The sequence below is a fragment of the Borostomias antarcticus genome, assembly GCF_949987555.1.
Source record: "Borostomias antarcticus genome assembly, chromosome: 12".
In the NCBI taxonomy this organism is placed as follows: Eukaryota; Metazoa; Chordata; class Actinopteri; order Stomiiformes; family Stomiidae; genus Borostomias; species Borostomias antarcticus.
The window spans coordinates 8600048-8672136 of NC_140245.1; the positions used below are offsets into that span (position 1 = coordinate 8600048).

General features: G+C 46.5%; 1 protein-coding gene across 1 annotated transcript; it reads right to left on the bottom strand.

The window, feature by feature from the left end:
• Positions 1–11842: 11842 nt before the first annotated feature.
• LOC311316249 (netrin-G1-like) lies at positions 11843–50278 on the bottom strand (the record flags this gene model as incomplete). Its single annotated transcript, XM_084447078.1, has 6 exons — positions 11843–12075; positions 15791–15835; positions 17726–17752; positions 20258–20430; positions 33435–34078; positions 50033–50278. The coding sequence occupies 6 exons, from the start codon at positions 50276–50278 to the stop codon at positions 11843–11845; spliced, it is 1368 nt and encodes a 455-aa protein (XP_084303204.1).
• Positions 50279–72089: the final 21811 nt, after the last annotated feature.

Sequence of the window (72089 nt, forward strand, 5' to 3'; positions counted from 1 at the left end):
TTTCTCCGTCAGCTCTGGACTTCCTGGAAGTTTGACTGGATGCTGAGGGAAGAATCCCCGAGCGCTGCGGTTTCCCCCGCCAACCCCCTCTGCTGGAGGACCCGCCTTTACCTGGAGCATGCCCCCCTCCCCGATAACCGGACTGGTCCCTTTACCGAGAGCACGCCCCCCTCCCCGATAACCGGACTGGTCCCTTTACCGGGAGCACGCCCCCCTCCCCGATAACCGGACTGGTCCCTTTACGGAGAGCACACGTTCCTCAGCTTGTCTGGTTATTGGTGACCTGCTAGTTTGGCTGCAGGGTGTGTGTGTGTGTGTGTGTGAGTGTGTGGGAGGGGGGGGGGGCATTCCGTGCCCATATCTAGCCTCGTACAGCCACCCCGATCTCGCCAGCTCACATTCGGTTTTGCTACACGGTACTGTAGCTAACCAATACTGTATCTTGTACATATAATGGATAAAGATCCTTAGATCCTTGATCCTCGTCTCCCAGACAGAGAGAGGTCGTTGTTAGGTTACATCTCCCGATTGTCGTACCCACAAGTACGACCCCTGAGATCCCAGGGTCAGGGTTATCTGTTAGCATTGACGGCACACAGCACAGCCTTCAATACTGGCTCTGATGGACAGCTTTGGTGTTTGTGTGCTTGTGTGGTACAGTGTTATTTGTGTGCTTGTGTGGTACAGTGTTATTGTGTGCTTGTGTGGTACAGTGTTATTTGTGTGCTTGTGTGATATAGTCTGTACAATGTTGTTTCAGTGCATGTGTGGTACAGTTTGCAGACTTGTTATTTAAGAACACTTTCTGACAGCACTGCCAGATGTTTTTTTTCTCTTTCAATTAAGACAGACACTGTACAATTCCCTTTGAATGTGAACAGCCATTGTTTATACCTGTATCTGATGTCACTGTTTAAGCCTTGAGTAAGCCTGATTCTGTGGTCAGGAGATAAACTCACTCTGTATTGTGACTAGCAACCTACAGTACAATAATAGTACGGCATTTAACCAGAAGATACAACGTACTGTATTCTTTAGAATCATTACTTACCCATTTAATTTTAAGACCACTGTAGATTTTGATTGCCAGGCTGGGCATGTTTACAATTGGTTACGATACCTGGAGTCAAGAGACTTGACTTTGGACTAATGGTACTTTTTCAAAACAAGCCACTTGTGTGTGTGTGTGTGTGTGTGTGTGTGTGTGTGTGTGTGTGTGTGTGTGTGTGTGTGTGTGTGTGTTTGTGTGTGTGTGTGTGCGAGCGTGCGTGCGTGCGTGCGCATGCCACATGTGGATGTGAAAGTACCATTAGATCCTAACAGTGAGCAAAAATATTCAAGTGTAGCATTTTCTCTGCTACCCAATATCATGCATTGTAACTGAAATAGAGAGTTTCCACAAAACATGGTTTGAAATGTGTTAAGTGTAAAGTAAGCGTTCTCCCAGGCTTGCATTCTCTGGGAACTCATTTTTACAGCGTTTTCTCTTTAACTAATCATATGCTATGCAGTACTGTATACCATGTTGACATGGCATTTGTAATACGTTTTATTTTATTATTATTTTTTACTGTTTTATACGCTTTTGATAAAAATGTGTATTACTATCATGCATTGTTTCTGAAGTGCTTTGGGGTTTCATGCTCAATTTACATTTAGCTTCAAGATATTCTCATATTCTCATGTAACCACCACAGGCTTTCCTCAAACAAAATGGCCACCCATCTCTCTAATGGGCTAACCCAGCGCAGAGGACTCCTCCAGCAGCAAGGGGCCAGAGAAATGGCCCCCCTAATACTCTTCCTCTTCTTAAACTGCGGTTTGTCTTCTTTGCAGATATGAAAGCTAACAGCAGGGGATTTGAAAGCAGCAGAACATAAAGAGAGAGAGGGAGGGAGAGAGAGGGAGAAAGAGGGAGGGAGAGCGAGAGAGATGGAGGGAGAGAGAGGGAGGAAGAGGGAGAGAGAGGGAGGGAGAGAGAGGGAGGGAGGGAGAGAGAGGGAGGGAGAGAGAGGGAGGGAGAGGGAGGGAGAGAGAGGGAGAGAGAGGGAGGGAAAGCGAGGGAGGGAGGGAGGGAGAGAGAGGGAGGGAGAGGCAGAGCAAGGGGGGGCGCAGAAGAGCAAGTAAAAGGTTATGCATCATCTTCAGCTGCCTGTGTGATCTATAACCCTTGATCTTCCAGTTCTTCAGGCTCTCTATTTAGGGTTTAAACAGGGCTTTAAGAGTGTTTGGAGAGCAATCAAAAAACTTTACAGCTTGCAGAGGCTCTCAAAAGGGGGTGACTTGCCAAAGCACTTTTTGTCAGAATGTTTTATATTCAACTGGCCAACCAAGATAACAGCAGGATGGTGAAAGGAAAGATGTTCCTTTCAGCAAGTGAAACTCACAGTTCATCCATGGCACCATTAAGCACCATACAACAATATCCTCTTGGGGATCCATGAAGTATAGATCTATCTTAAAGTGATACCCTATAAACATCACAGTGGTCCTTGTCAGTTGCAATACAATCTGTCTTGGGCCCAAATGTGTTGTGGTATTGCACTCTGGGAGTAGCTGCTGGAGTGTTATGGGTGATCCATCAACTGTCCAGGCTGCGCTTGGTTCATCTGGTAGAACGAGAGAGAGAGGGATGAAGGAGAGAGAGAGGGATGAAGGAGAAAGAGAGGGATGAGAGAGAGAGGGAGGGAGGGATGGGAACGGAGGGAGAACAGCCCACTCCGGAGCCTGTGGGGTAGAGTTACGGCTTCCTATAAGGAGCCGATCAGTGCTGTCAGGCAATTAAGATCTCACAGATCAAAGCGCTCTAAATGAGCTAATCCACCGAGAAACGCATCCGTCGCCCCCCCTGCTGGGTACTCCGTTCAGGCCGCGGCCTCCACGCTCACAGCCCAGGGAGAGCGGGCGGTGATGGGAGTGGGCTCGATGTGGAGAGTGCTGAGGACGTGTGGGTGAGAGACTGGTGGCCTCATCGGTGACGAGGCTGGCTGCCATTTGTAAGAACTGAAATGCGAAGTAATGGCTTGTCACGATGAGTCTGAACCTCTGTAATTTTCTCGCCAACTACAGCGCGGCTGACACCGGCACTTCCATTTGATCATAAAGAGGGTTCATCTTTGTCTTTATCTGCAATGTTTTCCTACACAGCCTGACAATGGACAATCATTAGGCCTTTAATAGGCTACTGCACAAACTAGCGCCACAAAAGTCGCTCGTGACCGAAGCTGGTGAACTCTGTCGGCGGGTGACAGCAGTGAGGTCAGCGCCGTGCGTTGGAGTCGCCTTGCTGACCTCACCGTCCAGTCATCGGTCCCGCCCGGCTGCCAGTGTGGTCGTGTTTACCTCGGCCCCCGTCCGTCAATGAGATGTCGCTTTATGGCATCGGGTTCTGTGAGTTTATTCCTTCTTTCCTCTATCTCTGTTCTTTTTCTTTTCTCTCCCTCCCTCCTCTGTTCTATAGACTTCTTAAAACTATCCCTAGACCACAACAGTGACCGTCTATGCCTTCTGAGTACCCAAAGACATATTACCGAACGGGTCTACCAGGTCCAGGGGCCCAAGAGCTCAGGGGGGCCTTTCTTGTCACATAGTCAAAGGGCTTAGTCATTCATGTCAGTGACACAGCCCCAAAAGTCCTGCTGAAAAACTGAAGCAATAGCCTCAACATTCACTTTGAAGACGTCACAAGAAAGAAACCATGATGATACTGTACTTTTTAAGTGAGTGTTTATCTGTAGTACTTTAGATGGGCTCCGTACTCCGTGCTGAGCTTGGTAAAGTTGCTTTTATTGTGGGCTTTCGCAAATTATCTTCAAACTGGACGCCGTGTCAACGGGCAAATTAAAAAAGGCGATGAATGAAACATTTCATAATCCGTCTATGTGAACACCCCGTTGTTCGGAATTACTGCTACTTTATAAAGATTAATTGACCAGTATTTCATTGAATGGTGTCACGGGTGATGTTGGCCAACCCCATCTAATAGATAAGAATTCATATGCATTAGAGGGGTGCACACGATCTATATCCCCCCCAGTGTTTCATTCTGTCTGGGAGGTTTGGAACTCGGCTCCAACCCTTCGTTCCTCTCGGCACATAGTTTCCGATGAGGATAAGTGCTTTTCTTCGAGGCTCTGGGAGAGCAGAGAAGCACAGGCCAGGCATCTTTTATTTATGGATGCCTTCGGTATTATACATAAATAATTTCTTCAACAGGGTGTCAGGGGGGCGGGGTGGCGGTGCCAATCCAGCCCCGGTCTGATTTGCAATTGAGGCACTGAGAAGGTGCCGGATTCCGCACTGAGAAAATAGACAAGCGCTATGATACCCCACGCCGCTGACTGGGAAGGAGGCGACATTACCATCCCGCCCAAGCTCCACAGCGTGCTGACCCGTGGTGCGGCGAGATGAAGGGATATCGGATTTCTGAACGTGCCGGGAAGGCTGATTTAATTTAATTTATGTGTTTCATTTTGATGACTGCACATTCTTTGTCCGCAGTTGGTTTCGAGCTACATTCATAAATTAATAGTTATTTTGAATTAGGGCAATGCTTTGCTGCAATGGTTAGCTACAGTAGGCTACTTCTATATAGGCCATATATAGTCTCAATATGCTATTTTAGTTTTACAACTCAAAAGTTTTACTTACGCAAGATACTCTGTTGAAGGAGAACTCCTTACTTTCACTGGCTCCTGTCAAATCAATTCTGTCTGAGTCACAGAATCTCAAAGGCAAGAGGGGAGGAAGGAATTAATCACCAACAAAGTACATTTCCTGAAGAAAATGTGAAGTGGGCCACCTGACTACAACCGGATGTGTTGCTAATTTATTATTGATTTTCAATAAGAAAAAAAAGAAACAAGGCAAAATATCATAGCACAAGGCTTACAGATGTATTAAAACACAAAAACAATATTTAAAACAAGTGTTATCAACAATATTTAAAAGAACTATAATGCACATGTTGCATAAGGTGCTAAATCCTAGTGGTGCAGGAAAGTCAGCTCAATGTGTGTGTGTGTGTGTGTGTGTGTGTGTGTGTGTGTGTGTGTGTGTGTGTGTGTGTGTGTGTGTTTGTGTGAGGGGTAGGGTGGAGTAGGAGGGAGTGGAGGTCCCAGAGTCAGTGACAGGCAGGGGTCTCATCACCACAAGGGAACATGTATAATGGGTGGGGGACAACATGTTTACTGTGCACTTGTCTTGTTCATATGCTCATCTGGTCCTGTGATACATCCCAACCTCATGCCTTCAGAGTCGAGGGCCAGATTACACCATTCATATATGTATGTATGGGTCCTGTATGGGTCCATTCTGCTCAAATTCCTCAATGGCTCTCTTCTCCATCTCATTCATTGTGTTTCTCATATTTGTTTTTGTTTTGTTGTTGTTTTGCGGCTGCCGCCTCTCTGCCCTCCGCCTTCCCTCGCTGCCCCCCCCCCCCCCCCCCACTGAACTATTACATCTCCCCGCTGGACTCTACATCCACTGCCTGCTTCGGAGTTGTGCTTTTGGGTCCAAAGTCATAACAGTCTGCTCTACTTGTCCCCAGGTTTGATTTGCAACTGCAACTGCCATTTTGTCCCTCACTGTCTTCTCTCCTAAGTACCACCATTTATTCAGCATGGTCAGCTTCAGACAGCTCTATATCAAAAAGTATAAATATCATCTTTATCTTACATATTTACACCATAGGGAAGCAGATTAACATTTTGATAGCAGTGACTAGTTTGTGTGCATGGCGAGCATAATTTTCAAACAGCACTGAATATTTAAAAAACTACAGGTAGGCCTATTTAAATGGCATCGCTTAGATATTTGACTGTGAGAAAGCATGGATTAGTGGAAGTTTGCTAAATACGTGAATATTTTCAAGTCACCAACTGCCACCAGTGCCCACCACTCTTCTCTAACAACTGAACATTCCATCATTCATTTCAATGGGACAAAAACTATGAACACAATTTAAATAACTAAAAAATATAAAACCTATGGAAATTAAAAGCAGACCTCTAAAACTGACACTTCCTGAAGTTTGAATGGAGTTTCTAGCACAAAGAATGTAGTTTAGGGGTAAAGAGGGTACAATAAAGAAAATAATAAATTATTCCACCAGAGCTTCTCCAAAACCTTCTCCTACTGATTCTTATTTACTTTTTGCCTGTGTTTTGTAACCTATCATGTCAGTTCAGCCACCCTTGGTGTACTGTGTCCTTGTGGTGTGGTCCCTGTGGGTGTTTCATAGAGCCACAGATGGCATTCATGTCCCAGGCCTCCATAAGTGACAACCCTGATGTGTTGCAGTGCAAATGGACCCGACTCAATAAAACGTCTACTGTGGGTCGATTACGTCTGAGAGAACAAAAAAATCCCACCGACAGGTTTGAAAGACGGTGTGTGTGTGGGTGGGTGTGCGCGCGAGAATGTTATTGCAAGAATGCGAGACCCTCCACCTGATTGTCTGCCTGTCCTTCAGTGTGTCCATCTGTCTGTCAGTCCATCCGTCTTTTCATTTATCTGTTTACATCTTCATCATTTTGCCATGGTCAATGTAAAGTACCCCAGGCATGAGTCACACTCCGTCTCTCTCTCTCTCTCTCTCTCTCTCTCTCTCTCTCTCTCTCTGAGAGGTGGGTAGAGTGTTACATCGAGGGAAACTGTCGCCCCACTATTTATTGATTTGTCCTAGTGGCAAATATTAATTACATGCCCACCCCTTTTGTAATCTCAGCCGATCGTTGCAGGGAAAGAAAACAATGACAGTCTTTGATACTCAGTGGCTGTCTTGCGTGCACTTTTGTTCAAGGCAGATGTACCCAAACAAAGGCGTGGTCAGCATGTTGTAGAAACCTCTAGTTTCACCATCATGTTTCTGTCGGCATCCACTGCCGGAAAACCACTGCACATGTTCCTGTGGAGAAAAAGGCTATTGTCTCACCCTGAGGATATAACCTGTTCCATTTTAAACTATTCTGTTTAAACCACACATCTATTGTAATGGTTGACATAATGAGGATTGATACACAAATACAGGTTGTTTTCCAACCTTTTAAGACGTGGGCAGCTCCAGCATCTTTGAGGAAAGATTTTTTTTTTCACTGAGGTACTGCAACGTACTTAGAACTTTGCTGTGTCCTCCGTTATGGTGGTGAAAATCATGAGTCCTCGAGTAGATAGTGAGGTGTTGGTTAAACTCACTCCCCAAGTATAAATATTGTCAACCCATGCTGGCGTAGCTTGTTAAAATGGTGTCTGTCCCATGGGAGACTTGGGTTCGAATCCCACCGAGGGCATGCCGAAGCAGATGGGCTACATCAGGCTGTAATAACTACTGGTACAAAGCATGACCCCTGACAAGTACTGAACCAATGTCCACTGGAGACTATGATCATGTTGAACTGATCAAATTATTACCAGATGGCACTTTAAATACTCATATACAATATATGTACTGTACCTATACTGTACAGCCATGATGCAGAGAAGTGTTTGAAAGTTTGAACTAGGCAGTCTATTTTCTTGCATGCCCATTTTTAGTCAAAACATGAATATTTAAATAATCCTCTGGTTTGGGGGAAGTGTGAGTCATGGGACGATGAACAGTCACTTATTATACAGTAGATGAGCGGAAATAGTTCAGTAGCTTGTCATTATTTACACCACAGTATGACAAGTAATTTTGCTCTCTCTCCCCCTGAGCAATGTTATCTTGTGTTTTGCAAGCCTGCATTTAGTGTGTTGCAGGGACACGACTGAATTTAATATGGATATTGTCTTGCAAAACCAGCCCAGTGTCCCAATATACAACAGCTGCAGTTGGACTCAGACAGAAGACACCCCTCGTCTTTGGTTATGTCACAGTGACGGTGCTGACCCAGGCAGAACCCAAGGGCTGCCCATGTCTAAAAATGTCCCGCCAAGACCAAGACCATCTCTGGTGTCTTCACAGTGAAGCGAAAAGCAAAAGGAGACACGGTCGGCTAACGGCGTCTCCTGGCGTCTCCCGCCTGCCTACCCGGTGTGACCATGCAGTGTGTGGCGACGCCTCCACCGCCATCGGCACCGCCACACCACAAACCCCACTCCACAAATACACCAGACCCCAATAGGCCTCTATTCAACAATGGTGCAACTTCTGTGTACTTGGACAATGACATATGTTCAAGATTTTTTTTTTTGGGGGGGGGAGTTGTCTATTAATATGCTAACGGACTGGATTTGCTAATGTCAGCAGCACACAAACACTTACAAATACATTCTGTTCAATATGCTCCCCCTTAGTGGTATTTAATGCTGGCATGAAATATCATTCCATTGCTACGCCAATGACACCATGGCCAGCTGTACTTGAAAACTACCCCAGGTCCCCGTGCTGCCTGCTCACCACTCACCGCCTGCTTTGAGGAGACAAGGGCATGGAGTAGACCGAGCTTCCTTCAGCTAAACAGCAGCAAGACGGATGCTCTACTTTTTGGCGACCCTCACCGGGTCCAACGCCCATGATGCACCACACCATTGCAGGCCAAACCATCGCTCTCTCCTCCTTAATTACCAATCTCGGCATCAAGTTTGATCCCTCCCTGGCTTTCGACACCCACATCAAAGATCTCTGTAAGACATTCTACCACCTTAAAAACATTGACAAACTCTGTCCCGCCTTAACCTTGCCTGATGCCGAGAAGCTTGTCCATGCCTTCGTCTCCAAAAGCTCCAGTACATCCAAAACAGTGCTGCCAGGATCCTGATGAGAGTACGGAAATGTACCCATATCACCCCTATCCTGGCCTCTTTGCACTGGCTCCCCGTCTCCAACAGGATTGAATTCAAACCCTTCTCCTAACTTTCAAATGCACCCATGGTAATGCACCTCCCTACCTTAAAGAACTCCTCACTCCACTAAACCCCTCCTGCAATCTGCGATCTGGAAACAGCCTGCTTCTTCACACCCCCAGGACTCAGCTGTGCTCTATGGGGGGTCAGGCCTTTTGCTCAGCTGCCCCCCCGCCTTTGGAATGCCCTCCCTGACAATCTGAGGGCACCACAGACTCTGGATTCTTCTAAGACTGCTCTGAAGACCTACTTATGTAGAAAAGCTTTTTGTATAGAATATAATTAAAAAATGTTTTTAGCTATATATAACCAGTACAGGTACATTGGAATTATTTCTAGCACTTGTCCTTACAATATCTTATCAGCGGCACTAATCAATTCCTCATCCCAATTCCTAGTACACAACTAGATGTTATATCTAAGTTTCCCAATCGGGCTCTTTACTATCTGTAGTTTAGCAGTCTATCAAATTGACCTTCAACTACTTATTCCATCCAATCATGGATGACTGTGACCGTATTATAGGCGGTGTAAGTGTACAAGACCTTGACACAAGCCTTAAAACAAGTTTTTCCAAATAGATACGCGATTCCCTTGAAAATATCCCATTAAAGGCCATCTTTTATTGCACTAGCTGGCACTTATCATAAACTATCCGTCACATACATGCACGGACACACACGCACACACACTTGCGCACACACACACGCACGCACACACATTGGCTCTTCATCACTACTCTGGAATTTCTAATTCTCCTCGTTATCACAGAACACCCAGAGTGTGCTCCTTTGCTTCCTCAACTGCTAGTCTGGGACACAATCATTCACCTTTGATAAATTGTCCAAAAGCAGGTAGTGTTGCTGAGGTAGTGGCATAAACACTGGAGATGTTCTGTGACAGATTTGAACATGGTTCTGGCCCCACCTGCTGACTGTGTTCCCTGCATAATAACATTCTTTTGATTGGACGGTAGGAAGCAGCGCTCTTTCACAAAGCCATGGTTTTCTCAACCATTAGGCATAGAGAATAGTGGTAATAATGACTCATTAAAAGAGCAGGGGTTCTACCCATCATGCAGCACTACTGATCCATAACCCTCCTGCTTTAACCAGCCATGCCTGGATCTGATAGCTGGTAGAGGGTTAATAAATTCATCTCTCTATACTCTTCTTTGTATTTTCTGTCTTGGTGATAAACCTCTTTGAGCGACCATACCAGTATCCTATGTTTAACTCACATGGTTTAATCAGTGACTGTTCTCCAACGAGTTCAATCGGTTCAATCAGTGACTGTTCTCCGTTTCTCTCCTCGTGCCATTTCAACTGAGCCACCTGTTCGCCGCATAATTAGATACTTCATTATATCCATGTGAGGAAAATTAATCTCTCAAATGAAACCCCTCTCTCCATTTTCAAAATGTCACCCACTGACAGTGACTTCGCTTGCGTTCGCCCAACCCTCTGGGAATCGGGACTAATTCCCCCTCTTGTAACCTTGTAGAGAAGCTTACAGCTGGACCCACACTGCTCAGCAAACACTTCCCCTTCCAACATTTATTTCTGGATTTGATTCAATTATTTCTCTCAGCTGGATGGCCTTTGTGTCAGTCAGCCAAAGTCAAACTATTAGCCTATTAGTACATTTACAAGGAGGATGGGTTGCTACATGAAACCTAGTTAACCATCAGTGCCTGTTATTAAGGATAGTGGATGAACTTGAGTAATCACTGATGCAAGCTGAAATCTGCAGTTCCAATGCTGTCCTCTGTGTTATTGTGAAGCTTGGCTAGACAAAATAAACGGTTAGTGAGTTATTGCAAATGCTACCAGCTAAACAGCTAAGAGTGTCTATATGTGGGGAACTGGTCCAAAAGAGGATATGAAAGAAGACATTAGAATGATGTGTCACTTTTCTTTTATATTCATGACTGCTCTTCATTCTGTCTCAAAATACACCCGAGAGAGTATGCTCATCTGAAATACAGTATACTGTATTTCGACATATATATGTTCATCCGATATGTTCTACTGTCCAACAACAAGAAAACACCTCGATTGTCCTTTGGTGGAACTGTATTGTATTTAAGAGTGTATGTAAACAAGATCTTTGTCAGTGGTCTCCACTGAAGACAGCTGGGTGCCACAAACGCAGAGAAAACAGGTCTTTATATGTGTTCATAGTTTACATCTCCAAAGTTGCCCTGGCAACTAGGTCGGTAACAATACAAAAAAAAAAAGTAATACATACTTTTCATTTTCTTAATCATGAAAATATCTTTTTTTTGTACAAAATTAAGTACAGTTACAGTATGTTACATATTTTTTAAGTACAGGTGAGCTCAAGCAGGACTACAAAGCTTCCGTCCAAAAACAAAACAACAAAACACAGTAAGGTACTCTTGAGGGTGTCAAGGTCGTTAACAAATGTGCAGCACTTGACAAAACATAAATGCTTGTCAGCCAATGAAAAGTCACCAAAAGCACAGATAGGAAGGTAGGAGGAAGTGAGGGAAGGGACCGAGGGAGTGAGGCAACGAGGAGGGAAGAGCAAGTGAGGAAAGATATTCCACACAAACATTCTCTTTGTAATGCCAGATGACGTTCACGAGTTGAAGTTTATTTTTTTTATTTTTTTAATCTTTTCTTTTTTTGTACAATTTCCAATTGTTGAAGTGTCTCAATTTGTCGCCAATGACTCAGCCATTCATCATACTTCTAAATAAAAGGTCAACAACATCTGTTGGTCCTGTGCAATTGCAAGAAAGCTGTTTTTGTAAGCTATTTTCTCTCTCTCTCTCTCTCTCTCTGCATCTACAGTAGTCAAGCTTTGTCGATCCGCTTCATCCATCAGCCATTGCAGATTGTACTTACAACCTCTGCAACAAAAAACAACAACAACAAATCCTCAGGGTGATATTGTCCTGTGTCTTCGTGACTGAGGGTCCCTCTGAAGATGTCCTGCGGGTGCGGTCCCTAGGCGGTGGTCCTGCGCTAACGCCCGCGCAGCTCTCTCAGCAGAGAGAGACGACCACTAGGGGGAGCAGTAGGAGGAGGACGCCGAGGAGAGGACGATGGAGGGAAGCCTGTCCGGACGACGGGTCCCCCTCGCACTCCCCGGGGCCCTGGCAGCGGCGCGCTCTCTCGCACAGGACGCCGGTGAAGCCCGGGGGACAGTGGCACCGCTGCTGCTGGTGGCACGTGCCGCCGTTCTGGCAGCGCAGCATGGCGTTGTCACACACCCGAGCTGGGGACAGCCAGGAGAGACGGGACAGGGTTAGAGCTGGGGAGAAGACGAATGAAGTCAGCCGTGCCGTCGATCGCCGGGCGGAAACGGTCGAAAGCTTGCGTTCGCCAGACGCAAGCCGTCTCCGCTTTCCTTGTCTCCTCTCCTCAATGTCATAAATGTACAGTAAGAGTTGGCATGACTGTAGAGGGTGTGACCAATTGTGTTGAAGCGAAGCGTCCGTGAAGTAGAGGAGAGGAGACAAAGTACTCGATGAAGGCCACGTACCAATACTGAACACTGCAGCTGCCTTCTCACAACAGAAGTAAGCGGGTGTGAATGATTGTCTATGACAGTGAAACACCTTGGAGGGGTATTTTCAGGACGCCCCGGGGACAGAATATATATTTAGCATATAGCAGCAGAAGCAGCAGTGAAATTAATAATGACTGAGCCGGGATATGCCAGAGTATTGTTCTCTCTGTGGGACAGCAGAGTTGAATCAGGTTCCCTGTTGCAGGAAGCACTTACCCAGGAGCACAGGGCAGAGATGCACATCCTCTATCTAATAACCCCCCCCCCCCACGCCCCCCCCACACCCCCCCCTTCCCCCGCCCTTGCGCTCCGTATGATTGGTGCGTTTGCTAAGCAAACAGGCTTGTGGGTATGATTCTACAACAATACCTCCCCTGCAGTAACAGCAAAGGCGTGCGGTGATTGTGCCACACACATTGTTTACTTAAAAAAGTTATGATACAGCTGCCATTTTTTATTCCTACAGAACACCTCAGTGGCATCTCTGATTGGTGGTAAATCCAGGGGATGTGTGTATAATTGGATACTCCTCCCTGCATAAATTGTAGTCTAATTTTTGTATTATGTAATGTGGTTCGTGCATCAGAATACATTGGGCAGCGCCACTGCCTCTACAGTACATGCTTAGAGCCCATATTCATGAACTGATTCACGTACAGTAGCAATGGAAAAAAAACTGAAGAATATGAAGAAAAAATGTTTGGCCCAAACATGTTTTCTTCATATTCTATTGAGGTTGTCTATGGCATGTAACCCCATTCAACACACTTATCAACAGCTGCTGGCCCGTTTTCACTGTGTGTGAAACTTGCTATTGTGCGGCGGTTCTTAGCAAACCGCCTCCGGTTCCAAAGTCTAATCTCCAGACTTTACGGACGTTACTTTGCTGGCAGCGGCAGAGGGATTATCCATGCGCTCGATGTCCTCAAGAAGACTCCCAGAACCATTGTCTTTCCGGAAGCATCTGTAGCTCTGATTAAAGTGGTTTCGGAGTTGGGCGGGAGAGAGCAGAGAGGAGGGCGATGCCACTGGGGGGGGCGAGGTGGTCTCTGGCAGTCCTCAGCTCTGTTGAATGCCAGTGTCACCTGCAGGCAAACGCCTGGGCTTTCAAAGCTAAATGCCCTCATCAAATGGAGACAGTGTTTGTGTGTTAGTGTAGGCTAAGGCTATGTGAGCTGAATATACTGTGTGGGGTATCTTGTATTAAAGTCATATTGAAGATACATTTACAGTGCTTAGTAGTTAAATACACATTAATGTGTATGTAACTGACAAATCCCTTAAACGGATTTCAAACAAATCCCTTTTGCATAACGTAAACCAGGATCATCCTAGTGTTCAGGGTCTCTATGGCGGCTTTAGTATGAAAGAGCTTCCTTCTCTGGGACTGTGCCCTACCCAGCCTCACTTGCATTTGCACTTGTGTTGGCTGGAGGCAAGTGTGAACAGTGAGGTTCAAACTGTGGCCAAGGACCCCCCCCATCCCCTGGTCTCTCCCTGGGACAGATATGTGCTGGATGTCACCTTTGTCAGATGGTGTGACATTTCCGCAGGATAACTGTTATGACAGACGCATCTTTGGGCCACAGTACTGCACCCCCATCCCCTCCTCTAGTACCTCCTCAGTACCCAGGGGAAGTGGGGCGGAGCCTCAATAATGACACGATTCATAAGTATAGATTACAAAAATAGTAATAATAACGGAGGGATAGCATTTTATTTCACTCAATACTTAATGATTATCAGTGCCGGCGTGGCTAATCAATCGTCAGGCCAATCATATTTCAATAAACCGTATGAAATCTCAACCACTGTCATGCGAAGTCTGACTCCCCAATATATTTAGCCTGTAATCGACTCCTGTGTCTAATCGTTCTCTAATATATTTAGCCTCCTATCGACTCCCGTGTCTAATCATTCTCTAATAATATATTTAGCCTGTTATCGACATCCGTGTCTAATTGTTCTCTAACATATTAACCCGTTATCGAGTTGCATGAGGTGAACGTCTTGAATCGATCCATCAGAGCAATTAACCATCACCATGGAGACATTTTTCAGATACAGGATTTTCTAATCATATGCAGTGAAACAGAATCGTACGGCTACAATTACAGCCGGTCAATATTTCCCTCCGCAGTGTCAGGTCAAGCTCGAAACTCAAGTTCAGCCACCTCCGTTAATGTCGCTAGTTAGCAGCGTTCCAGCCCCGTTATGTACAACGGGGGGTCAGTATCAGCTGTGAAGTCAGGCGGCCACAGCAGACACTGACTGACTGATACCCGCGGGTCACGCCTGGGATTATTTACAGTCACCAGTCACACACCCTCGAGCCCGGAAGAGAGAGATGGGAATAAAACCGCCGAAGATCCCTCTCTCACTTCTCCTTGATCCAGGAAATCCCTAAAAGTCTCCTTTTAATTCCTCTGTTCTGGCTGTGAGGGCAGTCAAGCAGCACGCTGGAGATCAATCTACATAAACCCTCTCCGGTCTCCTCCTGTCCTTTACTTTCTCCTCCTCTCTCCTCCTCTCTTCCCTCTGTCTCCCTCTCTTCCCTGTCTCCTCCTCTTGCCTCTCTCCTCCTCTCTTGCCTCTCTCTCCCTCCCTCCTCTCTTCCCGCTCTCCCCCTCTCCTCCTCTCTTCCCTGTCTCCTCCTCTCTTCCCTCTCTCCTTCTCTCTTCCCTGTCTCCTCCTCTCTTCCTTCTCTCCTTCTCTCTTCCTTCTCTCCTTCTCTCTTCCCTCTCTCCTCCTCTCTTCCCTCTCTCCTCCTCTCTTCCCTCTCTCCCTCTCTCCTCCTCTCTTCCCTGTCTCCTCCTCTCTTCCCTGTCTCCTTCTCTCTTCCCTCTCTTCCCTGCCTCCTTCTCTCTTCCCTCTCTCCTCCTCTCTTCCCTGTCTCCTCCTCTCTTTCCTGTCTCCTTCTCTCTTCCCTCTCTCCTCCTCTCTTCCCTGTCTCCTCCTCTCTTCCCTGTCTCCTTCTCTCTCACCTGTCTCCTTCTCTCTCCCCTGTCTCCTTCTCTCTTCCCTCTCTCTGTGACGATGGCAGAAGAGAAGCGCCCCAGAGAGCATGCTGGGAGATTAACATGGTCAAAGGGGTTTGAAAGCTGTGGAGGTGGAGGTGAGCATTGAACGGTAGTAGTTCCCTATGGTGTTCATGAACAAAGGTCGTGCTTGTAAGGGGCACTGGTGTGTGTGTGTGTGTGTGTGTGTGTGTGTGCCTGTGTGTGCGTGCGTGTGTGTGCGTGCGCGTGTGTTTGTGTGTGTCTGTGTGTGTGCAAAGGTGTGAAAAGAGACACAGTCATAGAACATCAAGGAATTTTCCATGAACTCTTTAACGTTTTTGTGTTGTTTTTTTTTTTTGTTTGTTTGTCTGTTTGTTTATCACTATAGTAATGTTAGGAGTGACAAAGTCGCCACAGCCTACCTTGATTACGGTTGACAACACCAAGAGATGAAGCATTTGCTCGATCTGTGTAAAGATGGGACAGGTCATAAGTTACAGCGAGTTGTCAAATGGTGGATTTAACAGACAGCATGCATTCAAGTACAGTACTAAGACGCCGTTTACATCTGTGTCTACCATGCGTCTCCAAATGTGTCCAGCTGACCACTTGTGTTTATACAGTTACCATAGTAACTCCCTCACTCCTGCCTGCATGCGTGTCACACACCACGTTCTATGTAAACAAATCAATAATCAGTCGGTTTGGCTTCGATCAGATTCCAAAAAAGTGCACATGAAAGCAACCGAAGATGTTTGAAGAACTAATGTACATACTAGGACTAATCCAACTGTTTCTATTAATAGGACAAAGAGGGCAGGATAAGGAGAAAAAGGAGAAAACTTCTCCTGCGTTGATGACATGTTTTCCTGTTGTGTCCTTGTCGGGGACGCATCAGGATGCATTAGCGTTCAGACTATAAAAGATATGTGTTCAAATGCGTCTGCAAGTGGTTTTAGTAAACGTCTCACAATGCATTTTGGTGGTCATTTACACTTGTATTTAGCGCTAGCCACTTTTGATCTGATCATCCAAAACGCATTCTAAAACCAAGTCTAAACAGGCTCAATGAAAGTGTACTGTATAGCCTAGCCTATGCTATCTGTATACTAAGATTCATGTGTTTGATGGGCAGGGACTCATAATTAATCAATTCATCTACTATATTTTTCATGCAACATGGATTGTTAAGTATTTATAAAGGTGCAAAATTCACCATAAGGATGTATGGGACCATGGAGCCCAAGCTCAAACAACGTTACTGAAAGCAAAGCTACTTCTCATTAGGGCTTCTCACACTGCAGATTCTTAGCTCAAGGCTAAGAGTTAACCCTTGGTTAACCTAGCCCCTTTTCACACACACACATTGTTAACCCAGGGTTAAACTAAGGCCAGCGCTATACAATTTACACTGCAGTTCTACTAGCCTTGGGTTAATTGTCTGTTGGAACATGCAACTAATGTTTACATTCAAATGACGTATGACTACTATAGCAGCAACATTAAAATGTTGCCATCTAGTTTGTTCTGAACTGATTTTTTCCGACCACTCAGAAACAATTAAATCTTTTTAATCTTTTACGGACATATTACTGTCATTTAGTTAGCTATGATGTTGCCGTTAGTAGTGTAGTTACAAGGATTTCGGTTGCCTAGCGCCTATTGTAATGACGTGACGAAGAAGTCGTGTGATTGGACAACAAAAACGTGATGCAAAGTTGACTTTAGCTCAGTTTCACACTGGCACCTTTTAGCCCCGTGTTTAGTCCATTTTCAGGGGATAACCCCGCAAACTCTGGGCTAACCCTGCTCCGGAGCAGGGCCAGCAAGCCCTAGGCTAAAGTCGGGGTTAGCCCACTTTGGAATGTGCCAGGATTGTGTGCCAAAGTGAAAGCTTTCCTAGCCTGGGGCTAACAGCTCCCTTAGCCTGGGGAAGAAGGTTCTAAGAATGCATTTAGCCCTGGGCTAAGTACAGTGTGAAAAGCCCAGATGTACACAGGACTGTTGGCATTCCATGACAATTTTTACCCGTATGCTTGAAATAATGGGATATGGATACTGTGTGAAAATGAGAAGTTCCTGCTGTGTGGTGGTCCAGACGACTGCATGGCAGCTGGATTATGCAACCCAATCAAAAAAATCCTTCTCGGTTGTCGATTGTTCCCTGATCCATGGTGGGAAATATCTTCGCAGAAACTCATACGATTTGTGTCTGTTTGGCAAGAGTAATGTGTTCTGGTAAGTCCTAGCGGGTAGTGCAGTAGGTTGTGACAAGACTCCACAATCAAATGTGTGTATTATGAACAAAAATGGTAATCAACAATTATTTGTTTGTAACAGAAATTGGATTTACTTACGCACTGGTCCATGACTGCTAGGGATACCTGTGAGAAGATAAAGACAACAATTATATTAAATTGCCTTCACCTAGGAAAACAACATCATAAAGCCACAAACTGTAGCTAAATGTAATTGCAAATGTGTATACAGTTGGGTTATCTTTTGTTATTTGTGTTAGGCTGAAAAAACTCCAAATGCATCGACTTCAATCCAAAAGAGTTTTAGACCTCCTGGCTTTCCGGGAGCCTCTCACTGTCCACATCACTGCCCACTGATTAACAGGTCTAGCACCACAGTGTGCCTGGGCCCCACACCGGCTAAGAGCAAGTCCTCCTGATTACAACCATCATCTTGAAATGTCAACAGGTCAACAGAATCAACGTGGAAAACACAAGGCTCTTAAGACACAACCGACTTGCTCTTTCTGCAGGGGGCCAGGCAACCGATTTCCCACTGTCTCTAAGCTTACAACATATTACATTACATTTAGTCCTGACTGTACATCCCAGACATTGAAGATCGTTTCACTGTTTGGTTTAAAGCATAAACACTGATAGTGGGTATTCCTTCTTCACAATATTTACCCTGAAGGCGTACAGCTGAAGTAAAGATTACTCATCTTTGGACCTAGAGGTCTTTCAGAAAAAAAAGGTCCTGTATGTGTCCAGATGGGGTACAAACGACGGCTGTGTTTGATCTGCTCACTGATGAACCCGCATCTGGCCGCTCCCACCCCTCTCATTGTTCTGGGTTATTTTCATCAGGGGAGCTCTTCCCCTCCAATCACCACAATCTCCATTCCTCGTTCCATAAGTCTGTATTGTTTGGGTGGCTGTCAAATTAAAGACTGCCCGTAATTGTGTGTCATTAGGGTTTTAACTGTCCTTGTGGCACCATCCGTCATCTAATCACCGGTTGAGGCGGTCAAATAGCCGCCGGTAATCACACACTACGGCGGCTCCCGGGAAAACATTGTTCCTGACTTCTCGCTCTTCAAACACTTCTCTCCTGCAAAGAAATACCTCGCACAGGCCTCAAAGCAACACGCTCCAAACACGCCTTGTAAACGGAAGGCGGGCCGAATTGGTGTCTGCGACCCAAACCGTTCTATGATTCAATCGAGCTCCAACCTTCTGAACCCGCGTTGCAGCCCGGGATGACTTGGCGCCCTGCCGCAAAGTGGACTGTCAGCATGACTCCAGAACCGATCCCTCTTCCTCCGGCGGGCTCGCGGAACGGGGAATCTGGGCTTCGACACGGGACGGCTCCCCTCCCCCCCTCCCACCGCCGGCCACTGGCAACGCAGGGGCTTCGTGCCCCCCTCCCCTTTCCCCCCAGTTGATTAGATGGAGGGTCACGCCCCCCCAAACTTCTGTAGGGTCATGAATATGTAACAGCCTCCTATGTCTCTACCTGGGAGATACATTACTATTGTGATTACAGAGGACAACTTGATGACAGATGAAAGCTATATACACCATAATTAAATTTAGCGCTTTCAGCAAATTTGTGTTCATATGAGGGGTCTTATATTTAATATCCTTGCGGGAAATATGATCGGCATTAGGAGGACAGGCATCCTGGGTGACTGGGTTTTGCTTAAGAGAGAATAAGGATAATTCATAAGACAAACGGGTATACTCACTTTACACTGGAGGGAATCATTCTTATTATTACGTCAGAGCCATATGCAACATTATTGCATTTCATGTTTCTGCCAAACAAGTTCTAATATTGCTTTTGATGTGTCTCTGCCTCGGTTTCATCAGTTCAGAGCAGGTGCTTCCAAGTGTTGGATTTTTTAATAACAACCTGTCAATCTTAGAGCCGGTCCAACACTGCAGGGAGACTCATAACACAAGAGATGAGCAGGGGGAAATCAAGCAATTTCTCCTTAGAGCACACACACACACACACACACACACACACACACACACACACACACACACACACACACACACACACACACACACACACAAACGCACACACACACACACACACGCACACACACACAACATGATGAAGCGAGATCAATACATTACGAACTCCATCCGTTGCCTCACCAGCCAGGCCCTAGCGTTCTCTGTCAGGGGGAGCATATGGGCCGTGCTTCCCGGCCATAGTGGCTCCCTCCTGGGCTGGGGGGAACCGGCTCCTGCCATCTGGTCAGGGGCTGGGCTGGGCAGGCGCCTCGTCCCCAGGTAGGTGTGGCTCTAGATTTATTACGCCAACGAGCCCCCTGACTAGGCCCTGGGATTCGACATCTGTGGCTGCACTCTCCGTCAAGATTAGGATGGGATAACTGGGAGGAACGCCGTCTGCCTCCGAAAGGTCATATGAACCAGTTGGGAGATATACACAGGTAGGCCTATGCAGTGCGTATATAAGCACTTTTTATTAAACCCGTTTTTTGACATTGAAGAGTTTAATGTGTCCTTTACACGTTAGATGTAGGTGCACCGTGCAGCACACAGCAGATGATATGTACTGTAGAAGAAAGCCTTGTCAAACACACATTATGAGACACGGAGGGGCAGAGATCTACTTACATATGTTTGCCGTTCCTTTGGGGATGGGCAGGTAGGAGCCGACGCTCCAGGCCTGTCCGTGGTAGTGCCTCTTACAGCGTCCGCAGTCTGGCCCCGTGGTGTTGTGCTCACATTCGCAACCCAGCTTCCCCTTGTCAAACACGCAGCTGTTGGCATGCAGGTTACACTTGCACCTAGGAGCGGGAAAGATCAAATCAATACAAAACACATGAAAATTCATCAAGTCAATCACTGGGGGGATTCGACGGGGATTCACGAAATACCGGCGTCCATCTTTGTTGTGGAGAGTTGTACATTTAAAAATGTTTTGTGGAGGATGAGCTGAACTCCCGATGGGCTGTTCTAGTTAGGTCGTACCATGTCCATATTCTGTTCTAATTGGGTTGTACCATTTGAACTCCGGAGGGGCTGTTCTAGTTGGGTTGTAGCCTACCATATTCCAACACTCTAGCCTACAGTTTGTTCCTTCTTTTAAAAAGCAAGCCTCATTTGCAACTGCCCCTGTGGAGACAACCAAATGGTAAATAAAGTCATTAGCGAGTCCAAATCTACATGAAAGGCTCCCTCTAATTCCCAGACAGAGTTGAGAGAAAGTTAATAGCTTGGAGAGATGCCAGAAGAAAGACTGTTCAATGTTCCACTAACGTGCGTGAGAGACTTGGCCCTGGGAAACTCTACTGGTGGAGGCTGTTAAAGGTGGGGTAAGGCAATTTGGCTCAGAAGCACTTCGATCAAGCAGCACTTCGACATCAATCGATAAATAAAATTCGCTGACAGTAACATAGATTTAAAAATCCATCATCTGTGTAAGTCGCAGGAGTGTAATAAGTCTGTCCAATCATTTTGAAGTACCACCTGCCTGTCAGCCTACCTGCCTAGCGAGTGTCATTTGTTTCCCCCAGTTTGGAGGCATGGCTTTGGAGGAAGGCCTGAAGGGAGGGGTGGGGATTTTGTCGATTGCATTTTTCAAAATCTAGCTAAAGGGTCTATTTTTTGCCTATCTAGCTTACTCTTCTTCTCCATAAGCATAACCATCCTGTCCCTCCTCTGCCTAAACTGAGAAACTGGACCCATTTGATCGGACGATTGTATTTGCCGTCACATGAGAAATAGTGGTTTCATATTCCACATGCATCCAAATAGATTCCTCATTAGGCTATCTGGTTTTGGTCCCATGGCGGTAAAAGGTTACAAAGGGGCAACCGACCCGCGTCTCCTGGCGATCCTGAGGCGGTTTTTGCGAGCCTATCGAGTGGATCTGACATTGTAGCCGTCTCGCGGGGGCCGGCCGGCTCAGGTTTTCATATCATGGCTCGTGTTTGTTTTTACGGAGCGCTTCCGAAGAAAGACTTCTCCCGCTTGAGGTCTAAGTGGCGCGGATATGCTGTCGACCTCGTCGGCGAACCCGAGACAGAGAAATGACTGAAACGGTCAGAAACACATCCATTCTAATTGACTTCCTGCCCTCTGCGACATGGCGCTCATGAATGATAGATGACGGCGGGAAATAAGGAAAACAATACCAAGCTTCCCCTGCTGGACTGGAGGAGTGAGGAGTCACCGTGTGGTCAGGAAATGATGCTAAGCTAATGTCAAGTGTTAGCAGGGCTTCGGCTGTCAACAGTGAATTGCATCTGTAGTCGATATGTTTATTAATCCTAAATAGAAATAATGGGTAAAAGATACACCGAGGTTCTCGATTCAAAAGTCCACTGTCTCCTTTATACAGGTACAACCTGTAACTATTTGTATACTCTACTGATAGTTGTCTCTCCTATGACGTATTTGGCCCATGTTTATTGCTCTGTAAATGTTCTAAGCTAATAGACAAACATTTTCCAGAAGCTTGCTCGATCATCTCGTTGAGAGACAGCCCACAGCTACATTTTTTGGCCCCCGAAAAAAAAAAAAGTTTTTTTTTGCTTCCCTCTGGAATATATTGGGGTGGGACATATGCCCATTGTGTTGCCTCTGTGTATGAAATGTGCTGTACAAATAAAGTTTGATTTGATTTGGTACAATACAACTGTATCCTTGGTGAGAAACACAAGTTTCCAGGCAAAGAACACTGAAAATCGGCATGCACAGTATTTTATTCAATCTGGACGTTCTAACCCAAGGATGAAGCTGATGAACGGGGCATTTCCAAGGGGTAACAGGAGAGAAAGTGGTCAGACATTTGGTGAGAGAGAAAGAAGCATTTGGTATTTCAATGATTGAACTCAAGACAAACGCAAAGCAGTTGAGCAAGCCATAAAACTGAGCTGAGGTGGCGCCTATCCCCCGATCCAGTTCTGGCCTTTCCTGGCAAAAATCTTCTCTTCTCTCTGAGGTTGCAGGCTGTGTGTGTTCCTCTACCGTCATGGCGCATGAGGCTGATGAGGCGGTACGGTGATGGGTAATGTGCGCATATTCACTGCGAATGCGGCCGCCTAAACGCTCGTCTAAATCTCCACAAGCTCTCCCGGCGGGCCTTATCGTTTTAATCAATTAGAGTATCAGCCTCCGTAATGAATGCCTGGGCGTGCCTGCTCCGCTATGCAGACAGCGCCCGCTCCCCAAAGTAACGAGCAGTGGGGTTTGACCTTCCGTTTAATTAAAAACCAGCAGAATCTGGATCACCAGGCCCGAGCCACGCGGCCAGATAGCAGAGGATATCAACGGGACACAGGGGAGCCGCTCGTGGAGGACACCGCGCTTTTGCCCTGGGCATTGTCATATTGAAATCACAGAGCAGGCTGGTTTCATTTTATACCGGTCACGAGGGGGGGAGAGGGGTGGGGGGTCCCTATGTAGCTAGCCCTTGAACTGGCACCGTTACAAAAACACATTTCATAAAGTTTGAATGACCTTTTCTCATCCTATCTTGCACCTCTGTGGTACAGTAGGTGTTATCCATTATCTAAATAAGTGACCCTCCCTTAAGAGAGGTACCGACTCCATCCCTCCATTTCACTTAGGTTTCACCCGCGCTTTATTTCGGGTACTAAAGTGACTCTCTTGTACAATGAGAGAGGTTCGGACGACTACTTTGTAGTACGGATGAAGGAAAGGTCGTCCGCCACAATCAAACTTGCACAGAAGGGGACTCGTGTTCTGTATCATTACTTATGCTGCCAACAGAATGACCTTCACGGTTATAAATCAGCACAAATATTCATGTCATGTTGCCATAGATGTCAAGCAGGGGTTAAAGACTGTGATCTTCTGAATTTGAGCTGGATTCTGACAAGTGATTGAGCTGGAATGGGCTAAGGGAAAGACATTTCCCATTAAGAAAAGGTTTACACTGTGCTATAAATTACACATAGATAATAAATGAAGGTGTTCAAACCCCCCATTTATGCTTCTGGCTCTCACCTTGAATTAAGCAGTGGTAGGTATATACTGTATATATATATATATACATACACACACACATACATACATCCGGCTGTATAGATATGTCTAGTAATGCACATATAAACATATGTGTATTGCACAACACTTGGAACGCTTAGGCACTGTTATACCGTCTGATGAACCTCTCCATATTACACCTGGGTGGGAGGAGCCTGTGGCTGAAAGTGCTTACCATGTGCCACAGCTCGTCATAGAGGGGATGGGAGGGGATGTCGAGAATAGACTTCAGTTTGTCCCTCATCCTCCTCTCCACTACAGTCTCCAGGCTGTCCAGTTGTTGCCCCACAACAGAGCCAGCCCTCCTCACCAGCTTGTTCAGCTTGTTTGACTCCCCAGACTTGACGCTGCCTCCCCAGCAGGCAACGGCAAAGAACAGAGTGCTGGCTACCACAGACTGGTAGAAGGGCAAAATGATCCTATTTGGCTCTACCACCGCAGTCAGTTACATCACCAACAACATGGGAAGTTTGTCCACTCTGGTGAAACCGTATGTCAAAAACCTTGTTTCACCACCAGTTCCTTGGTCTGGCTGATGTTGAGTTGAGCTGGTTCTCCTCTGACCATTCAACAAATCTCCCTGTACTCCTCCTCATCGTCTGCCCTGAAGCAGCCCACAATAGAGGAGCCGTCTGAGAACTTCTGGAGGAGGCACGCTCCAGAGTTGTGCCTGAAGTCGGAGGTACAGTATACAGTGTGAACAGGAAAGGTAAACATGATCTATAAGAAGCCACAGAGCTGTTCTGCATGGTGAGCCTCAGCTAGACGGCCGTGTCGCTCACTCTGTGTTTGGCCTGACCTTGTGTTCTTGGGCTGCCGGCCCCACCTCTGTGGTGATCTGGCATCCTCATGACAGCTCCTAAAACCCCTGCTTCCAGACAGCGTACACAACCGTCTCCAAAAACGGCGGTGGAACTTGTTGAACAAGGCCCCCTCAGTGAAACAGGATATAAAATCACACAAGGTAGAATAATGACAGCTGGTGACTCGGTATGCCCACACTTTACTGACCCTGAGAGGCATGTTGTTGCAGGTAACATGGAATAGAAGTCGAACACATCGTTGAACGACTGAAAGATCCTCCGTGATGAAAGACGGTTAGAGGAGAACTATGAGCTAGCAACACTTAACGATATCACTAAATGATATCTCTATACATGATACAACATAAGACAAACAGTCAATTAAATTAAAAGGTAGCAGCTCAGTCAAGTGCTAAAATGCTTATACAGTTATTTACAACATTACAGTGACTGAGAGTAAACATAATCTAGGCAGTGGTAATCACTGTGAGGGAACAGCGTTTAGCTGAGTCAATAAAGCCAAAGACTGAGATGAGCAATTAGAAACTAATTGCTCTTTACGGAGAAAGCATTTGCAGTAATCAAGGTCTCATATTAAGTTAGGATATATTTGCACGAGTGAAATGATCTTTGTCAGCATTAAGCACATCCCTGAGGTAATTTTTTTTAGAGACCACAGGAGTAGTGCCGGATGCAGAAAATAGAAATTGAAATTCAATGACCTGAGGGTGGTTTGCTTGAATCTGTCTGGAGAGTGAGGTGGACAGAGAGAGCTCAGCGGTTCCATTGTGTCAGACAAGGATGCTCAAGCACAGATACTGAAATTGAAGTATTAGTATTTCGACCCAGGTCTGGGGCATTGCATCAGGCATTGCATAGTCAATGCATACCTGTGAGCATACTGTAGCAGTGAGTGACACGATCCATGTCAACAGCCTGACTTGTCCTATGAGCCTCCAGCCAAGTCCACCCTGAGTCAAGCCTGAGATCCAGAAGCCTACCTGGCCTCTCCTATTCCCACCGGGGAGGAAGACTGCCTTCAGCTCTCTCTGTCCAGGTCTGAGACACTGAGAATCACTCATATCCCTGACAAGTTGTAGAGAGATGAGGCGAACTTTGGCCCAGCTGAAAGTTTGAGATCGATAATGTATGTGTGCTCTCAAGCTGTCCCAAAATGACCTGCAGCGCCCCAGGGAGGGGCAGAAGGGCTCTCTTTAAAGTTTTTCATATGAGATGAAGCGCCACAGGGCTGAGTGTTAACTACCTTAGGTGAATCCCATCACAACCCACGGAAGTCTGTTCTGCTGTCAACATGTTTACAAGAGGTAAGATCCACAGGGATAGTTTCTTCTTAGCACTGTGCGATACCCTGCAGGAGATGGACTCCATGGACAAGCTCTTTCACAGTTGTTTTCCAACTGCCGAATCCCCTCACTGTGCTAAATAATTATAGTTGAATACACCGTTAGATAGATCTGATAACATTCTTTGTAGTGATTAAACACACTGTTTCTATAAATGCCATGTCAGTTTGAGCAAAAAAAACCAAACAATTTTGACATGGTAATTTCACACGGTGAGATGAAAACAAGAGGCCTTAAAGAAATATCAATTCCCATCTCTTCAAAATGAGAAGATTAGGCACAGCCCAGATGTAATAAAACCATTACAGTCAAGGCCAGGGTTGTCAGACAAAATTATATGAGATTGATCAGAGAGATGGAGAGAGAAAGCCCTATAGTCTGCTGACATTTACCTGACATCACAAAAAACAGACCATAAAACTACCATTGAAGTTGGGAGGTCTGAAATGGTTTTTCTGTAGTTTGAACCTTTAGATCTTTTTGATACTGTAGATAGTATCAAAGTACTAATAGATAGTATTAGGTAATTTAAAAGACACTTTTACCAAAGCAACTCACAATGTTTTGAGCTAGTGTTGGGATTAAAGGAGAGTTGAAATTGAGAGTTTAACATGTTTTTTGAATGATTTTTCACGGTGCCCACCCACATCCATTGTATGACCAAAACGGTGGTAAAGCAATTATCAGACTTTCTCAGAAGTGCTAGTTTTGTCAACGTTTTGATCTGAACCATTGTATATGATCATAAGTAACCTTAAAACAGGGCTAAAGATGCATTTTCCCTTTACTACTCCTTTAAGTAACTTAACTTACTCAAGGGCACAACGGTAGGAAATTATTATCAAGTGGCCTGGTCTGGTCTTGAACCAGCAACCTACCTGGCAGAGGTCAGATGCTCTAACCACTGGGCTATCTACCACCCTGGTTGGCGTGATAACCTGAGCTACCTAGCGCTCTGCTGGCGTGGAGGAATAGAATATTTCGCCAGTGACGTAAATCAGCGTTTTTGGTAATGGCGTCTGTGGTAATGACGTCTATGGTAATGACGTCTGTGGTAATGCTGTCTGTGGTAGTGGTGTCTGTGGTAATGGCGTCTGTGGTAGTGGTGTCTGGTAATGGCGTCTGTGGTAATGACGTCTGTGGTAGTGGTGTCTGTGGTAATTGTGTCTGTGGTAATGACATCTTAGGTAATGTTGTCTGTGGTAATGACGTCTGTGGTAATGACGTCTGTGGTAATGTTGTCTGTGGTAATACCGTCTGTGGTAATGGCGTCTGTGGTAATGTTGTCTGTGGTAATACCGTCTGTGGTAATGGCGTCTGTGGTAATGACGTCTGTGGTAATGAAGTCTGTGGTAATGGTGTCTGTGGTAATACCGTCTGTGGTAATGACGTATGTGGTAATGACGTCTGTGGTAGTGGTGTCTGTGGTAATACCGTCTGTGGTAATGATGTCTGTGGTAATGATGTCTGTGGTAATGACGTCTGTGGTAATGACGTCTGTGGTAATGGTGTCTGTGGTAATGATGTCTGTGGTAATGACGTCTGTGGTAATGGTGTCTGTGGTAGTGGTGTCTGTGGTAATACCGTCTGTGGTAATGCCGTCTGTGGTAATGCCGTCTGTGGTAATGACGTCTGTGGTAGTGGTGTCTGTGGTAATACCGTCTGTGGAAGTGGTGTCTGTGGTAATACTGTCTGTGGTAATGATGTCTGTGGTAATGACGTCTGTGGTAGTGGTGTCTGTGGTAATACAGTCTGTGGTAGTGGTGTCTGTGGTAATACCGTCTGTGGTAATGGTGTCTGTGGTAATGACGTCTGTGGTAATGACATCTGTGGTAATACTGTCTGTGGTAGTGGTGTCTGTGGTAATACCGTCTGTGGTAATGGTGTCTGTGGTAGTGGTGTCTGTGGTAATACCGTCTGTGGTAATGGTGTCTGTGGTAATACCATCTGTGGTAGTGGTGTCTGTGGTAATGGTGTCTGTGGTAATGGTGTCTGTGGTAATGGTGTCTGTGGTAATGGTGTATGTGGTAATGACGTCTGTGGTAATGACATCTGTGGTAATACTGTCCGTGGTAATGACGTCTGTGGTAATGACATCTGTGGTAATACCGTCTGTGGTAATGGCGTCTGTGGTAATACCGTCTGTGGTAATACTGTCTGTGGTAGTGGTGTCTGTGGTAATACCGTCTGTGGTAATGACGTCTGTGTTTATGCTGTCTGTGGTAATACCGTCTCGGGGTCTCGATAAAGTCTGACTGGAGTTCTCGGCTGCAAACGTTATGTGAGGACACTTGTCAGACTCCAGCTCATTACGGTTTGTTGTGTCACCATGAAATTGAAGAGTCAAGATTAGCTCCTCGTGTTCATTCTCTGAGCTGGGGCGCAGTATTGTCATTTGCCTGGGCGTAATGTAATACATCTCTGGCAAATTGTTTGTCTCTCACCCCGACATATAAAGTAGACCCGCCAGGGCTGCCCAAATTGCCCAAGAAATATTAGGAATGCATCACAAAGTTAATTCCCCATGCTCCAATTTTCTGGCGAGGCGAAATCAAATTTGAATTTGCGTAGCTTTGGCTGGCCCCACTGGAAGCTGGGCCTGTGATTTGTTTCAATGACAGGGACTATTATGGGGGAGGCGCTTTGATAAAAGCGTACAGTATGTAAATGCTGGAGGTGCTCCTCGTCTTCACTCTCCAAGCCACAGAGACGAGCAGAGAGCAGTGAAGGGAGCAAGGGTGGAAATCAGAGGGCTGGGCTGTGTGTGTTTCTGTGTGTGTGTCTGTTTCTGTGTGTGTGTGTGTGTGTGTGTGTGTGTGTGTGTGTGTGTGTGTGTGTATGTGTGTGTTTCTGTGTGTGTATGCGTATAGAATTTTCCGTACATCCAGCATCCTCCGCCCACACCTTTACACCTCTAATGCTGTGGCCTTTCAGGATAACCATGATTGCCTCTGTTTACATACACCAATACACCAAACCCACATAGCTGGGATAAACCCAACAGGGAAAAGCCGTCAGGTCTGCGTCTTGTACAGCCGTCAGGCTTGTCTCATTGTGTCTTGTACAGCACAGGTGAAGCTCCATCATCCACTTGTGGTATAGTGAAGCGTAAGGATGTGTTTTTATTCATGTTTATGACTGCGCCTCTGGGGAAAGTTTATGCTGATTTTTCTCCAGCTCTCAACCAGCTCTCATTTATTATTGAAAAATAAATCAAAGGACCCTAATGAAGGCTTATTAAAAATTTGTGAGCGGCGGGAAACGTTGGCGCATGTGACACGTCCAGACACCGGTAAAAGGACGAGCGCAGTCAGATCTGGAATCATGACGGCGGCAGAGAGAGGGAGCAGCGCCAGCAGTCACTTTTGAACCTGGACTTGAACCCGGCTCTCTAGTCCTGTCAGTCATCCTGCTAGGGACTGTTATGGTTCATATGAGAGGAGAGAGAGAGAGGGGGGGAGGGGAGGGGCTAAGAGAGACAGAGAGAGAGAGAGAGAGAGGGGGGGGTGGCGGGAGGGGAGGGGCTGAGAGAGAGAGAGAGAGAGAGAGAGAGAGAGAGAGGGAGAGAGACAAAGAGAGGGTAGGTGCTGAGGGATATATATATATATAGTATATATAGTATACAGTATACCCAGTATATATATAGAGGGGGGGGAGGGAGAGAGAGAAAGAGAGAGAGAGAGGGAGAGAAGAATTACAAGAGAAGAATGCAATCTCCACAGCAACATAATGGCTTTTAGACAGCTCCTGTATGGTATAGCTTCAAAACTAAGAGCCGCTGTGAAGACATCATATCTCAACCTGCGTCTCTTCGACGTCTCATTCTCTGAGTGTCTTCACACAGACCTGAGGCCAGGAGGGAGAAACTACGCGTACGCCTGTATCCATAAACTCAGGGGTGTGACGCTTGACTCGTCACCGAGGAGCCATTATAACCTCAGATCTCTTAATGCATTTTGAAGTGCGAGATGGGTGATCCAACGGGTGGTTAGTTTAGGGAGAGAACAGCCAGTATGTGTCTATAGCCGCCATTGTAAATGAGAATTTGTTCTTAATGACTTGCCTGACTAAATAAAGGTTAAATAAAATAAATAAATAGCCTAGAGGGTTTAGATATTTGGGGTGGGGGGGGGGTCACAGTAAACACCTATTTGGTTATAGGGAGCCTGAGGTGTCTGGGTGCACACAATGCTATAATGCATCTTTTGGTGTGATGTTGTACTGCTGGAGGGACAGAGAGAGAGAGAGAGAGAGAGAGAGAGAGAGAGAGAGAGAGAGAGAGAGAGAGAGAGAGAATAGCAAATTAGCACATATGGATTAGCTGGCCCTCATTCCCAGGCCCCAGCCCAGCCCTGCAGATGGTCCGGTGGTAATGGCGGCCGTGTCTTAATTAACCACGAGACAATCGATCAGCGGGTGGAGAAGAACGGAGCGGGAGGGAGACGTGAAAGGTGGGACAGCTTGAACAGTTCAAGGTTTTTCTATTCTGTTGGGATTACATTAGAAATCAATACAACCGGTGAGTTCTAATATTATACAATGTCCTGTACTGAAGATGTACTGTAAAAAGACAATTCCAATTTCCTTATCAATAATGTATGAACAGTTTTAAGGTTGGTTTTCACATTGCATCTTCCGTTTTGCATAGAAGTTATTCATGGTTTTATAATACAACCATATGGAGCCTGTCAGAGATATTCAGGCGTGCAAGCTGGACAAGAAGACCTTGAAACAACTTTCATCTGGTCTCACAATAGGGTTTCGACAGTTTTGGACAGATTCAGTATTTAAATAATGTGCATAACATGTAACCCTGGGGAGAGAAACCAGACACAGCAAACAACAGGCGTAATGTAAATGTGTTGGTGCTGCATGGATTCCAGAGATTCTTTGACAACACAGACATTCTGTGATTAAAAAATAAGTTGTATAGCCAGAAGGCTGCTGAGGTTCTCTAACTCCAATCAGTTTCTCCTGCCTTCTTCCTCTTTCAAGTGAGTTACTGTTCCACCTCTGGTGAGAAATCATATATTTTATTTTATTTTATTTTTCCACCACAACCCTCTGGAGAAAAATTGAATTTGATACCCAAGGGCAGGATGGAAAATTGGGAGAAAATAGCTTATTCTTCCTCACCTCACTCATCTAATGAACGGTAAAATAAAATATCTACAGGAGATGGTCTGGAATTTTGGCTAGTCCATCTTGCAATCTAGAATTCATGTTTACCGCACATACATGTATACTACTACTACTACTACTAGCCTACTACTGTACTACTACTACTACTACTACTACTACTACTACTACTACTACTACTAGCCTACTACTGTACTACTACTACTACTACTACTACTACTACTACTACTACTACTACTAGTACTACTACTATTACTACTACTACTACTACTACCACTAGCCTACTAATGTACTACTACTACTACTACTACTACTACTACTACTACTACTACTACTACTAGTACTACTAGTACTACTGCTATTACTACTACTACTACTACTACTACTACTACTGCTGCTAGCCTACTACTGTAGTACTATTACTACTTCTACTAGCCTACTACTACTACTGCTGCTGCTAGCCTACTACTGTACTACTACTACTACTACTACTACTACTACTACTACTACTACTACTACTACTACTACTAGCCTACTACTGTACTACTACTACTACTACTACTACCACTACTACTACTACTACTACTACTACTACTACTACTACTACTACTACTAGCCTACTACTGTACTACTACTACTACTACTACTACTACTACTACTACTACTACTACTACTACTACTAGCCTACTACTGTACTACTACTACTACTATTACTACTACTACTGCTGCTAGCCTACTACTGTACTACTACTACTACTAGCCTACTACTGTTCTACTACTACTACTACTGTTCTACTACTACTACTACTACTACTACTACTACTACTACTACTACTACTACTACTACTGTTCTACTACTACTACTACTACTACTACTACTACTACTACTACCACTACTACTACCACTACTACTACCACTACTACTACTATTACTACTACTACTACTACTACTACTACTACTACTACTACTACTACTAGCCTACTACTGTTCTACTACTACTACTACTACCACTACTACTACCACTACTACTACTACTACTACTACTACAACTACTACTACTACTACTACTACTACTATTACTACTACTACTACTACTACTACTACTACTACTTCTACTGCTGCTAGCCTACTACTGTACTACTACTACTACTACTACTACTACTACTACTACTACTACTACTACTACTACTGTACTACAACTAGCCTACTACTACTACAACTACTACTACTACTACTACAACAACAACTGTACTAATACTCTAATAGTACTCTATGGATGAAGTAGGCCTGACTGTAATATTATTACTTTGAAGAGGAGGTTACAGTAGGTTGACTATCAGTCAGCAGATGACTATAGCCGAGTTCACTAAACATGTAAAGGATTAGGACACTTAGGTTACAGACAATATTAGTAAAAACCTGGATCAAAGTCTAAAAAGGAGGCAGACAATACAGAAAATAATAATAATAATAATAATAATAATAATAATAATAATAAAAATAGCTGCAAGCAGCAATGTAGGAGCCAAGCACGACGCGCGACCAGCGCATCAAAGACAACAAGTGAAACACGCCATAGCTGCATTTGAATTCCTACCGCAATAAACTAAACACCCAAACTCTGTCTTCCTCCTAAAACCAACCATCTCGGAATGTCTGCAATCTTGAAAGTACCCTGGTTTCTCTGCTTCAGTGATGGTTGCTCTTTAATCAGCTGCAAATGCTCTTAATTACAAGATCCCACCAATTAGCCAGCACTCTTCATTGTTATAATCCTCCACTGAGAGCGAATGAATTATAATTTGGAACCGTTTCAATTCACCTGGGCACAATGAAACAGGACATTACAAACTACTTATCCTTGCGTACTGTAGGCTACTGTAAACTAATGGCAGCAAGCCACACTGACTCCATTTGAAAGCCAAATGTAGATTTTGTATGACCATCATGTGGTCCGTTTTAATGGGCCCTCTGCAATTGTATTCCCATTACCACAAAACCATTGATACCCTCTAACAAAAGCAATGATGTAGTTATTACTATATCCAGCATGTTAAGGTACAGGAGGCCTCGCTCTGCCTGCAAGGTGGAGGTAAATTTCAAGAAAGTTAGATGTGCATTATCACACCACCAGAGACCTCTGTTCAGTTAACAGCACACCATGGTTAGCTCACTCGTGTATAGCCTATTTTTAATAAGCTTTAGCATATGGACACTGTAATAGTCTAATACTAGTGCCTGCTAGTTGCTGAATTGTAGAGATGCGTTCTGATTGGCTGAGTGGTGTCATGGGTGGTTGTCTGTCGTACCACCAAGTTCAGTTGTCATGCGAGAATGCAAAGTAGAGAGACGAAGTATAAACGTATGACTGAAACCTATCTCTCCATCTGATCATTTATATTAGTAATACCAGTATGTAAAGTAACCAGGATATTACAGACACATCAACAGAAAATCAAGCGTCCCCTTACCTGCCCTGGACTTTGATGTCGGAGATGGCGTAGAAGTATCTGGACAGGTTGTCCTCGTCCACCAAGGTGGCGCCCGTGGCGGGCTTCAGAAGGCGCACCCTCAGGTCGGTGATGGTGAAGAAGTCGCGCAGGTTCCTGGTGGTGTCCAGCTGGCCGTACAGCGACGCCAGGTTGTGGAGGCGGGGCCCGGCGAACAGGGCAAAGCGGTCCTTGATCTCGAAGCGCACCGTCTTGTCGTTCTTCCACACGTAGCCCCGGGAGTAGTCCTCGGTGCAGATGATGTCCAGCAGGGTGCGCTGCGTCAGCTCGCTCGCCGTCTTGGGCTCCATGGTGAAGGCGTCCAGGCAGTCGGTAGCGTAGAACTGGTACGGCGTCCAGGTGCGGCCGTAGTCCAGGGACTTCTCCAGCAGCATCTGCTCCGGGCGTCCGGACTCGAAGGTCAGCACAATGTCGTCGGTCAGCTCGATTGTTTTGTTCCAGGACAGGGTGAGGTTGACCTGGAGGGGCTTGGGGTATTTCTTCCAGGAAGTAGACTGCCAGAAGGTCGTGGGGTTGCGACCCTCGAAGTCGAACATGAGTTCCGTGGGATGGGCCAGCTCCTCAGTGGCGGCGTCACATTCGTTGTTGCACATGTACGGGTTCTCCTGTGGGAAACAAAATGGGATGGGAAGTTCACGTCTTAGGCCATGTTCACACTAGACTTCTTTTTTTTTTAAAGAAAAAGCGCTGCCCTCTGCGCCTTTTCAGCGCTTTCTGTGCGAGTGTAATCTTAACAACGTGAATCATAGCCTGCGTTCTAACCAACTCAACCATTAGCAAAATAATCCTTAACGTCAAAGAAATTAGTAATATTAAGACCTAGCCCACTGAGACCTAGCCCACTGAGAAATTATTTCTTTATCCAGGCATCTTAGTTTCAACAGTTTCATTATAGCTGAGCAGGTTATATTTGCTCGTATGTGGTATTTATTCTGTTCACAACTTTGCGATCGTACAGCCAGGCTACAGAGCTCCAGAACCCCCTATGCTAAGCCGAGCTGCATCACATTGTGGCCAGCCCAGAGAGCTCCTGTTGCGGGTACAAGCACTGGCCTAATAGCTCAGTTTGTGGTGCTATAATATAACCGTGTCCGATTGGTCAGCTGTCAGAAAGGCGCTTGACATTGTCATAGAAATTGTAGTTTCACCACCTCACCACCTCCCTCTACCTTTCACATAGCTGTGCTAATCTAATTTATGACAGGATGACCTCCAGGAGGTCAACACACCTAGACGTTGTCTGCTCCAGAATAACCATTCTTTGTCCCATTGTCCCTGAAAGAATTACCGCCTTTTCTCATGTCACGTGTCTGTATTCTTGACCACTGTTGATGATGCCTGCCATTTAATATGATGTGCACGCGTGGGTTCGAATCCCATCCCCGTCGCCAACTGTAGAAGATTTTTAACTGATCTAGTCAAAAAGGATTTGCCAAGATTCGCTCAAAGAGGTTAAGTCTGGTTTATTGAGAAAACATATCACATCCCTGGAAGCGTCATACCTGTGTTGCTTTGAATATACGGCTGCGCAAGACCAGACTGGGGCACTTCTGTTGGATGAACCACTCACGTGCGTTGTCCTGAAGTCCTTGCGCTCGTATGTTTTCTCAATAAACCAGACTTAACCTCTTTGAGCGAATCTTGGCAAATCCTTTTTGACTAGATCAGTTAAAAATCTTCTACAGTGGTTGAGAATACAGACACGTGACATGAGAAAAGGCGGTAATTCTTGCAGGGACAATGGGACAAAGGATGGTTATTCTGGAGCAGACAACGTCTAGGTGTGTTGACCTCCTGGAGGTCATCCTGTCATAAATTAGATTAGCACAGCTATGTGAAAGGTAGAGGGAGGTGCTGAGGTGGTGAAACTACAATTTCTATGACAACATCACACAGCGCTTTTCTGAAAACTTCAACAAAGTTCAACTCAAAAAGGCGGAGGGCGCTGCGCTTTTTAGAACCTTTTTTCTAAAAAGGTTCTAAAAAGACCTTTGCCTTTTCCCGTAGGGTTGCATGTAAAAAAGGCGCTGGCAGTTAAAAAAAAGAAGTCTAGTGTGAACACGGCCTAAGTCATTCATGTTCATCTCATCAAATCATTCTGAGTAGCGTTGGTGCTCTTTATCAAGTCCCCATTTCGAATATATCAACAACACTCACTGTGAAATGGAGATACTTCACTGGATATGAATATGAAACTCACACGTCACTAGCATAGCAGGGTCCATCTCTGATATACTGTAGTTCTGACTGACCTGTCATCAGAATTATTATGATGTGGATCCTACACTGCAAATGTGATTGATATTCCTGCGGCTGTTGGCGTGTTCGCGTGGAATCCTGATGAGTGGCTCTCATGAAACACGTGGAGGGACATGCATTTTTCATGGCTTTGCGTCTATCCTGCACCACCCGAACCCCCACTGGGATTGAGTGTGTGTGTGTGTGCGTGTGTCTGTGTGCGTGTGTGGGTGTGTGCAGTGCACACATGACATATATGGAGAGAAAGATAAAGAGAGAGAGAGAGAGAGAGTGAGTATGTGACACATTACAGTTGCCCTTCATCTCACCTCTGCCCCATGGAACAATGAAGCCATCAGCCAATGAGATTATGACAAATTACAAAACGGCTCGATCATCTGTAACCATCAAAAGTGAAATCGTGTAAAGGTCAAAACAATATCAGGCATTGTTGTCATCGTTTGGGCTGAGATACATTAAAGCTCGACTCCTGCTGTGTTCTTCTCCTCATCTCTCGATGTCCAGGTCGTCAGAGGGAACAATAGCCTTATTTCCACTGTCGTGCCGAACCGATACCGTGCTCAAACCGCGCCGCTCTGGACCCATGGGAACCGTTACAGTGTCTGTTTCCCCCTCTCGGGCTGTTGCGTTCCACGGAATGTTGTTATTGACGGTTGCCATGGTAGTTTGTTTTGTCTCTTCACATTTCTACTAAAGAACAGTTCTGCTTCACTCAGTATGGTTAGACAACCGTGCCATGGGAACGGTTCTGCGAACGGTTCTGGGCCCAACCGGTCCCATGTGGAAAACACCGTTGGAACGGTTACCCTGTGTGCTCAGAACGGTTCGGCACGACAGTGGAAATAAGGCTAATATCGCCGCGCCTGCATCGTTAGAACCTCTAAACCTCACAGAACAGACACACCACTGCTCTAAACATTAACATCACCTTTCTCCTTGAGAAAGGACACGGGAGCGTCATGTGAGGACTGTGTTTCTTCGCACAATCCTTTATTTCTACACACAATCGTTGTTTGTTTTTTCTTTCGTCTGGCGTACATGCATAAAACCCCCTCCATGCAGTAGATAGGCATCTAGTCAATGGGTTTTGGCCTGAAGGGACCATGATAATGGAGGTACCCAGGGGGCATTTCCCCACGCTAGCTGCTCCTCTGGGTATGAAGAGAACAGCAACGTGTCTGAGGGATAGTGGGTCACTAGGTTTGGCGGGCTGGATCCAATTAGGAGAGTTATATGGAGAGAGGGGGGGGGGGTGGGGGGGGCGTTATTGTAGAGAAAGAGTGAAGGAGGGGGTAGGGAAAGAAGGAAGCGGGGTAATAGGTAGGATGTTGTCTCCTTGTGCCTCTGGGACAACGAATTGTCGTGGTGTCAGCCATTTACTCTCTTGAAGTGTGTTGAAGTCTCATTATATTCCCTGCCCGCGCTCTCCAACAACCTTGGAGGTCTGCTCGGAGGATGGCATTACACAGAGGGAGAGAGAGACGACTGAGAGGAGAGATGAGAGAGATACTAGAAAGGGGAGAAAGAGAGGAGGGGAGAGAGAGAGAGAGGGGCGGAGAGAGAGATTTCTAATCTGCCATTTGAGAGCATGAAGTTTCACTTATATTTTGGTTTCATCTAATGTCACGGTGTGGAAATGGCGCTGGACAGCCTCTTCCCGACCCGACTCTCATTCACACACAATAAATACACATTACTGCATCTGCGTCGATGAAAAAAACAGCTCTCAGACCAAGATAACGTTACGAGAAAGAGCGAGAGAGGGAGATAGAGAAAGATAGAGAGGGACAGAGGCAGAGGGAGAGACGCTCGAGAGGGGCCGGGAGAGCCTTCTGAGGAGCCCGGCTTGAGGTGAAACTGTGCTACAGTACATACAGTATCCTTCTCCTGCCCTGGCTGTTCCTCGTCCCTTCAGGCCAGCGATTATTCAAGTCGTGGAGGTTGTTCGCTGAACGGACCTCTCCTAAGTCATTAGTTCGCCATTGTCTTCGGTGGCGGCGGCGTCTCGCGACACCGAGGCGCTTTTCCAATCAAACGCGCGGCGTGTACCTCCATCGATCTCAGGGGCCCGGTGGCCCCCGGCACCTGCGGAGCGTCTCCTCTATAGCCCGGTGGCAGGCATCTGTGATGGATGGGTATCGCTACGTACGGAAAGGTCTTGCCCCCCCCCCTCCACGATCAGATCCCCGCGGCGGTCATTCGACAACAAAGCGCGGTCTTATGAAGATCGATATTCTCTGCGGTTGGTCACTCAAAACACCCAGGGTCCTCCGATGCTTCTGCCACGTAGGCCGCTATCGGGGAAAAAAAAAGATGAAGAAAAAAAGATGGGGGTTCTCCGTTTTAGCCTTTACCGGTCGCCGTGATAGAGAACGAAGAGGGGGAGGGAGGGAGGGGACATGATTGTCTGTCCCTTATTAGAACTGCTGACATCACCATGGCCACCGGGGCTGCAGTGTAATTGATCTGGGCGGTTTTCTATCAATGCTATCTGATCCGGTAGCAGTAGCTTAGCACGGGTTACTCCAACAGAAAGGTTGTGGCAGTTCGCGGCTAATGATGTCCTGATCTCCAGAGCCGCCGAGGGTCAATCCAATATCAGGATGTCACAGTGGGACTGAGAGAGAAAGAGGGGGAGAGGGGAGGGAGGGGGAGAGGGGGGCAGGTGGAGAGAGAAAGAGGGGGAGGGGGGGGGGCAGGTGGAGAGAGAGGAGGGGGAGAGATAGGAAGAGAGAGAGAGAGATAAAGAGAGAGAGAGAAAGAGAGATAGAGACAGGAAGAGGTGGGAGAAGGGAGAGAGAGAGATAGAGAGAGGAAGAGGGAGTGAGAGAAAGAGGGGGGAGAGAGAGAGGGAGGGAGAGAGAAAGAGAGATATAGAGAGGAAGAGGGAGTGAGAGAAAGAGGGGGAGAGAGAGGGAGAGAAAGAGAGATAGAGAGAGGAAGAGGGAGTGAGAGAAAGAGGGGGGAGAGAGAGAGGGAGGGAGAGAGAAAGAGAGATAGAGAGAGGAAGAGGGAGTGAGAGAAAGAGGGGGAGAGAGAGGGAGAGAGAGAGAGGAAGAGGGAGTGAGAGAAAGAGGGGGAGAGAGAGAAGGAGGGAGAGAGAGAGGAAGAGGGAGTGAGAGAAAGAGGGGGCGAGAGAGGGAGAGAGAGAGAGAGAGGAAGAGGGAGTGAGAGAAAGAGGGGGGAGAGAGAGAGAAAGAGAGAGAGAGAGGAAGAGGGAGTGAGAGAAAGAGGGGGGAGAGAGAGAGAGATAGAGAGAGGAAGAGGGGGGAGAAGGAAGCAGGAGAGAGTTAGGAAGAGGGAGCGACAGAAGGGAGACGTAGAGAGAGAGAGAGAGAGAGAGAGGGGTGGGGGGGTGGGGGGGAGATAGAGAGGATGACAAGACCGGGAACGCTCATCATAAAACCAGTCATCTGCACTAATGCTGCCAAGGCTATTAGAAATTCAACCAGTTAAGCCCAAAGTAATAGCAAACACACACACGTGCGCACACACACACACACACACAACAAAACGCACGTCCCCACACCTGGGTGTGTGTGTGTGTGTGTGTGTGTGAAATAAACAGATGTTAAAGTGAGCGACATATGGCCTTTAAGACTGACAGCTGTAGCCTCGGGATGATGTGGCTCCCAACACAAGACGCTGGCGAGGGAGATAAATCCACTGGCCAGTGACAGGCCGGTGTGATGGATGGGCACAGCCAATCCAACCAATCAGTTTGGGTGACAGATTCTCTGGACTTGTAACCCAGATCACAGACTGAACCACACGCACACACGCACACACACACACACACACACACACACACACACACACACACACACACACACACACACACACACACACACACACACACACACACACACACACACACCTCCGCTCAGTCCCTCCCTCCTTAATCCTTCTCCTGCTCATCTCACTGAAATGTTCTCCAGTCAATCCATTCCATGTGATCTGGCTCCCGTTAGTCTGTCCGACTATTTTTTTTCGGCTTCTATTTTTGCCTTTAATGAATAGCAATTGTTAATGTGATTCAGTGCTTGTCGTGTCAGTTATTATCAATTAAGCCCGATGGGTGCATATCGGAAAGGAAGCCCGGTGTGGAGGACCGATTTAGACAACGGCAGCTCCTAGATAAATCTGAAGTTGCCGTCAGCTCGGCTTAATCAGTTAAGTCGATCTTCTCTGCCTTCTCCCCCGGAGCGCCACATTGGCAATTTCGAAAAATGCATCAGCGGGCTCCTCTTTCATTTGCCCCACAATTCTTTCCACCGCGGCGCCGCGCTCGCTGAGAGGCATGCAAATGAGCCGGCCCCGCTGCGGCCGGTTTGTGTTATTCACTCGGGGCGACACCGGTGGATCGATGCACAGCGCTGCGCGGACGCCCCCGGACAGGCGCGGGGTACGGAGGGGGAACGGAACGGAATGGCGCCACGCGCGCCCGTCGGAACTAGCGGTGACAGTCTTCTGCGTCGCGCGTCAGTCCGTCCCCCTGCTCGCTCTTTCGCACCTGCAACCCCCCCACCCCCACGCTCCTCACACACACACGACTCTGTGCACCCCAATCACAGGCCCCTCCACACATCCTGGCAGAGATTACTCCACAATCCTTGTATTGGAGAGCGAGAGGCCACAGATCAGTGTGGATCCTCTGCTACTAACAGCAGGGGGCTGAGAGAGAGAGAGAGAGAAAGAGAGAGAGAGAGAGAGAGAGAGAGGGTCCGGGGGGGTGAGGAAGGTGTCGAGTCTGTTAGGAGGGTGTGCCGGCTCAGATGAGGTAGGGTGAGATATTGGGGGAGTAGGAGCTTTGGCAGAAACTCAATAGTGCTTCAACGACCAGCAGGGTTCAAAGGTGCTTGACTGTACATCTAGGATGGGCTTCATCGTGCTGACCTTCGGGGGGGGGGGAGGCGGGGGGGTCTGAAACCTGCAAGGACACGCCACGACACGCTTATCTGCTGGTGTGTATGAAATAAGATGCTCTCAGAGACTCAGTTATCTCAGCCACCACAGAGACGAGGGGGTCGGTCAAAGTGGCGAGGTGTCTGTCCCGCCTTGTCGGTGCCGGGTTCAAACTGCCTCCCCAACACACACTGTGAGATAACAGGACACGAGCAACACACACACACGCCACTACCTACATCAGCGACGGCTGTGTTCCTCCAGTCACAAAGACATCCCTTTAATGTCGATTCAAAACCAAAAGCAAAAAAGCCAAGCTCCCCGCGCGCTCGTTCGCTCCATTCTCCGTTACTGTGCACTCACACAGCGAGCGACTTGGGCATCGAGAGCGGGCGGCTGCCATTCACTCTCAATGTAAGCTGGCGACATAGGGCGACGGACGCCTCGGCGGCAGCGAGCAACACGATGCCAGCGATCTGAGCGTAGATTTGAAGTTGGGCAGAGTGCAACTTTATGCAAATTAGCAGCAACATCGCCGAAGCAGCAACCAATAGCAGATCAGGTTACCTCAGAATAGCAGTACAATACATCTTCAATAATGTGAGTGACACATGAATGACCCGCCCCCCCCCCCCCGGGGGAGCTGGCGACGCGATGCACGCAACCAGAGCGACCACTGTCGCCGTAGTCGCTCGCCGTCTGAGTCTACAGTTACACGTCAAGCGGCGCGCCCTTTGGGAACGAAGGCCTCGCCGGGGTGAGTCCCTTTGAGGGCTGCGGTTCCGGACCGGCCCGGGCTTTTTGAAGCACGCCGCTCGGCAAATCAACCGCGGCGTTTTTTCCGCCGGCGTGGCTTAATTTGGATTTTGCGGGGCGCTCGTCCGTCCCCCGAGAGAGAACTCGCACCGCATCCATGAACAGCGCGCTCATTATCCGTCTCACGCGGCCCACGTCGGGGGGTGGCGGTGGAGGGCTTTGTAAGGGGCGAGTCTGTGGTGAGTGTGGAGGAGGCTAAAGGGACGAGTCTGTGGTGAGTGTGGAGGAGGCTAAAGGGACGAGTCTGTGGTGAGTGTGGAGGAGGCTAAAGGGGCGAGTCTGTGGTGAGTGTGGAGGAGGATAAAGGGGCGAGTCTGTGGTGAGTGTGGAGGAGGCTAAAGGGGCGAGTCTGTGGTGAGTGTGGAGGAGGATAAAGGGGCGAGTCTGTGGTGAGTGTGGAGGAGGATAAAGGGGCGAGTCTGTGGTGAGTGTGGAGGAGGCTAAAGGGGCGAGTCTGTGGTGAGTGTGGAGGAGGCTAAAGGGGCGAGTCTGTGGTGAGTGTGGAGGAGGCTAAAGGGGCGAGTCTGTGGTGAGTGTGGAGGAGGCTAAAGGGGCGAGTCTGTGGTGAGTGTGGAGGAGGCTAAAGGGGCGAGTCTGTGGTGAGTGTGGAGGAGGCTAAAGGGGCGAGTCTGTGGTGAGTGTGGAGGAGGCTAAAGGGGCGAGTCTGTGGTGAGTGTGGAGGAGGATAAAGGGGCGAGTCTGTGGTGAGTGTGGAGGAGGATAAAGGGGCGAGTCTGTGGTGAGTGTGGAGGAGGATAAAGGGGCGAGTCTGTGGTGAGTGTGGAGGAGGATAAAGGGGCGAGTCTGTGGTGAGTGTGGAGGAGGATAAAGGCCGTCTTCTCTCTGGTATAATGTAACCTCAACTATAACCAAACTGAGAGAGAACCGCCATGCCTTCCTTCCACCGGGTTTCTTTTCATATATACGGACGTTATTAGACGAACTATCTGTTCTGATCCGGTCGTTCTCTGGAGACTACAGTAGTTTCGGGGGGGAAACTGCCTCACTGCATGTAGATTTGTGTAATTTGTCTGTGGGGCAGGTAGGCAGTGAGGGAACGGTTCACTCAACTGTCCCATTCAAATGAAAGCACGTATTATAAGACAGCCCGGATACCGATTAATTGGGTTGAGCAACTCCTGATTGCATCCACTCACTGCTAAAACGAAAATAATCTAGATCCTTTCTTAAAGTGGGTTTCTTATTAGGTAACGTTGCCTGACTCATTGAAATTGCCTGTTCAATTATGAAAAACCGCCTCTGTGCCGTTCAGTCTTCAACCCATTCAGAACGGAAGCAGACGATGAACATCCTGAATGAGCTTAACTGCTTTCAGTCAGATGGCTGTGGTCATCATTGCGACTGATAACTGGACCTGTCTAGTTCTATTGTGTACGAGTCTGGCCAGACGGCCAAGGCTATTTCAAATGAGAAAAGCAGTCCCAATACTTATTTCTGTCTAAACCATTTGGACCGGCACAAATGAAATGAGAGTATGTTGAGGTGTGTCAAACACATTATCCATGCATAAGGCCCAGTGATAATTGGTTTATTTCAAGGAACGGCACATGTAAGTGGCTTCTATAACAGTAGCATTGGTACGCTCAACATTCAGAAGAACCGCTCATACTGTTCTCCAAACTTTCCGGATCCCTCCATCACTCCTGTCTGTTACTGCGACACAGCTAGCTACTGTATGTACGGATACACTCAATCTCTGTATGCCTTTAATATTACTCTCTCACTCTCTCTCTCTCTCTTTTTATTTATTTTTACCTCTCTCCCTTCCACTCTCCCTCTGATCGATACGTTCTGACAACATGATGACTGAGTTTCCTGCGGGGTGATGGATTGCAACTGTTGCCAATCACACCCGCCCCCCCCCTCCCCCCCCCCTTCTCTTCCCTGTCTTCCTCCTGTTTATTATTTAGTTTTTACCAAACCAAACCTGTCACGGTCGCTCCTCAACTCCCCCCAGATATGGAGAGATGTGTAAAATAATATATAAATATATATATATATATTATGTTCAGGACCACATTTTGTACCTTTCAAAAACCGTAGCTTAGTTAAAATGCCGCATTCTCACTAACTGGGTTGACTGTCACATGCGCGCTCTCCGTGAAATCCAGTGACATGAACGCTAATGTGTTGCGACGATGCCACGGTCAACACATGACGGGATGAGAATGGCAGACGAGTTGTCTGTCGTCTACTGCAGCCCTCTCCTCAGGGACGCCATGTTGGATTGTCAGCGACACAGACCTCAGAGTCACCGTACTAGTACCTAATCACTCCCTCCTCCCCTGATAGCAGTGTTTGACACCAGCCAGCCGGCCTCCAAACCAGTCAGCCAGCCTCCTAACCAGTCAGCCGGCCTCCAAACCAGCCAGCCAGGCTCTAATCAGTCCCCCAGCCTCCATCCACCCAGCCAGCCTCCAATCAGTCACCCAGCCTCCAACCAGTCATCCAGCCTCCAGCCAGTCACCCAGCCTCCAATCAGTCACCCAGCCTCCTATCAGTCCCCTAGCCTCCAATCAGTCACCCAGCCTCCTATCAGTCACCCAGCCTCCAATCAGTCCCCCAGCCTCCAACCACTCACCCAGCCTCCAACCACCCAGCCAGCCTCCAATCAGTCACCCAGCCTCCAATCAGTCCCCAGCCTCCAATCAGTCACCCAGCCTCCAATCAGCCAGCCAGCATCCCAGTCAGCCAGCCAGCCAACCAACCAGTCAGCCAGCCAGCCAACCAACCAGTCAGCCAGCCAGCCAGCCAGCCAGCCAGCCAGCCAGCCAACCAACCAGTCAGCCAGCCAGCCAGCCAGCCAGCCAACCAACCAGTCAGCTGGTACTCCCTGTATACGCTATTGACAAACGAGGGGCTAACAGGTATATTGAATGTCTTTCTGCTTTGAGTATTTCAATAAAGAAAGCAGACATCATTCTGAAGATTCCTTACTTATCATCAGTTGTGTTGATCCTGCTGGTTCCTTTTTACAAAATGAGCAGGCAAGCAAGCAAGCAAACACACATGCACACACACGCACACACAAACACTTATGCACACACACACACACACACACACATACACACACACACACACACACACACACACACACACACACACACACAAAGTGTGCCCTCTGCTACTTGCCATGAAATTACTTAAAATCACTGCTGCTTCTGCTGCGAAGAGAGAAGCAGCGCTCTGGGACTGAACACCAAGGCTGAGAGTGGCTGAACACCGGCCCGGGATGAGCACACCGATGAAACGTGTGTGTGTGTGTGTGTGTGTGTGTGTGTGTGTGTGTGTGTGCACGTGCGTGTGTAGTAGCATGTACAGTACGTGCGTGTGTATATGTGTGCGTGTGTGTGCGTGTGTTCATGCGTACATTATGTGTGTGTGTGTGCGTGCGCACTGTTAGTGTGCGTGTGCGTGCATAAGTGCGTGGCTGTGTGAACACTGACAACTACAGGCGTCAAGCCTACTAAACTCACCAGAGGTTGTATTCCTCACCACAATGTCAACACTAATACACACCTAAAAAGGAGCTAGAAGCCGACTACTACACAATAGGGTTATGCTGAACGCATGACATATTCATGAGTATTTACACAGCAATGGAAATATTCCATTTAGATTCACACAAAAATCGCCAGGTGATCCATAAAGAATGTGCAGCAGGATCAAGACATTGTGCGAACAGCACAGCAGCATGGGATACATTATGTATAGTCAACAAGCGTGCATTCATTCATTCAAAATGCCGTCTATCTTCCTGCAAAACCCATCACTTTCCGTTACGTTTCTATGAATAATTCATCCATCTGCGTATTTTACATCCGCCAAAGAATTAACCTGCCCGAGATCGCGGGGAGTGACGCCGGCGTGCATCTCCCATCCGTCAAGCGCCGGCGCGGCGAGGCCGTCTCGGCGTTCAAAGACCACGCGGGTATTATGTGTCGGCGCCCGACGGAAAATGAGCGACATGGAAATTAAAAAACGGAGTAGATGGAGGAGGGGGCAGCGGGAATGAATGATGAATCCCCCCCTCGCCACTCCCCCTTCTCCTCCCATTCTCTCCAGGAACCCGGGGACATGTTGCGTGTCATCTCGGCGCTCGGGAGACCGCGGGGGCGCCGTTGATGTGCCTGGCAGGGCTGGTTCAGTAGAAAGTCAAGGGCACGGGGTGGCTAAACGCCCCCCCTGCAGCTTGTCCCAAAACAAACGTATGGATGACTGAATCCCCCCCCCCCCCCCCCAGGGAGAGAGGGAGGAGGGAGAGAGAGGGGGAGGAGGGAGAGAGGGAGGGAGGGAGGGTTTGGGAATCTACGAGGCCATAACAGCCTCCCTGTGTGGCTTCAGAGCTTGCTTCCTAATCTCGGCATCTACAGTCAATCTGCTGAAAACAATTACAGTGATGGCGAAACAGTTTCAGCCGATATGCGCTGTCCTGTGTTGAGAATGATGACATGGCAGGCTAGGGTCAAGGGAGATTGTGGATTCTGAGGGCTCTTTAAGAGCAGACACACATTACATTACTGTACATTACATTACAGTCATTTTATCGTTTTATCATTTAGCGACTTCCAATAATTGCATTTATTGTCAGAAAAGCCAATGTACTACTACTTGCCAGAACTCACAAGTGCATCTCCTTTCTAAAACAAGTGACTAAGAGCATAATCTAGTGCTGAAGGCAAAGTGTAAGAATAGAAATCTAAAATACAATAGGTGCTTAAGAGGGAGGATCGTGGTAGTACTTCTTGAAGAGATGAGTTTTGAGCCTGCGACGAAAGATGGGCAGCGACTCTGCTGTCCTGACATCAGTGGGCAGTTCATTCCACCACTGCGGGGCCAGGACAGAAAAAGAGCCGTGACCGTGTCGATCGACCGCAGGGGCCTTGGAGTGATGGGGCAACCAGTCGCTCCGAGGTAGCAAAGCGTAACAATTGGGAGGGGGTGTAGGGTTTGACCATGGCCTGGAGATAGGAGGGGGCTGTTCCTTTCATTGCCCTGTAGGTTAGTGCCAGAGTTTTAAACTGGATGCGAGCCGCTACAGGGAGCCAGTGTAGAGAACCGAGGTGGGAAGTTGTGTGGGAGAATTTGGGGTGGTTGAACACCAGACGAGCAGCAGCTTTCTGGACAAGTTTCAGAGGTTTAATAGCTGACGCCGGCACCCCAGCAAGGAGGGAGTTTCAGTAGTCCAGGCGGGAGATGACCAGGGCCTGGATGAGCACCTGCACCGTTTCATCAGTGAGAAAAGGGCGAATGCTATATAATTCTAAAAGTCACAATGCTAAGCCAATTATAGCAAGCGTCAGTGCTTGCTGGGGCCACAAAACAATGACTTCATTAATAATATATAGCATTACAAACTTCTCTGAGTCAGAAAAGATGAGTCATGTCCCGACGAAGAGAAATCTGCCGTAATGGTTGTGAGTAGCAGGCTGGTCTCAAAGCAGCCGGGCCAAAGCACTGATCTTATCGTCCTCTCCTAAGCTCCACCACACATCACATGGTGAACTGGCCCCTCCAACCCCTTTCATCCACGCTCAGAGAGCAGAACAAAGTTCAGAGGAATTACAATTATCTATACAGAGTTAGAGTTCACCGACAGAAGAATTCAATTTAATTTGGTAGAAAACCAATGTTAATTCATCCGCCATGACAAAGTCAGAATTTGCACCTTTGTGAAAGCATAAAACCATTTCAATTATTTGGGGAACCAATTCCAAGTTGTATGTCTTCAAAAAGGGGTAGGGGTCTGTTTACTGTAACTCCCTAAAAGTATTTTCTATATAAAAAAAAAGAATCTTATTAACGCACAAGAAATGATTATGTGTTGGTGTGTCCTGTAGTAGTGAATGTATTATGTACTGTAGTAGTAGGCATGTCCTGTAGTGGATGTATTATGTAGCACTTATATATAGCGTCTTTCTACCTTAATGGACAAAGCGTTTTACAATGGCCTCTCATTCACCCATCCACTCATACATTCAGACACCAAACGATGGCAATTTAAAACACATTCAGGCATGTTGGTCATACCTAAACTGACTGTGGTCTAAATGAGCATTTTTACACACCAGTGTCTTTGAGTCTCGTCCTCAGGCGTTAACAGTCATTGTTCATTAGGCCCATGTGGTGCAACACTTTATTAATTGCCTGTCCTCTGCACCGTTGAGACGACTCTAATTGGATAATTTGTATCAATTAATATGAAAAAGATTCAACTTTAACATTTTTAATTACATTCCGTAATTGCATCAGAAAGTGCGATAACAAAATCAAAAAGTTTAACTTGACTGGAATCGACAGAAGGAAACCACACATCAATGGACGCGGTTTTACCATGATCATGATGAATGGATTTCAAATGAAGAAGTAGTCTACTGTGCCAGTCTTCACCCTATGGCTATCCATAATCAGAAAATGATCCACGTTGTTCCAGCTTCAGAGAACCCGGGGAACGGTAACTACATGTTTTTAGACAAAGCCTGAAGCTCCGGATCTAAAAATAAAAACAGGGCTAACTCCCAGATGCAGAACACCTATCCCAGGCACCAGCTCGCATTCCTCAGTGTCTTTGCCCTGCCGCCGGAAGAACAATACTAACAAGTGTACGAGAAGCAAAGGAGCTTTCTTTTCGGTGGTGAGGCATGTTCAAAGCACGCATGTACATTTTGAGTGCCCTATTCTGCCATGTTATAACGTAACGCGTAGCTTACGTCAGCCCTCTTGCGCTTGGAGATTCTGTCAATAAGGGATAATCATAGCACGGCTCGGATGAAAACGCAATCTTGAACAGAGGCAGACAGAGAGGTATCAGAGGAGCAGGGAAATTGAAAAATAACCCCTCGAAATCTCCCGGCGCCACCCTCACCCGATGACATTCTAAAACGCAGGGGAGAGGGGATTACTCAGCTCGATTCAGACCAGTGGGGTGCATTGTGACTGGCTGAGAAGATCTCATTTGCATGCTCCCTGCATCGCTCGAGTAACTTTTTGTGAGGCTTCGGTGGCTAAGGTCACGGGTGTCAGTCTGCCTGAGTGCCGGGCTGAGAATGTAAACAGATGAAATAGAAAATAGGCTTAGCGAGCGAGGCCAGGATCCGGCCAGGATCCGGCTCCCGTAATAACGGAGGTGATGATAGGTGCTGCTGTGCGGAGTTCAGTCAAGGCTGAGGAAAGGTTGAGGCAAGGATGTGGTAGGTTGAGGCAAGGTTGTGGAAGGTTGAGGCAAGGATGTGGAAGGTTGAGGCAAGGTTGAGGAAGGTTGAGGCAAGGATGTGAAGGTAAGGCAAGGTTGAGGCAGGGTTTTGGAAGGTTGAGGCAAGGTTGAGGAAAGTTTGACGAAAGGCTGTGGAAGGTTGAGGAAAGGGTGAGGAAAGGCTGAGGAAGGTTGAGGAAAGGCTGAGGAAGGTTGAGGAAAGGCTGAGGAAGGTTGAGGAAAGGCTGAGGAAGGTTGAGGAAAGGTTGAGGCAGAGTAAGACATGAGATGAGGGGATGATACAGCAATGGTGAATGGAGGCTGATTGTTATAATATGCATGCAATGGAGACGCCGGTGTTCCTGTGGGAACTACACACACCATAACACGGCTCCACCTGCCTCCGGGATCCTCACATACACTCAATCTGTCATCATCATGTAAACTTTGTGTCTCCCTCTCACAGACTCTCTCTCTCCTTCTCTCCTTCTCTCCTTCCCCCTCTCTCTCTTTCTCTCTCTCTCTCCCCTCCTCCCCCTCTTTATTTCTTCTCCCTTTCTTCCCATTTCTCCCTTCACACCTCTCTCTCTCGTTCTGTTTCTCTCTTTCTCTGCCCCCCCCTCCCCCCGTGTAATTTTAATCAGGATCTGGTGCTAATAGGTGCTAATTCAGGTTTATCTTCCGGGCTGTTGGATCTTTGAACGGTTGGTTCTGACGAACGGAAACTGCTCACACGACCGGAGATGGAGCTCTTCTGTCTTCCTGCCGTGTCACTGACAGGCTCTGGGCCATCTGGAGACTAAAGCTCCTCCCAGTAGACACTTAACTGGCAAATATGTATGTACACAGCCCACACATTTCCATTACGTGCTTCGGATGTATCAGATAATTCCTCCGGTATTATTCTCAGTATACTGTATGGTAAATGGACTTATAATGGCCTCTCATTCATCCACGCACACACCGATGGCGGCCGCTGCTATGCAAGGTGCTAGTCTGCTCATTGGGAATAATCTGGGGCTCAGTATCTTGCCCAAGGACACGGGATTCGAACCGCCGACCCTGCGGTCATTGGACGACCCGCTCTACCTCCTGAGCCACAGCCGCCTGTATTATCATCACAAACGAAAGGTATCAAAGCTTCATTAGTATTAGTCGGTCCTGTGTCTGTCTGTGTGTGTGTGTGCATTTATACAGCTAAGCAGGCGCGTGCGTGTGTGTGCCTTCTATCGTGCTCCGCACAGCGTCCATTAATCTGCGCGCGCCCCCGTAGCGCGGCCCACCCCGTCGCCGCGGGCCGCCTCCCCTCCCTGCCCCCCCCCATCCGTCAAACCGGCCCTGTCCTGTCAGGCGGGGGCGCACTCACCAGCGCGCAGTAGGTCTCCGGCGGGTCCCCGCACGTGATGTTGGGGGGGTCGAGGGTCACGCGCAGGTACTTGGTCATGTCGGTGGCTTCCGGCTGACAGGCCATGTAGTCCCAGGCCAGCCCCTCCTCCGTGTAGATCTGAGACTTACACACGTCGTAGTGACCCCACGCCGCCGGATAGTGCTGCGTTCCCCGGCACAGGGAGGCGCAGGCGGCCAGCAGCGCCAGCAGGAAGGCCCGGCGCATCGCTAACCCCGCTCTGATTGGCCGGTACGCTCGCGAAGACGACGGGGAGGTCGAGGAGTCTCCGTGTGACGGCGTCCGACTTCAGAAGGCTGGATCGTTGGGAGGCAGCGCCGGCATGCTCGGCTTGGCGTTGGCGGCTTCGGGGGCTGTCGCGGCCGCGGCGCTTTCGTGCGAATGCTGGCCCCCCGGGGGCGAGAGGACCTGGCGGGTTGGCGTGATAAAAAGTGCGTTCACACGCTCGGTTCGTGAGAGGTGTTGGACGGCGTCGATTGTGTTAAAAGGTCACAGGCGGGTCAGGAGCGGCTGCAGGGGAGGTGGGGGGGGCTCGGCGCGTTTGGGTTCTCGCTCCTCATTGGCCGACGGGGTTCTGTTGTCCCAGGCTGATTTCGATCAGCGTCAACACCGGACGCAGGAATCTGCAGGGCGGAGGAAGGAGACAGGAAAAGGTCAAGGATCCACACACACACACGTGCACACACACACACACACACACACACACACGCAAACGCACATGCATGCGCGCACACAGATACACGCACACACATTATTATTACTAGACTGTCTACCCTTAGATAATACCCTGACTGAAATATACAATTCAAATTTCTCTTCTCAGATGTGAGGCCTAATTGTCATTTGATTTTTATACCAAAGGGTCCATTTCCACCGATCAAGTCATTACATTTTAGATTGCTTTTCCAGGAGCTGGAAGTGCGTGTGTACATAGAAGTGATTCCTTCAGAGCAATGAGGGGATCTTTGGGGAAGATGGGGAGACAAAAGTGGTCTATTTGAGGGATTGCTCAACACTCTCAGCCATCACAACCCATCAGTCAGACAGCCCAGCTGGTTAGGACAGCGGCGCGTGGCAGCATTCAACATTGGCCCCCGATTACAGCAGTCAGTCAGGTGTTCAACATCGGGCTGCCACTAGAGCAGTCAGTCAGGTGTTCAACATCGGGCTGCCACTAGAGCAGTCAGTCAGGTGTTAAGGTGAGAGACAGAACACAGCAACTGCCAGTTGACGGGTTGTCCAGTGATCGCAGGGTTGGCGGTTCGAATCCCGGCTCCTCCTGTCCACATGTGGAAGTGTCCTTGGGCAAGACACTGAACCCCAAATTGCTCCCAATGAGCAGGTTAGCACCTTGCATGGCAGCTGCCGCCATTGGTGTGTGAATGGGTGAATGAGAGGTCACTGTAAAGCACTTTGGATAAAAGCGCTATATAAGTGCAGTCCATTTACCATTTACCATAAAAGGTTGTATCCCACCCCTCCCATGGTTCTTGTCTGTTCACAGCGTTGAACTGTGTTCTTCTTGACATTCTTTGTAAGGAATACCCTTGTGTAATTTACAGTATAAATTACCTCAGTTTCTTGACCAGTTAGTGTGATTAATTCATCCTTTCTACAATGGAGAGTTTGGATACTTGATTCTGATTGGCTAGCAGCCGTGGTAAAATACTCTGTAACCCACGGCTGCGACCGCATAACAATTAGTATTAATGCGCCGTCAATCTCATTGACGAGGCCATTGATAAAATCAAGCGGTAGGCTATGCTTTGCGTAGCAACCACTCGCAGCAACCTCGCCTTTTTCGTATCCTATTACAATAACGCACTCATCAGTTCGACTCCAACACTTCCACACCCCTACCAGCAAAAACGAGTGCTCTGGAGAACTGTTTTAATAACTGCACCATGGCTGGAAATATTCAAATAAACGTGACCCACCCGAATTATGCCTTATGGCCTATGTGAACAAGGCCAACCCAAATAGGCGAGATAGCCTATGTTGCCTGGCAACCATTTCATTCAGAACTATAGCCTATTGCGGAAGATTTTGTAAATACTAAAATGATAACGATCAGTAAATAAATGATTGAATGTTACTACTGAGTGTTTTTTGTGAATATATATATGCAGTAACCGTTGTAGAAAAGCAATTGACCACTGGAGGCAGTGGGTTACAGGGGATTTTAACACAGCTACGGGGCGTTGTTAGGCCCGACGCGATAGTGGAGGGCCTAAAACCCCCGTAGCTGTGTTAAAATCCCCTGTAACCCACTGCCTCCAGTGGTCAATTGCTTTTCTACAACGGTAGTAACTGTAACACTCAGTAGTAACTGTAACCCACTGCCTCTCGTGGTCAACTGCTTAAATCTACGATTCATATGTTTCTGCTGCATAATCTACCATCCTAATGGCATCCAATATGTCTGTACATACTGAATATAAATATCTCCATATGTCTGTACATACTGTATATAAATACATCAGGCAATTACTTTTTACATATATCTACTTAATACCACTTTTAAAGAAATGACTTGAAAGGGGGGGGGATTCCTTGAATATATCTAAATGATGTTTCTTAAGAGTAGAGATATAATATGTTCTGTCAGATCCCTGGAAATGAGCCCTGCTGCGAAGTATGTTTGACAGTCTTGATTAGACGCACCTTCTCTAGTGAGAGGGAGGGGGATGGAGGGAGAATTCGACTGGCTAAATGTGCTGATGTCAATCAGGAGGACTTCTAACAAGAAGCCAATTACCCAGTTTGATATCTGCCTCAGATGTCCGTGTGATGAGTCAGCTTTCTAGATGTACAACTTCCTATCAGCATTCTTTTTTCCATGTCTGGTATCTCTCTGTGCCATGGACAGCCTTCACATCTCTCTGGCCAGGGACTGACTGATATACTGATACTGTTATATAATATATATATATATATATATATATATACACACACCGATTAGTGTTACTGCTATAAATCTGGTAAAGATAGATGTCAGTCCCTGGCCAGAGAAATATCATACAAAGGATGTTGATGGCACAGAGAGATACAAGACATGGAAAAAAGAATACTGATATAAAGTTGTACACACACACACACACACACACACACACACACACAGGCACACACTCTGTTATCACAGGCTCAATCAAGATAAAACTGCTCTCTCATTATCCAGTGCTTGGCTTTCATTACTGGAGTGCTGAGATCAGATCACTTTGATCATAATATTATTTCAAGGGTTCACACACTCATCTGCCCGTGAGTTCAACAAGACTTTCAAAGTCTGACAGTGAGTGTGACTGACATCCTCACTACTATAACCATGTGGATCTCTCCTACTCACTATTCACCTACACCCCCCCCCCCTCCCAACACACAAACACACACACCTACTGTATACAATCTCCATCCTGCCACTCATAACTTATGCATGTAAAGGATCATAAAGGTACATTATTAGTATCTGAGTCTGTCCTATGACCCACGCCAGACTGGTATTATCATGTTCTCCGGGGTCAAGACTCCAACAACGAGCAAACGAGAGAGGGTGAGAGGGTGAGAGGGTGCCTTCTATATTAAAAGTCATGAATATTCCAGCAGCGTTCAGTACTCTATGTACAGGTAGGGAGAGAAGGTAGTACCGAGGTTCTAGTCTCTTTCCCCCACCCCCTCTCTCCCCCGCTTTCTCCCTCCCCCTCTCTTTCTCCCTCCCCTCTCCCTCCCCTCCTCTCCTCTCTTTCTCCTGCTGTTTTCTGAAGCGTCTGAACCCCCCCCCCCCTTCGTCAGCTTGTGTTCCGTTCCGTCCCCCCGGGATCATAATGGGTAACAGCCTCCTGAGTACACTCTTAAAAAACATGTGGGTATAATCCATACGCTTTATGGTTACCCCTCAAGGCGTGGGTATGTATATCTCTCTCTCTCTCTCTCCCTCTCTCTCTCTATCCATCCTGTCACAGCTTAAGTGAAGGGAGCTGTCCAGGTGTTGACATACAGCGTATGCCTTCTCGCTTCCCTGACTCTCTCCAGTTCTCTATCTCTCCCTCTCTCTCTCTCTGTCTCTCTCTCTCTCTGTCTGTCTCTCTCTCTCTCCCTCTCTCTCTGTCTCTCTCTCCCTCTCTCTCTGTCTCTCTCTATCTCCCTCTCTCTCTCTGTCTCTCTCTCTCCCTCTCTCTCTCACTCTGTCTCTCTCTCTCTCCCTCTCTCTCTGTCTCTCTCCCTCTCCCCCCCCCCCTCTCTCTCTAAAACCATGGACAGGCTAATCAATATCTATGATGGCTTTTCTAAGGTGGGCCCTGCCCTGTATACTCCTGCCAGTCCTATATGAAATGTACGACAGCTAAAATGGATGGATGTATCGATTCCTCCTACGTCAAGCCTAACAAATTTAGTGGTAAATGATTTCGAAGCCTATGAAAGCACCGCCCCGTGTTCAATTGGCCAATCAACACGCCTTCAATATGAACCAGCGGGACCTCCACCGACGGGTATGCGGCACAGGGAATTGCCCCCACTTAGCCTAAACTCTGATCTATACACACTCTCAAACACACACAAAACACACACTGCCACATACAGTTAATGTCTGAGGGGGTGAACGTTTGACCCTGGTCCGCGATGAGTGACAGTGGGGATTACTATGTCTGACTGTGCCGCGCCACAAAGACGGGCTCTTTGTCGCTGCTTGTCTATAGTATACCGGTAATGCCTGGAGCTTGAGAGGATGTGACAGGGGGCGCGCGCGGCTATCCCATGCACAGAGCAGCCAGGCAGCCGCCACGAGCACATGTGAACGCGTGCATACATTATTGAGAGCGCTTTTCCTTGAAAGGCGCGCATACGCGGAGATAAAGGACCCGCAACACGGCTCAGAGAGGAATCACGTTGGCAAGATAGAAGGCACATATCAGACACATATCAGACATGAGGATGACTCACTTCATACGTTCCTCCGGATCTGCATTGCATTGAGAGAACGTGACTATTCATTTCACATAATGCCAACAATCACATTATCAGGGAACGATTTTGAGAAGAGATTGAGAATTAACGTTGTGTAAAGAGACGACACTACTCCCGGTTGTATCCGATTCCATTTACCTACCTGCGCAACAGGTCAACGTGTCTATCAGGCTATATGTAGGCTATTAAAGATGTTTTAAGTATTTAATGGTGAATGATAGATGGTCATGTCTGGAAAAGGTAAGCTACAATAGCCTACATTTGAAATGAGAGCCCGTTTACCAAATGTAACCGTCGGCTAACTGCGTGAAATCAAATGGAGTAGTGCGACGTAAGTTAATCAAGTCCTGTTCCAGAAGCGCTATGAGAGCGACATGCGTTTTAGCATCCCAGTGACGGACATCGAGACTACTTAATATGGTATAGCTCACTGAGCAGCATATATGAGAGAAAAGGCTGTACGAATCACGATATGACTTCAATAAAACTGTTCACCATAACATCAAGTAAAGTCATATGCTCCACAGTACTTACAGTTTTAAAGGTGTTGCAAAACGAGACGAGAAAGCCATTCAACAAGTTCAGTGGTATTAGCTCACGGAACTGTGAATTCTTCTTGGCTCTACGGGGCCCTAACGCACCCCGGCTCCATACTGTTGTTTCTTAAGTCGACAGAGTTTTATCAGTAGAGCGCGCGTTCAGAAGGCAGCGAACAGGAGCATGTTATTTCCCCTGGAAGCGCCAACTTGATATCCGCAACTTTCCTTTCAACTTCGAGATTGGTTTTCGCTCCTCTTGCACCCAGGCATGCAACCTTTAATGCTCCACTGCAGGGAGCGCAAAGTGAAATAAAAACCAGTCTCTCTCTCTCTCTCTCTCTCTCTCTCTCTCTCTCTCTCTCTCTCTCTCTCTCTCTCTCTCTCTCTCTCTCTCTCTCTCTAGCTAGCCTATACCAGCAGAAATTACCGTGAAGCCAGGAATCACTCAGTGCAAGCCAGGAAACCAGTCAATCCCCAATCATCTGCGTCTTTTACGCAGCGCAGCCCATCACGCGGAATTCCAGGGAATGCGCTTGGCGAGTCAGTACACAACACAATCACTCCGAATTTTAAGTCCATTCCCCTGGAGCTTATATCTGTGAATCAATCTAACATACCTGTTTATCAACGCGCACCTTGCATGGAGTCTCTTTAGGGCATATACACACTGGAGCGTTTTGGATAGGGCTAGCGTTATACTGGTGAGCTTGTTCCATTAAAGAGCAAAGGGAGAAAACCGATAAGCAATCTTGAGCTAATAAGAATGACAAGATAGGCTATTCTAGTTCAACACCCGCGTGTTCCGCTGGGTCCTAGAGATAACTTTTACATGATCGGCCAGATAGCTAAATCACCTTCTCCTATTGCGTGTAGCAGGGGAACACATCGGGCATACTTTGATTCAATTTAGCCCATGTAGAAGGTCTGCCTTAGATGTAGTGCAGTGAGAAATATTAATAACTCGTTTGTTTCTGGTCTAAATCATTTTTTTTCTAGTAATTGCAATGACGTACAGTACCAACACTCCTATTTCGATCAACTACTGTAGTAAGTTATTTACAAAGAAAATAAAGTCAACCTCAATTAGGCTACAAGCTTACACTAGAACATTATGCACGAATTATCAGTAGCCTAGGACCCTTTATACACGTAGCCTAACTGCTGAAAATTAATGGCCTACAGTATAACCACAACTATAGGCTATATTCTTTCTCTGCCCTATTCTATTCTGCTATATAGTTCCCAAAGAGATCGAACATGCTTACCTTCAGTCTGTATGATCGGGTAATTGAAATTATGCATTCAACATCTCCCTGACATCAAGAGTGCATAACTTTTGAGCTCGAAGCGCTGGAGGGTAGTACAGTAGCCTAGATGTATAGGTGGCTCCCGCGGCGACATCGGAGTCACACTCGCCACTGCAAGGTGCAGAACAGCGAAGCACACGTGTTGTGACAGGTCGGTTTTGAACAAGCAAATTAATTTTGGTCGAATGCCAATTCGAGGAGATAGCACGACAAAAGAAACCGCACCCAACCCAAAGGCCATAATCTTTGTAATATAATAAATGCATTCCTCATCGAGGTTAAATTACATTCAGATAGCTTTGCCAGCTTGTAAGCACACTGCTTCAATATTTTTGAAATCACACATTGTGGATAATTGTGTGATTACTGCTGGACATAGTGAGTTTGCACCATCACTTCTAGGTATTTCTTTCGAGGTGGCTTAATGAGTTGGAACAGAAGGTAAAGGCCACATTTGTTTTCTTTAGCGTGAGAAAGGGGGATTTCAGCACCATGGACAGCTCTTATCCCATTGTCACGTTTTTCCACTTCAGGGGACCAGTTGCAGCCATTTATATCCAGTGAATTCAGGGGGCAGAATGGGGAGCCTCGACACTAACTGCACTAAAATTAAAATGTTGCAAAAAATAAAAGGGTGCATCGATCTGCAGACCAGAAAAGACTGGGTCCACCCAGAATACGCATATGGTTGGCATATACTAGCCTAAGGCAAAATAAGAAATGATTAATTCCAACTGAGTCTGTTTAGAAATTAGCCTACAGAGGGAATACAATAATGAGACTGTAAAAGGATTTTCAATGCATGGCGTGTTTGTACCCTGAGGGCATGTGGCCAGCTTTATCCAGTGCCAAGGGGTTCAATACCTAGTCTAAAGTCGGCATTGCTTGCAGGAGTTGTCCTTCTAGCCTATTAAACAATAATCTTAGCTGAATGTTAACCTACATTTTCTACAGTGATCTTATAGTACATTCTTTACGTTAATTGTACAACATTGCTGTTTACACTTCACTTGATATATATATAGTGTTGTAAAGGCATCGATTTTCAGCAACTTTATATGCAATGAGAGACTTGTAATCCTATTTAAAAGTGACATTGCCTTTGCCATTCAGATAAAGGGTGTACCGGAGCGTCTCGGACCTGAATGACAAGCAGCTTCCCGTTTGACTGAGCTAAATGACTCAGGCAGTGTGAGAAGGTTCAGCCCTCGCTGGGAGCAAGTACCGTTCTTGACAATTCCATTAAATCTTCTCTCTTGCATTGTATAGCTCGCAGTCAATCACTTTCCCAGCTACACCAGTTTGTTTGCATGGTTCATTAAGATCGGACACTTAATAATGATTGGAGCATTACTTTACATGTCATTGGGACTCTCAGTTGACCATTGTATGGAGCTGGTAAGACCACAGCGTAGGCTACTGTATTTCCAGTGAGGTTCGGGGTGGAGTAGCCAGATGCTGTCTTCTCTCAGGCTTTATAGGGTGCATGAATAAGTCATGTACATGAGCCTTTTTTGAGGTCAAAAGGCCACAAGGTGTCCCGAATGAACAAACAAAGCCTCTATTGAAATCACGTCTGGAGTGCCTAGCATTCTTTCATACCGGCACATTTCTGGTGATTCGCCAGAGGTGAACAGGGGCTCGCCGCCTCTCCCCGGGCTTCGCGCGCAGCCCAGATGAAGAGGTCGTTGTTTGATTCTGGGCCCAGGGGGTCGGTTGACATCTTCAAAGACGAAGTCCACCTGCTTTAATCACCAACGGACCGACTGTCGGACTGTATAGGGGCAGGAGCAGTAGAGTGTATGTGTGTGTGTGTGTGTGTGTGTGTGTGTGTGTGTGTGTGTGTGTGTGTGTGTGTGTGTGTGTGTGTGTGTGTGTGTGTGTGTGTGTGCATGCGTGTGTGTGTGTGTGTGCTTTTGTGTGTGCGTGTGTGTTCGTGTGCATGTGTGTGGAAGTAGGCTGTACTTTTGATTCTAGTTTAGAAGAAGCATTTCTAAAAGACAACTAAAGTACCAGCCACATGGTACAAGCCATTATACAGCTAGGCTACATGTGTGAGCTAATTGGGTTTATATTTGGCAGCCTGGCCATGTCCATAGGTTAGTAGTGAGAGGTCTGAGGATTATGTAGTTGGCCAAGTGTGGAGCAAAGCAGACTGATACATTTTGCTCAGTCTCCTCCATTACTGGCAGCCGCTGCATTTGGGGTAGAAAATGTTTTCTGAACCCATAACTCCCCTGGTGTTAGTGGCATTTTCTGTATGCTTACTGTAGGCTACATCATTATTATGTATATAATACCATCAAGATATATGTATGTGTGTGTATGTATGTGCATATAGGCATATTGTGTACATCTAAGAGGCTTGCTTGTATTTACAGTATGAAATGTGGCATGTGATGTTAAACGACCAAACAACATGACAGCAATGGAATTATATTTGGGCCCCTGCAGTGCATTTTGAAAATGTGGACCTAAATATATATGTATAAACGTAGTTGTCATCCTGCTGTCATTGAGCCTTGTGTGGGCTGTTATATATTGGATTCAATTGGATTCAATCTGTTTTTTAAAACTGCTTTGCTGGAGGCTTTTCTTCTCATGAAACATTTGTATCTGTTTAATCTACAAAATTACAAATTTAATTCAATGTATTCCTCTCTTAAGGCCAAGGTTGTAATTATGGCATTCAATTAGAGGGGCTATTAACATGAGATAATCTCCCATTCTGTGTGAAAGTCAGCCCAAATAAGTTCTTTTCAGACAGTGATCATGCTCGAATGCCTCGGTACATTTTCGCGATCTAGTATGTGTGAGGTTTCGGTGACTGAGGACTCTCAGCTAGCAGAGGCGATGAGTTTGGGGCGCGCGTGATATTGTCTTTTGCTGAGATATGAAGTCAGCTGTTGCCCCTGAAGCTCCCCAGCACATTGGGGTGGGAGGGGGGTGATGATGAACAGATAATAGTATGCCAGAAGTATGGAGAGGAGAGAGGAGAGAGGAGGAGGAGGAGGAGAGAGGAGGAGGAGGAGGGGGGTGTAAACAGACAGGATGAGAACAGGGGAAGGAGGGAGATAAGTGGGAGAACAAGGTAGAACTCATAGGTGTCTCTCTGTGCCTGTGGGCATTTGTGTGAGTGTGTGTGTGTGTGTGTGTGTGTGTGTGTGTGTGTGTGTGTGTGTGTGTGTGTGTGTGTGTGTGTGTGTGTGTGTGTGTGCGTGTGTGTGTGAGTGTGCTGTTCTGTTACGCGTGGCTTTGTGTGTTCGCGTTTGTGCACCTGTCCCCTGTGTGTGTGTGTGTGTGTGTGTGCGTGCGTGCGTGCGTGCGTGAGAGGGTGCGCACGCTTTACGCCATGTGTTTGCATATAGAAGTGTGTGTTTGTGTCCTATTGAGTGGGCGGCATAGTTATTTCTCTTTTTGTGCGTGGCTGCAAGCCCACAGCTAGAATAGGGTTTGTTGGGTTATCAGTCCTCCCGTCGGGTAAATGTTGGCCTGCAGCTCTCTGTTGGCGCCACAAGAGGCAGTAGTCCCAGCACAACACAGCTCTGCAGGGCTAGATGGAGTACAGCTGGCCTGTGTAGAAAGGCTGTTCCAACTGATAAAATTGGGGAAAAGAAATACTTTCGGGTCCCGGAAATAGTTGGATAGGCGTCATAGGTAAGGAGTCATTACTTTATTACATGGTTGCAGAATCCATCAAATTCGAAAATTAGCTAGTCCATTAGCTAGTCTTTGCTAACGCAAGCTGTGCTAATGTGCTAAGTAGGTGGAGTCCTCTAAATACAGTAGCTGGCAAAAAAAAGCAAACAAGGATTGAATTGACTATATCGATAGCTAGATACATTCCATGTTTCATATGCCATGAACCCCACCTTTTATTAACATACAATTCACACACACACATACACACACAGCCTGCTATCTGGTTACTGGTGGGATTTTCATTACAGTACTGTATCCTACTGTGAATAAAAACAGAACTGTATGTTGCCTGTAGGCATTAGCCTACTGTCACGTTTCATTTCTTTGTTACTCTAATGTCGAGCGCAAAACGCAAACGAGTCTGCTGCGCGAGAGCTGCATTCCTTGGTAGCCAGAAAGCGCGTCAGCAACCTGAAGCAGAGGAGCATCGAGTCATTTTTCGTTCCCAGTTAATGGACTTCAGGAACACAGACGTGTTGTGAGCATGTAGATTAGCCTAGACCTACTGTATTTGTTAAATAATAGCCTACAGCCTAGGCCACGTTAGCCTACATCGGTTGTTTTAGAGACTTTCTTTTAGGCTACAATAGCCTAAGACACGACAACTTGTCTGTCATTTCATTTATTTATTTATTGATTATCATTTACTCTAATTGTTCTAATGTTGGGTTGTTTTTAGGCTATACCATGTTGTTCTGAGAATACATTAGCCTATCGATGCAGCGTACGCCTCATTTGAGAATAAAGTAGGCTACTGTATTTGATCAAAGCACGCAGTCTAGTGGACATTCGTTTATTTGTATTATAGGCTACTGTAGGTCTATTATAGGCTAGGCTGTATGAGTTTAGTTGGCTATTTGATTGCAATTTTGATGCATTTTCACAAGTAATTAAGGGTATTTAATGGTCTATTATGAGTCTATATGAAAGTACCACTTATTGAATTTGATGCATTTTAACAGAAGTTTCAGTCATCCGGACATTTCAGAGATACGAACGACCTTCGGTCCCGTTGGGTTCGGATAAGTGGAGTCCTACTGTATATACATAGTAAAAGCAGGTCTATTAACACTTACAAACAACATTGCTACCTGTTGACTCAATCAAGTAGACGTCCAGATAAGCCACTGTGTCTTGGTCTACTTACTTCACCACCTAAAGGGAAGTGCATATAGACCAGGTAATGACTTTCATCCAGAAACTGAAGTTGAACCAATTGCAGCAAAATACAGTAGCTAAAATTACAGGAATCATCGGTGTAACTGCTTTAGCCACTGACCGCTACCATTAATGTTATGGAAGCTGCTGCTAGTTGTTGTGAGCTCATGAGCTAACTGGCTATCCCGCTCTTATTGTGCTGGATTAGCATTGGAAGCATTGGAACTGATGTGTCCAGGCGACAAGACCCATCTTTATTTATCAGACATTATGTCATTTTCAATTCACAGCTATTTCAGTGGCATGACTAGCTGATTCCGTCCTACCAGTCCTGAACAGAAACAAGCCAGCCACGCACATGAACCAGGCTGGACCTGGCCTGGTTCTTGCCAGCTAGCAAGCTGAGTGGGAAATGCAGCTGTGCTGAAATCAGGCCATAGAGGCAGCTGGAGGCCGGCGTCTCCTCGTAGGAAGAGACAGGCAGCACGCCAAGCTCTCCGGGAGCTGTGCTACATTCATCCCATGATGGACGACATGAGTCATTTTTAACCTTAACAACACATACTGTACTGTAAGTTAATTAGCAGCAGCTTTTTGAGAAGAGATAGGCTTGATATGAGTATTTTATATTGGACTGAGTGTTCTCTGTCCAAATCCTTTCAGTGACAGGAGTGATGAACTGTATAATTGTCTCACAAGAGACAGAGTCGATCAGTGACACGTTAATATTCTCTCCTGATTCCTCTCAGCTCGATAAACAGAGGTCCTTTCTGTTAGTTGTCATGAGATTTGCTGCTGGCTTTGTTGACCTGGGATGAGCAGTGCTACATGGGAACAGGGGGGAGGTCAGAGTTCAAGCGCTGCAATATGGAAAATGAGGTAGCTGACAAAAAGAGAGGATTAATCAACCTGTCAGAAGATGCAGTTGTGTTCCTCTGACCTCAGGAACAACCAGCGTTGTTGACAATCACAACGTGGCTAATTTAATTCGCAAATTCTATTATTCAGTGTTTACATAACTTGAACCGTCAGATCATTTGTTGGTTCACACACAACCATCTAGGAAGGCGCCGTTGGAAACAGTTTGGAAAAGGGCAGGCACTTTGACAAAAATACAGGCAGGTGATTGGATGAACCATCTGTCTATCACCATCTATCACAGGCTGCTTCAAGCCAGTCGTGAGTAGAGCGAAAACATCTTCTCCATCGAGAAAAGCCTTCAGTGCTGTTCTTTTTTCTTCTTTCAATGAAGAAATACACTCCAGTTCATATATAACATATGCTATACTGTAGCAGCATCTACGTTAACCTTGTCTTTAGGAGCTGCCATAGTTGCTTTCGAACGAACAGTCGCTTCCTGCTGTCATCATACCTAAACCACGTCCCTAGCTGCCAGTAGTTCTGCCAAGAACAAATTCTGTTCAGGCACAATGGATTTCTACTGAGCCTGTCCAGACTGATGCGCGGAGAGAATGAAAATACGAGCTTGCACGATTAACGATTATAAAGTTATTTGATAGTTTTCAACCCAGCGTGATCTTGAGTGAGATTAGAGATGTGATTACTGGCAATTATCAGCACAATATTGGAATGTGAAAGACCACTAGGGCCCAGATTAATGTTTTAGTGTGGAACGGCATTCTGGCCGGGAGGCAATGTCTTGGCTCAACCCTACCTGTCATCAACCTATTCAATAACTGCAACCACTTCCAAGCTATGGAACCTTTGGTATATTTAGTTTTGGATAAAGAAGGAATGTCCAGGTCCGTTGATGCCAGTTCAACTCTTCTATTTGAATAAAAGCATCAAATCATTCTGCAGTAAAGATGAGTTCGCACATCAAATGCAGTGAACTAACCCGACGGTGGTCTGTCAATTGATTATATTAATATAAATCCATTGATCTAGTAATCTCACGTATACTCTGAGATACAGTACCATATCCTGTTTTTCCATCACTAACACAATACATGTAGTATATGCTGCAGTAGAGCTCAACAAACCTACACCATTGGCATGTTACAGTAGCGTGGTTTATCAGAGACAGTTCGGCTCGTCATTCATTAACAATCCTGGGTGTCGGTCCATTATTCCTGGTTTGTCAGGAGATGTCCCCGAGGGAGCATGTTTGGGTCATCTACCAAACATGAGACATCTTAATTGATTGGACTCTCTCTGCGTTCAGACTTATTAATCACCCGTGTACCAATTAAACACATGCAATCTGTGCTAATTGTGTTGCTCTCATACATCATGCTATTTATATCTGCTGAATGCAGGGAGGTTCATTATTTTCCAACGTGTAGTTGTTGACCAGTTTGGGACTCTAGGGAGACTTCTAGCCAATCATTGATATGTAATGTAATATACATTACATTAAGAGCAACATGTTCTTATGCAGAGACCACTGAGAATCACGCTGCCCGTATATGAGAATCTTTATTAGGTGGGCTAGCTTGTAGAAGCTAGCCCAACTTGTGATATTCCCACTATTTCTTTCTTTCTTTCTTTCTTTCTTTCTTATTCTTTTTCTCCTCAGTTCTTTGGCCCTTAACTACTTCTTCATACTTTGTGCTAGAAACTTCATTCAAACTTTAAAATGTTCATCGTCGTTAGCTGTTTCCCGGATGTATTCAGATTTTTGATATTTTTTATAGTTTTTTAGTAATTTAACTTTTAATAGTAATTTTTGTGCCATTGAAACTGCTGGTGGAATGTTCAGTATCATTATGTTTTTAGAGTGGTGGCAGCTGTTGCTTTGAAAATATTCACACATTTTGTAAACTGCTGACACTCCTACAGTTTTTAAAGCTCACACACATATTATACATCAAAACATTCACACAACTGTGCTGATTCGTACAATGTAAGTATCTAAGCTGTGTGTGTGATAGTTTTCACGGTATGACGATTTGTTCGGCAATTGTGCTCCCCATTGAAACGTATGGTGCCGGACTCTAACTTTTGAGCTGCTAATTTGGCATTTTTAACCCTTTTCTAACTTGTCGCCATGCCTACAGTTTTAACAGCTCATACACATATTATACATCAAAATGTTCACACAGCTGTGCTGATTCGTACAATGTAAGTATCTAAGCTGTGTGACTTACCGTTTTTGAGGTATGACGATTTGTTCAGCAACTGCGCTCTCCATTTAAACATATGGTGCCGCACTAACTTTTGAGCTGCTAATTTAGCATTTTTACCCTTTTTCTAACTTGTCGCCATGCCTACAGTGTTTAAGCTATATGGACATATTATACATAGAAATGTTCTGCAAGTTCTCAGGATTACTATGGTACCAATATATAAGATGTAACATTTATAGTTTTCACGATAGAGTTGTCTGAAGCGGACCATGTCTAGGATCAGAGTGTCAGTTGGGATTAGAGTGTTGGCAGCTGTTGCTTTTTTTAAATTTGTGTGCATGTGCAGCCTCTCTTAAAGGTACAGGCACCCTATTATAACTAATGTGGTAGCACAGAACTCAGCCAAAGTGGAATAGAGACACATGATCTTCACTGGTGGGGGCCGGTGGGTAGCCCGGAGAGGAGTACACCGTCCCTGACTGGCTATGACCAAAAGGGGCGGAGCCTCGCCACCACGCCACTATTCACGCCACATAACCCACTTTTCAGCCCCTGAGTGGGCTAGAGACACACAGTCTTCAATGGTGGATGCATGGAAATTGCCCGGAGGTCACTGTACTGTCCCCGACTAGCTGTGACCCAAGGGGGCAGAGCCTAACCAGCACGCCACTATCCACACCATGGGCCCTACAACTCAGCCCCTTAGTATGCTAGAGACACACGGTCTTCACCGGTGGAGTCAGGTTGGTGGCCCGGAGAGGGGTACACTGTCCCCGACTGGCTCTGACCTGAGGGGGCGGAGTCTCACCACCACGCCACTATCCACGCCACGGGCCCCACAACTCAGCCCCTGAGTGGGCTAGAGACACACGGTCTTCACCGGTTGAGTCAGGTAGGTGGCCCGGAGAGGGGTACACTGTCCCTGACTGGCTCTGACCTGAGGGGGCGGAGTCTCACCCCCACGCCACTATCCACACCACGGCCCCACAACTCAGCCCCTGAGTGGGCTAGAGACACATGGTCTTCACCGGTACGGGCGGGTAGGTGGCCCGGAGAGGGGTACACTGTCCTCGACCAGCTCTGACCTGAGGGGGCGGAGTCTCACCACCATGCCACTGTCCAAGCCACAGACCCCACATTTCAGCCCCTGAGTGGGCTAGAGACGCACGGTCTTCGCCGGTGGGTGCATGGAGATTGCCTGGTCCGTAGTAGTTCTAGCAGTAGCTGTTACATACAGCTGCAGCAGCTAGCCCACCTCACATTTTCCCCAGGAAATGTACTTTCTAGTTGATAATAATGTGCAGAAGCAATCAATATTATCATTATTAATACATTATCATTACTTTATGGTCAATTGTGTTGTTATGGTTGCTAGTACAGAATGTCACATGACTTTCTGGAGATATTGTCAAATATGCTGGAGGCATTTGTGTTGTACAGAGTTTTAGCAATGACCTACCTCTCACTAGGGTATTGCATCAGAAGTGTACACCAGACTGAAACACAGACTGACAGAGATAAATACTTCTGCATTGCACTGTGGGTTTTAAGTGTCTCTAACTTTTTGCAGAAACAGCTGTCATTTATCGTTTGGCTGTCAGTTGGTGTCCCTTATTGTTGGGAAAAAACTGCATGCTCTTTGAAGAATAAAATACCATTGCCTGATAAGACACTGTTCCACACAAACACACACACACACACACACACACACACACACACACACACCTTGCATAAACTCACGCTCTTAAGAACACAGGTATAAAACACACCCACTCACACAAACACACACGCATGCACGCACACACACAAACACACACACGCACACACACACCTTACATAAACTCACGCTCATAAGCGCACAGGTATAAAACACACCCACTCACACAAACACACACGCACGCACGCACGCACGCACGCACGCACACACACGCACACACACACACACACACACACACACACACACACACCTTACATAAACTCACGCTCATAAGCGCACAGGTATAAAACACACCCACTCACCCAAACAAACGCATACACACACACACACTTACACACACACACACACACACACACACACTGATGCATTCTTGTCACACATCGCCTGCTGTTTTCTCATTCTCCTTCTCTGAGCTCCTTGAAGTAACCTTTCTGATTTCAGAATGTGCAACGCAGGCTGTCTTCATTTAGGTGAGTGTTGGGTGGGCAGGGCGGGGACTGCATTATTTATTATGGAGGCAAACCAACCCCTAGTGACAGGCAGTGATAGACATGAGACAGCTCCTCATGCCAGGATGAAGAAATCAACTGTGGTCTCGTTGAGTTTAGCAAACCCTCATGACACCTCCATTCGCTTTAAATACAAAACACTGCATGTTTTCCTCAGTGAGAATGAGAAGAGGAGAATTTTGAATAGGAGATCCGCAGGGATGCTAATACTGGGACAGTGGGTGTCAGTTTAAAAGGAGAGAGTCACAACCATGATAAACCCTCTGACAGATAAACAAGGACAGCGCCGCCTCCACTCCTAACTACTGTGGACAAATAACGCTTTCTTTCCGGCGTACGTTCCGTCTTTGATATGCAGCTGACGCCTCGATCTATAGAGATCCGTACGGAATTCTCATTACCATGCAAATAGCACCGTTGTCCTCCATGTCAAATCCCTGCGCCTTTGTTCATGAAGTACAATAATCTCAGAGAAAATGGCCGACAGACAGAGATCTTTTCTGTACCTGTGACACTCATGTTATGAATGAATTAGGTATGAAGGGGATGAGTGGGAGGCTTTATGAGGTAGACAGTCCGGGGTGAGACAGGGAGGCCATGGGGTCCACATCAGGTCCAGTATCCAGCAAAACCTCTTAAAATATTAAGACTCACACTCGTTCAGTAGTAGAGGTCACGTAATATCTGATGTTGCAGGGAGGTTATGAGGGTGTGTGCTCTGCATAAAATGTCATGTTATGAAACACTTCTTATCTTATTTTGTTTTTAGATACGCATGATCCATAGTTGGTTTTGGCCGTTAGTTTTTCTGTGTTCATCTAATATCATACTGCATATTACCTGCTCATTTAATATACCTGTAACGACATGTAACATCACAATACATACAGTATGGACCTTTTTTTATTTATTGCCAGACAGACAGACATTATATTTAATTCTGAAAATGGACTCCAGCAGAGGTCCAACAGAGAGACCAAATGTTGGCCTCATTTTCATGATCAGAAGAGTCCGCCGCTCCAGCCTGGGACAGATCTGGGATTAAACTCTAAAATCTTTGATGATTCACTTAACCAAATTACAAACATGTCCCCAAAAGCTTAGTCTGCCACTTGTTTTGTTCTGGGCATCGTTGCAGGCAGCCTGGTCTGTGTGAGGACTTAAGTCTATCTTTAGATGTTCTCCTACAGAAGTTTTGATCTAGTCCTACAGACTAATCTGATTTCACGTTATAGGGGGGATTGTGGATTATAATTCTCTATCAGCAGACCAGTAAGAGAAGAAGGGTCTCTATTATTTTCTGTCACTCTAAAATCCAAAAGAGTATCAAACTGATAGCCCTACAGTGTCCACTGACTTTATTTCCCTTAAAACATGTCAACATTTTGAAGAATAAAGGGTTCTCATGCAATTGACTAGGCTACTAGACAAAGTATTTCCCTCTGATTAGCAAGGTCGTTCAATTCAACTATTTTAATTACTTGAAATTAAATAACTACTGTAGGTGTTCCTTATGAGTTTATATCTTTGTCTTCTTCAACTGCGTACGAGATAAATAAGAAAACATGGGTCCTGGTGGATTCGATTTGATGAGGTTAAACTAGATAGTGGCACATATCTGAATATCAAACACCTCAGTGAATACATCCACCTCCCTAGTGAAACGCTAGACAATAAGTCATGGTGCCAAACACAGCTGAACGCCAGCGCAGGGGCACACATGGAACACATGGAAATGAGCTCTCTTCAAGCTGAATTCTTTTGACTATTACATTGTGAGCAATCTTGAATCAGTGTGTTTTGGAAACCGTGGCAATATCATCCTTGATGAACCTTTTCCAATTAAACTGCAATGAAAGTTAGTCCCTGATCCTCAAAGGTCAAGGTGATGTTTTTTTGTTTTTTTTAACATCATTTCAATAATATGATGTGCCAAACAATACAATGTTTATGTATATTTTCCAAAAGTGAATATAATATACTACAAGAAAGGTCGTGAGAGCACTCTTGCCTCTCACTATTCTGTGGGTTTTCTTGTCTGAAGGGAAGACTGTATAGATCTATATCAATGGTACGGTGCTCAAAGGTAAGCCTTTTAGAGATCGTAACCTTGAGAGTATTTAAGGATAAATCTAGGTGTAAATCAGAGAGCAGACGGGTTTCCCAGCAGGAGAAACATGCATATCAAGCTAACCATCGACTCAGGTACAAAGGCAGTGAGAAATCACGTTGGCACTATCAGGTGTTGTAAAATGTCTGAGGAATGGCAAAAGGAAACTAAATACATCAACATTGCTGCAGAGAAATAAGGCCCTACTATCTCTTTGGTGTATTTCTGCGGAAGGATTTTGATCGCAGACGACTTGCCTAACAACCACAGCACATTGAAAGCAGAGTGGACTCCCACTCACCTACAGTTGTGGTCAAAGATTGACATACACTTGTAAAGAGCATGCACCCTATGTCATGGCAGTCTTGACTTTCCTCTTACATATTCTCAATGAAAGAAAAGTCAGCAATCCTTCCTTTGAAGGGGACATCTAAACTTCCACCCAACTGTATCAATTCAGATCAGTTCTTTACATTACATTGTAATGTATTGTATGCATGCATTATTTAGCAGACACTTTGATCCAAAGTGACTTACAATTATTGCATTTAACGGAGGACGTCAGTGTACTGCTACTCACTATAACTCTAGATCTCCTTTCTAAACAAGTGCCTTCTAAACAAGTGACTAAGAGCATAATGTAGTGCTTAAGGCACTGTTTATTAAGACTTTAAACAAATCCATTGAAAAGTAGAGTAATTCCAAATACCCCACTGCACAACAAATGGCACATAAACCCTTCCGTAGGCTAGGCTTGATAGAAAGTGTGTGTGTGTGTGTGTGTGTGTGTGTGTGTGTGTGTGTGTGTGTGTGTGTGCGTGTGGTGGGGAAGAGGGCGCCCCACGGCTGACAGCTCTGACTGGCGTATGTCGCCTCCACGTCACCACGTCGGCTTGACAGCTGTGACTGGCGGAGTCAGAGAGGTCGTAACGTCCGAGATCTCGTCCCCCCGCTGGCTGATGAGGGTCGGCCCGGACCCTCTCCGTCCGCCTCCATCTGTCAAGCCAATCCGGGGCTCCACTGACAGACCACTGATGCCTGGGCTTTAAAAGAAATGAGAAAGAGAGCGAGGCTAGGCCGTCATAATCTCGCCAGAAAGGTTTCCCGGCCGTAACAAACGCCGCCGACCGGCCCGGGTAATATCCCCGCGGGATCCGCAGAGAACATTAAAAACTAAAAGGAGGAGCGAGGTGATGTCCGTCCCTCTGAGGCGAAAAGCTGCCGGGGGAGGGAGGCGAGGCAGGATATGAGGATCCGTCCGTTTTTATTTCACCAGGACAAGTGCGGGTGTGTGTGTGTGTGTGTGTGTGTGGGGGGGGGTCTAGGGGTGTGTGGGGACCAGATGGGTAGGTGCTGGTGATATGAGCATGTGTGCCGAATGGGGGATCGATGCTGCACTCACAGTATGAACTTTAGAGTAGTCGTCAATGTGCGACACTTCCCATTAACGTGCGCCGTCGTGTCACATCACTGGACGTGTTTGAGCATTATAATGTAAAAAAATGATTATGAATCACTCTCTGATCATTTATTACTGTTTGCAAACGGTTTAATAGTCAGTTCAGTGTCTTCGGCGTACTGTAAGTCCACTTCATACATTCCTCTGAAACGGGAGACGGAGGTAGGTTGGCGTGGGAGGGGAAAAAGCGAGACAGTACTGTATTGAAAATGATCATCACATGGTCAACCGATACTGTATGAAGGTACACTCTGTGACATATTCATTATGCGCGTACAGTACCAGACCCGTGGACCGTAGAGACTTCACACGTGAACATGAAGGCAGAACAGAGAGAAGAGAAACGGCCATGGAGGAGAGGATGACTGGGAGACGGACGTGTGAGATGGAGGGAGGTGGCGACCTCGGGGGGCGGGGGGGGTGGGGGTGGGGGGGAGGTACACGCCGCGCACACCACACCGGATCATGAACTGGCTCTAGATGGGAACTGGCAAGCGAGAAAAGCAGAAGAGAATTCTATCGACAGGCTGTTCTTAGGCGGGGCCCCGGAGTGAGGCCATTAGCCGTGCTGCAGGGCCCCCGGGGAGAGCTCCGTCACCCCCGGGTCTCACCTCGCATCACTGTTGATGCGAGTGCTCAGCCGGCCCGAGAGACACAGCAGGCGAAGGAATTCTAAACGAAGCACCAATGAGAAAGCTCCGTGATGGGTGAAGTAATGAATCTATCTAAAGCGGAGAGTGGATTGAGATAATAATCTACTCCATTCTTTGTTCTTGAACCCCCCCACCCCCCACCCCTTTTAAATTGAATTATTATCAAGCTCTACAAATGCAATGCAAATGGCCAGTCCTAACCCTTATTAACTTTTGCTAATGAAACACTGTCTAAGGTTATCTCAAAGTGGAACTACAGTCATTGAGCTGCACTATAAGGCTCTCTGACATTAACAGATTTCAAGGCAGCAGGTAGTGATTAAGTAGAGCCCAACAACATGCATTATCACACGCCAACAACATGCATTATCACACGCCAACAACATGCATTATCACACGCCAACAACATGCATTACCACACGTCACATGACAAACTCTGAGGAAACCAGTCAGAAGAGGTAAAGCAGGGAAAGGTGAGTTTCTGAAGGAAAGTGTATTTATTTGGTATTGAGCCAACAGTCAAACCCTCCATAGAGCATGTCTACAATATACATAAATAAAGACTGTCAGAAAGGGCATTGTTTAACTAGACCTGATAACTTGCTGTCATGCTGTTCATTTTCATATTATGTTAAACTACAATACAAACTCAAACAAACTCAAGATTTTACGGTATTTAACAGGCTGTGTTGTAAGTCCTCGTCATCGCTGCTGTAATGGTAAAAAAGCAAATTGTTTTCATTTTTCTAATTCGTTTATCCTTCTGGCAACCTTCTTGTTGCCCCAACCTGAACACTGAGTCCTTTTCCACAT